This window comes from Phyllobates terribilis, unplaced genomic scaffold (assembly GCF_046119375.1).
Source record: "Phyllobates terribilis strain yellow unplaced genomic scaffold, ASM4611937v1 Scaffold_10__3_contigs__length_209671492, whole genome shotgun sequence".
Classification (NCBI taxonomy): Eukaryota; Metazoa; Chordata; class Amphibia; order Anura; family Dendrobatidae; genus Phyllobates; species Phyllobates terribilis.
The window spans coordinates 44521951-44594039 of NW_027362770.1; positions in this window are offsets into that span (position 1 = coordinate 44521951).

The window sequence follows — 72089 nt, forward strand, 5'->3', positions numbered from 1 at the left end:
AGCAGGATAATACAGAGATTTGACTGGTGGAACTGCAAAACCACAGTTATAGTTATGTGGCGTACACCAAAATCTTTTAAACAGATATATTGGTGTCTGACCAGTCAGGGAGACACTATTACAGTTTTTTTTTACGGCAAAAAATGCCAAAAGCAGGATAATACAGAGATTTGACCGGTAGAACTGCAAAACCACAGTTATAGTTATGTGGCGTACACCAGAATCTTTTAAACAGATATATTGGTGTCTGACCAGTCAGGGAGAAACTATTACAGTTTTTTTTTATGGCAAAATATGCAGAAAGCAGGATAATACAGAGATTTGACCCATGGAACTGCAAAACCACAGTTATAGTTATGTGGCGTACACCAGAATATTTTAAACAGATATATTGGTGTCTGACCAGTCAGGGAGACACTATTACAGTTTTTTTTACGGCAAAAAATGCCAAAAGCAGGATAATACAGAGATTTGACCGGTGGAACTGCAAAACCACAGTTATAGTTATGTGGCGTACACCAGAATCTTTTAAACAGATATATTGGTGTCTGACCAATCAGGGAGACACTATTACAGTTTTTTTTACGGCAAAAAATTCCAAAAGCAGGATAATACAGAGATTTGACCCGTGGAACTGCAAAACCACAGTTCTATTTTTCTGGCCTACACTAGACTCTTTTAAACAGATATATTGGTGTCTGAACAGTCATAGACACACTCAATTTTTTTTTGGGGGGGGGGGGATACCAAAAGCTTAATAAGATGCGTATTTGTACTGTCTGACTGAGGGGAAAAAAAAACGATTTAGATGAAAAAAAAAAGGATTTTTTCTGGCCCCTGAGACCGGGGAATAAGTCTAGCAATTTTACCAACAGGAGCACACAGCACTGTAATGCAGCGTTTGCTGGTATAACCACTGCGTCTCCTATACAGCCTGCCTGCCTGCCTGCCTGCCTGATATCTGGGATGGATATTAGTCCTGAGAAGGACTGTTTGTTTGATTTGGCAGGCTTTAGAGACCCTACACTAACTATTTTGGAGTATAAATCTCTCCCTAGCTCAGCAGCACTGACCCTACACTGGCTGATCTGGAGCAACTGTGTCCAAGATGGCGGCACCCGGTTTTAAATACTCGAGGTGACGCTGTGAGGCCAGTCAATCACTGTAATGCCCACAAACAACATGGCTGCGGCATTACAGTGACTGGCTGGCAATCCCTACATGTTTATTGGCTCTGTAAAGAGCGCCAAATGTGCAGGGCGGAGACCCGAGCTCCCGCCAAAGTAACCCGGAAATGCTCGGTGCTCGCCGAACATCCCGAGTAGTGAGATGCTCGGGCGAGTAACGAGCAGTGTCGAGCATGCTCGCTCAACACTAATAACCACCCTTTGTTTCCTATCACTGAGCCAGTTCTTAACCCACATACATATATTTTCCCCTATCTCCATTGTTCTCATTTTATGTATCAACCTTTTGTGTGGGACCATATCAAAAGCTTTTGAAAAGACCATATACACAACATCCACTGCATTTCCTTGGTCCAGTCCGGAACTTACCTCTTCATAAAAGCTGATCAGATTAGTTTGACAGGAGCGGTCCCTAGTAACCCCATGTTGATATTGGGTCATGAGGTTATTTTTCTTCAGATACTGTAGTATAGCATCTCTTAGGAAACCCTCCAGGATTTTACCCACAGTAGAGGTTAAGCTTACTGGCCTATAATTTCCAACATCGGTTTTTGGCAACATTTGCCCACTCTTCCTTGCTATAGCGCTCCAAATCTGTCAAATTGTTCCTGTGTACAGATTTTTTCAGGTTAACCCACAGATTTTCCATTGGATTGAGGTTTAATCTTTTGACAAAGTTATTTTTGGTTGATTTGGAGGTATGCTTAGGATCAAGGTTGTGCTGAAAGGTGAACTTCTGCTTTTTAGCAGAGGCCTGAAGATTTTAATGCAAAATTGACTGATAAAGTGGAGGTAATTATGAACAGTTCCAATTAAGTGAGAGGAGGGAGTTCTAGCTGCCAAAAAATTGCCCAATGAATAATGCCACCTCCACCATGCTTCATTGAGGGTATGGTGTATTTTTTGCGCTTTGTGATGTTGGTTTTGTGCCAAACATACCTTTTGGATTTCTGGCCAAAAAGTTTGATGCTGATTTTATTAAATCACAACACATTTTTCCACATGCTTTTGGCAGACTTGATGTTTTGGCAAAGCATAAGCCTTCTTGGATGGGTTTTTTTTGCAAGAAAAGTCTTCCATCATGCCACCCTATTACACAAGCCACATATATGGAAAAACAGGAAATTGTTGTCACATACAATACACAACTGGCACTAGTTAGTAATTCCTGCAGATCCTTTAATGTTGCTGTAGGCCTCTTGGCAGACTAATTATCTTCTTGTCCTTTTATCAATCTTTGAGGGATGTCCAGTTCTAGGTAATGTCACTGTTGAGGCAAATTTAAGTCACTTCTTGATGACCATCTTCACAGTGTTCTATGACTTCTAATGCCTTGGAAATTTTTATGTAACCTTTTCTTGACTGATAACTTTCAACAATGAGATCCTGTTACTGTGTTGTAAGCTGTTTATGGACCAAGTTACGCTAGGTATGGGGAGAACCCAGTGTATAACGATGGGAAAAAGGAAGGGAGCCCTGAAACTAGGGAAAGGGAGAGTGGATACCCCTAAACAGTTCTAACGACAAACCCTGACTCCTCTATAGATCCTAAATAACTTCTGCACCTATCGATGAGCAGGAAACCTGGCCCTAGCTGACCCTAAGGCTAGGCCCTAGATAGGGAGCTGCTGGGGAGAGCACTAAGTCAGTCCCGCTTCAAACTAAAGTACACACAGGGGAAACAAACAGGTGAGTACACTTAGCTCCAAGATGACACCGGAGAAAGCACAGCAACAATCCACAAAGGAACTCCAAGGTAATTCTATCTGACTATTAGAATCCCAGGCCTGAATAGGTATACCATGCTGTCATCAGTAACTCTCTGAGGACCTGAGTGTATTTAAGGACACAACAGAAAGGTAAGGAAACCTCAGGGTTCTAAAGGGAAAGGTATAATCAACAAGCAAGGTGAGGATCACCGCTGGGTCCTAAAGAGAGATGAAATATAAAAGGATCAGGGAGATGTTTTTAAAGCCAAACTCAGTGACCTTCTACAGCTGGACACCATATGACTGTCAGTCAACCCTGACACACCTGTAACAGTACCCCCCTTCTACGAGTGGTCTCTGGACACTCAGGACAAGGTTTATCCATTCTCTCGTCTCCCCGCATGTCTCCCCTGCACCTGAGATAAACCGCTGCATTTGATTGTCCAGAACACTATGAAATAAAGGACTTTTAAGCCAAAGGACTTGGTGAGTGCTGCTATTCAATTTTCTACTTGTTGCATAGATGCCACACTTTAGCCTTTGCACCACCATTATTGTCCGTTACTACTGCTGGTGTTCAACAATATAAATATCACACAGTGGTACCTGAAGATTTTTTCCATTCTCCTGTTGGATTGATTATCTGGATGAGAGGCATGGAATGAACGAACCAACCTAGGGTCATTCACCTCCGATGCTGAAACCCACATCCTTTCCTCTGGACCATAACTCCTCTAGTGTACCAAGTACTGAAGGGAATGACGCTGAAGACCATAATCTACAATCTTCGATATTTTTAGAACTCTGAATTGCCATCAACCATGATTGGGGGTGGCAGCAAGGGGGAGGACTCAAGAGGTACCACATTCTTCTTGAGCAGAGACCTGTGAAACACATTGTGGATCCTAAGAGCCTAAGGTAACTCCAGACGAAATTTTGGAACGGCGGTTATTTTATAGGGACCAATAAATCAAGGTCCCAGCTTCCAGGAAGGAACCTTCAACTTGATGATATTCCTGGTAGACAACCACACAAAGTCAAGAAAACAAAAAACCTGACCAGCACCTCCATATAGTGTGAACAGGTGCAAGCTGCAATGACTGCATAACATACAAAAAGAGAACACAGCAGCACTCTGTAAGGGCTAAGATATATGCCAACACTGAAAGCATAAGATCTAAACTACATTGTTGCTAAATAAAGTGTACTTACAAAAAAAATATTCTTACAAAAAATGAAGGTTCTTAGCGCATAAATTGGCCAATTCATGTATGCCCATAAACCACGGCAAGGTGACCTCTCACTGATGGGTAACTATCCTTCTAAACATTTTTCTCTTGGGCTATAACTTTACAATTTAAATGGGCAAACATGCCTCTCTTGGGCTATAAGCCTATAATTTTAAATGGGCAGGTAGAAACCAGCACTAATTAAAAGCTCCCTTGGGCTGATGGGTGGAGTGCAGAGTCAGAAAAGCAGGCAGTCACAACCTCCAGTGGCAAACTGCAAGAAAACAAAAAACCTGACCAGCACCTCCATATAGTGTGAACAGGTGCAAACTGCAATGACTGCATAACATAAAAAGAGAACGCAGCTGCATTCGGTAATGACCAAGATATATGCAAACACTGAAAGCATAAGATCTAAACTACATTGTTGCTAAATAAAGTGTACTTACAAAAAAATTGTACTTACAAAAAATGAAGGTTCTTAGTGCATAAATTGGCCAATTCATGTATGCCATTTTTTTGTAAGTACACTACAAAAACCATTACAAAACCATTTACAGTTTCCTATGTTACAAAATTGCAATATATCCATGAAAATTGGATGCTAGACTGTGGCTCTGTATGGCCTCCGATTTATTTTACGCACCCATAGCCTTGACTAAGTGAGTCTCATCCAATTTACGGAAGAAACTAGTGTGATTTTTTTTCAGAACAGATTTGGTCAGTGGAAAAAATTGCTGATCTGCACTGCCCCATTGAATACCATTGATCCAAGTGCTGTCCATTTTTTTCATGAACAGCACTCAAACCTAAACTACAGTTGTGTGAATAAGCCCTTAGAGTTCAACAAATTCCACCTGCTCCAAGTACATGTGACGCGCCCCTGGGCCTGTGTCGCGCTGCGTTGCGCACGCGGGAGCCTACCCGGAGCCGGATCAGTGGAGGGTTGTAGTCTCGTGGCGGTGACCCGGTCCGTGCCCAGGGAGTCAAACTAGACGGCAGTCTATTAGTAGGAAATAGTTGATGACTACGCCACCCGTTGAGTGCAGCCAGGGAGCTGCTGCTGCAGGGCAGACCGCTGAGGCCGGTGGTAGGATTGTGCAGCGTAATAGTATAACCCCCAACGGGAGGGGTATGGCCTCAGGGCAGCCGACGTGGATGATGGGGGTAGCAGGAACCACTCAGAGATGGTACGGTGTAGTTCAGGGTCTTTACTGGTAACAACGATAGACCCTCCCGGAGTACTTGCTAGCAAACGGGGCCTGGTCAGTCTTTGAGCAGATGGGATCTCCCCTGGCCAGGCGTAGTTGTAGGCCTCCCAAACTGACTGTACTCTTCTGGCTACCTTGCTAGAAGCTGATGTAAGTAGCCCACGTCCCTGAGTGTACCGTGTGGTGCTCACCCGTATGGCCGGTGACTCGGGGCCTTCTAATGGCTTCCGCTCCACGATGGCGGTGCTGGTCCCACGCGTGTGACCGTGCCTTCGGGCTTCTGGGCCAGAGGACCTGAAATCCCCTGCCTGACGGATTCTGCTGCTGGGTAGAAGTTAGTCCCCACAGCCTCGGACTCCGGGTCCGGTAAAGAATCTTCTTAGTCAGGGCGAGCTCTGTAGCTGCCAGCCCCTGACTCCTTGTAACTCTGCTGTTTCCTATGCTGCTTCTTGTCTCCACTCTCCTTGTCTGACTCTCCCTGCCTCAGCCCCGGGTTTATCCAGGGGAAGTTCTTCCCCTCCCAAGACTGGGCAGGAGGTGTGGCATGCACAGGATCCCTGACCAAAGGACCTCCCACCTGCTCTCAGACATAACATTACATTACTGTGGAAAACCAGACCCCTGGGGTGCCACATTCCCCCCTAGTGAAATTTAGTACTCCGGGACTAAACACATTTAGAAAAACATAACAAGGCAAAAACATTAATAATACAATAAGAAAACATATAAAGATGGTTACGGCGTGTCCGCAACCGGGTGCAGTCTCTGAAGAAAGCAAGGTGTCCATTTCACCAACACAGGGAGACGTAACCAGGTAGGGGTCTGTCCTACCCCGAGTCCTTAACAGTCTCTAGTCCATCCTGGGTTACGCTCCAACTATGTACAAGGATTCCCGGTAAATCCACCAAGGATCCCTAAAATTAACTAGAAACACAAAATTATACACAAGCAACAAGACACAGAAAAACATAAATAAAACAATTTATACACTTCAAATTCTCCAGCGTGCGGGTAACTGGCCTCTAGTGGCCCGAGTGGACCTACGGAGCTGACTGTCTGGCCCTGAACTACAGGGTGTAGGAGCTGTCAAGGGTAAACTGGGCAGCTGTCTACCGGCTCTTTGTCTCACTAGGGGTACGGCAGGCTCACTATAAGCAGAGGGTTGATTCTCCTGTTCTGCTTGTGTGGAGTCTTCTGCCTCCTGGACCGGCTGTTCTTCCAGCTCTACCCGTTGCTCCGTAGGTTCTTGGGATGATGGTTGGAGGAAGGTGAGTACGGGTACCACAACTGCACCATTGACTTGAGTCCAAGACTGAGGGAAGTCCCCGAGCACGGTACTAACCATATCTTCCCTTTCTTCCACAGGTCGATGGTCTTCTTGTTCCTCTTCAGGGTTCCTCAGTTGTTCGGGACACTTCTTCAGGTGGTCCCGGGATACAATGGCTGTGGTTTCCCCTCCGTCTTTACTGATGGTACAGACCTTCGGGTTCTCGTGGCTTGAGGGCAGTACGGTGTACGGGTCCTTCTCCCACTGGTCGTCCAACTTGTGGAGCCGTCTCTTCCTCTTCAAGACCTGCTCTCCGGGTACCAGGGGAACAGCGGGAGCATACTGGTTGTAAGTTTTCTCTTGTCTTTCCCTAGCCTGACAGAGACTTCGCTCCACGCTCTCCTGTACTCTCCGGTACTGCTGCTGCCTCTCTGTGTCCCAGTCTGTTTCTGGTGAAGTGTCCTCAGGTGTCAGGACTCCCATTTCCAGGTCAACAGGTAACTTACCAGGTCTCGCCCTCATTAGGTAAGCCGGGGTACAGTTGGTGGAACCTACCGGGATGTGGTTGTATAGGTCCACCAGATCGGGCAACTTCTCAGGCCACAGACTGCGTTCTTCCAGGGGCAATGTTTTTAGAAGATCCATTACCACCTGGTTCATTTTTTCACAAAGTCCATTAGTTTGCGGATGGTAGGGTGTCGTCCTTATCTTCCGGCAGCCATACAGATTGCAGAATTGTTGGAAGACCTCCGCTTCAAAGGCAGGTCCCTGGTCCGTCAGCACTTGGTCCGGGTACCCGTGTGGACGGCAGAAGTGCTGCTGGAAGGCTCTAGCTGCTGCTTGAGCCGTTAAGTCCTTGACGGGGACGAAAACCAAGAACCGGGAGTAATGATCCACGATAGTTAACGCGTAGACGTAGCCACTTCTGCTTGGGGTCAGTTTTACATGATCCAAGGCTACCAGTTCCAACGGTTGCCGGGTGACGATGGACTGCAGGGGAGTCTTCTGGCTGGCCCGGTCCTTCCTTCTCAGATTGCACGGGCCACAGTCTCTGCACCACTTCTCGATGGTTCCCCTCATACCTACCCAGTGGAACCGCTCGCGCAGCAGGAACTCCAGCTTTTTCCACCCGAAGTGTCCAGCTCCGTCGTGGTATGCCTCCATCACCATGGCTGCGTCTCTTCGTGGCACCACTACTTGCCAGAGTAGTTCATGCGTCCGGGAGTTGACCATTCTGCGGCACAACTTCCCCTTGTAAAGGAATAGTCGACTCTTCTCCGCCCATAGTTGTTTGGCTTCCTCCGGAGCGTCTGGTTCAAGGCGAGCCTCCGGCCGAGTCAGCATCTCCTTCACCAGTCGGACGGCAGGGTCGCTGTCTTGCGTTTCCGCCCAGTTGTAGTGGGGTAAGGGGTTCAACGTAGCAGCCTGCTTACCCCTTACCCGGTGGGAATACTGGATAGTCCCATGACGGTGGAACGCAGGGAGTTCAACTTCTTCCAGTCCCTCCGGATCTTCTCCTTCGTCCGGCAGGTTGGGCATCCTGGACAGGGCGTCCGCGTTAGTATTGGAGCGTCCTGCCCGGTATTTGATTGTGAACTCGTAGTTGGACAGACGGGCCATCCACCTCTGCTCCAGGGCACCGAGTCTTGCCGTGTCCAGGTGTGTCAACGGGTTGTTATCCGTGTATACGGTGAACCGGGAAGAAGCGAGGTAATGCCTAAAGCGCTCGGTGACTGCCCATACCACGGCCAGGAACTCTAGCTTAAATGAGCTGTAATTCTCGGGGTTCCTTTCGGTGGGTCGCAGTTTTCGGCTGGCATAGGAGATTACTCGTTCTCTCCCCTGCTGAATCTGGGACAGTACGGCTCCTAGCCCGATGTTACTGGCGTCGGTGTAGAGGATGAAGGGCTGGCTATAGTTCGGGTACGCCAAGATTTCATCCCCCGTGAGGGCCATCTTCAGCTGGCGGAAGGACTCTTCTTCTAGCTCTTCCCATTTGAAGGGCGGCTTCTGGTTCTTGGCCTTCCGGGACTGGCCTATCAGGAGGTCCTGCATAGGCGCTGCCTTTTTGGTGAAACCGGGAATAAACCTTCGGTAGTAGCCTACCAACCCTAGGAACTGCCGCACTTCTTTTACGCTGGAGGGGCTTGGCCATCCCTTAATTGCGGTGATCTTATCGGGGTCGGGAGCCACTCCGTCAGCGCTCACCACGTGTCCCAGGTACTGCACCTTTGGTTTCAGGAGGTGACACTTGGAGGGTTTCACCTTTAGGCCGTAACTCGCCAGAGCTTCGAACACCTCCGCCAGGTGTTTCAGGTGGTCCTCATAAGTTTTGGAGTATACGATGACATCGTCCAGGTACAACAGGACCGTCTCGAAGTTTCTGTGGCCCAGACAGCACTCCATTAATCGTTGGAAGGTTCCTGGGGCGTTGCAGAGTCCGAACGGCATGCAGGTGAACTCGCTAAGTCCCATCGGGGTGGTGAATGCGGTCTTCTCCCGGTCCGCCTCTGCTACAGGAACCTGCCAGTACCCGCTAGTGAGATCCAAGGTAGAGAAGAAGTTAGCAGATCTTAAAGCAGCCAATGACTCCTCTATCCTTGGTAAGGGGTACGCATCCTTGTGTGTGATACGGTTGATTTTCCGGTAATCTACACACATCCTCATGGTGTTGTCTTTCTTTTTGACTAAAACTAATGGGGCTGCCCAGGGGCTACAACTATCCCGGATTACCCCAGCCTCCTTCATGTCTCTAAGCATCCCCTTGGCGTGTTGGTAATGTGCAGGGGGTACGGGTCGATACCTCTCTTTTATGGGAGGATGATCTCCCGTGGGGATGCGATGTTCTACCCCCTTGACTCGCCCGAAGTCTAACGGGTGTTTACTAAACACTCTCTCATACTCTTGAACCACCCGATAGACTCCTTGTTTCTGATGTGAGGGAGTGGAGTCAGTACCCAGATGTAGTTGCTGACACCAGTCCTCCATGTCTTTCTTAGAGCCGTTACCTTCCTCCGGGTGAGATGGAGGCAAGGGTTCCACAGATTGTATAGAATTTTGATTAGTGATATATAATTTGGCTAGCGTGGCATACCGGGGCAGGTACACTTCCCTCTCCCCGATATTTATTATGCGAACGGGCACCCTCCCATGGCGTACATTGACCACTCCCCGTGCTGTCAAAATGGTGGGCCTACTGTCTGAGTAAACTGGTTCTACCATTGCCTGGTAATCTCTACCTCTCAGACCAATAGCTGCCCGGCACCAAATCATCATTTCACTTTTTGGGGGCATGGCAATAGGAAAAGGGTCACACATTCTTACGCTACCAATCTCACCGCCGGAGAGTTCCACTTGTTGCCGTTGCATCAGTGCCCGGATCTCTTTCTGGAGCACCCGCTGCTCGCCGGAGCTGGCATTCTTGGCAACCTGCTGTAAAAGGATAATCACCTCTGCAAGACAATTTTCAATTACATTAGTTCCTAGAGTTATTTTTGGGTGACTCTCATGTTTATCAATATCTACAATGATCAGTCCCTGTGCGGCCAGTTCGACTCTACCAATTTTGATGGTCACCTCTTTAAATCCGATCTGTGGCACGGGCTGACCATTGCTGGCGATGATACTCAAGTCGTCGTCGGGGTAGCGGGTAATATCCGAGTCATTCCAGTACTGCTTGAAGAGCACGTACGGGATGGTGGTGACCTGTGACCCGGTGTCCAGTAGGGCACTCATGGGAATGCCATCCAGTACCACAGGCAAGACTGGACGTCCTCCCACATATCTGTCGCGCCAGTTCGATGGGCCTGGTGATCTTTTTCCTGGGGGTTGGCCCTCTACCCCAGGTTGTGCCCGTTTAAAGAACAGTACCTTGCCATATGTCCGGGTTGATTGCAGCGGCGGCAGATGGGTCGTCCGTCCTCACTGTATCGGTCACTGGGTCTTCCTCTGGCCGGTGGGGTCCTCCTTGGTCGACGCCACGGGATGTCCTCCGGTCCGGATGCCAGCTGGATCTTCCCTGGGGTGGAAACCTGTAAAGACTGCACAGTTCGGATTAGCGCAGCAACGCTCTTAGCTAGCTCTTGGACCTGATGGCGTAGGTCTGGAGCCGGGTCATTGTCCAAAGCCTGCGCATCAGCTCCCACAGGCCCTGCCGACAAGGGCGCCGCCTCTTGGTGGTAAGTGATAGCTGGGCGCCTGTGGGTCACAACGCCACCCGGTGCCGGTTCTCGGAGCACCCGGATGGCTCTGTCCTTGAACTGTGCAAAGTCCAGATGGGGATCCTGTAAGGCCATTGCCCGCAACTGGGTTCGGTGGGCATTGCAATATAAACCCTCTATAAATTGTTCAGTCAACAGCCTGTCCTCGTTTCCCACCCCATCAGGATCGGTCTGCTTTATGGCCCTCAGGGCCTCTTGTAGGTTTCGTGCATAGTCCCTTATACTCTCATGCGCTCGCTGCTTGCACCCGTAGAATCTAAGCTTAATCTCGGCTGAGGTGCGGGTATCAAAGGTGTCCTTCAGCCGGGTTAGTATCCCTGCGACAGTCTTCCTCCCAGGTGGCCAGGATTTTACTTCCCTTTTGGCTGCCCCGGTTAGTTGGGCCACCAGGATGCTCACTTTTTGCTCTTCTGTGAGGGGGTACACCTGGAAGAGGCTATCCAGCTTTTCTCTAAAGTCATGCAGGGTATGTGACTCCCCTGAGTACTGGGGTAGCCAAGCTGCTCCCGGGATATAGGGCATGGTGAAGGGCATAACTGCAGCAGCGGTAGCGCTGGCGGGGGTTAAGGCAGTGAAGCTCTCCTCCGTATCCGACATCTTCCTCCCCCCTAGTGGACCGTGGCCTACCTTGCGATGATCCTCTTCCGTAGGCCGCGGCTCCGCAGTGGATCGTCAGGGTTGAGGACCTTCCGTCGCGCTCCTGTGACGTCGGCGTCTGCTGGGCTCCTTCCAGGACCTTACGCCACGTCCGGACGTGAGGCGGGGCTTCAGTTCTCGCGCGCTTTCGGAGTCCATGCCCCTCTTCTTCCCGCGCGGCGTCCTCAAGATGGCGTCCAATGGCGGGAAAACTCCACGGATGGCGGGAAGAAGGTCGAAGATGGCGCCGGATGGCGGGAAAACTTCGCGGATGGCGGGAAGAAGGTAGAAGATGGCGCCGGATGGCGGGAAAACCTCCACGGATAGCGGGAATCTTCACCACTGGTAAGTTTGAACAGTCTTTGCTTTTCAGGCACGCAGTACCCGGTGGTTGCGGGCACGAGATCCTGCCGACTACGCCAAAGTTGACGCGCCCCTGGGCCTGTGTCGCGCTGCGTTGCGCACGCGGGAGCCTACCCGGAGCCGGATCAGTGGAGGGTTGTAGTCTCGTGGCGGTGACCCGGTCCGTGCCCAGGGAGTCAAACTAGACGGCAGTCTATTAGTAGGAAATAGTTGATGACTACGCCACCCGTTGAGTGCAGCCAGGGAGCTGCTGCTGCAGGGCAGACCGCTGAGGCCGGTGGTAGGATTGTGCAGCGTGATAGTATAACCCCCAACGGGAGGGGTATGGCCTCAGGGCAGCCGACGTGGATGATGGGGGTAGCAGGAACCACTCAGAGACGGTACGGTGTAGTTCAGGGTCTTTACTGGTAACAACGATAGACCCTCCCGGAGTACTTGCTAGCAAACGGGGCCTGGTCAGTCTTTGAGCAGATGGGATCTCCCCTGGCCAGGCATAGTTGTAGGCCTCCCAAACTGACTGTACTCTTCTGGCTACCTTGCTAGAAGCTGATGTAAGTAGCCCACGTCCCTGAGTGTACCGTGTGGTGCTCACCCGTATGGCCGGTGACTCGGGGCCTTCTAATGGCTTCCGCTCCACGATGGCGGTGCTGGTCCCACGCGTGTGACCGTGCCTTCGGGCTTCTGGGCCAGAGGACCTGAAATCCCCTGCCTGACGGATTCTGCTGCTGGGTAGAAGTTAGTCCCCACAGCCTCGGACTCCGGGTCCGGTAAAGAATCTTCTTAGTCAGGGCGAGCTCTGTAGCTGCCAGCCCCTGACTCCTTGTAACTCTGCTGTTTCCTATGCTGCTTCTTGTCTCCACTCTCCTTGTCTGACTCTCCCTGCCTCAGCCCCGGGTTTATCCAGGGGAAGTTCTTCCCCTCCCAAGACTGGGCAGGAGGTGTGGCATGCACAGGATCCCTGACCAAAGGACCTCCCACCTGCTCTCAGACATAACATTACATTACTGTGGAAAACCAGACCCCTGGGGTGCCACACATGCATAACAGTATACAAGGCACTTGCTGTAAATGTGATCCTACATTTTATTCTAAAAATCTCAAAGATAAATCCCGTCAATGTTTTGTGTCGACATGTAGGTCACTAGCTAAAGAAACAGACTAGAACCGTGGTTTGAGACTTTGCTCAGATTTTTGTTTTTCAGCGTCACGGCAGCTCTTTGTCTTTTTTATTATTATAATTTGAATACAAATACTGGACATTCATTCTTGATGCCAGCGCTCATTGTGAAATGGATCCTCTTTCCTTTGATTGCATAATTTTCCTTTTCTAAAGCATATGAAAAACTATCTGACTAATATGTTTAATGTCTGCTTGAGCGCACAAATGAAAATAACATACTTCTTGTTCTTCTTGCAAGCCCATTCAGCAGAGGGTTATCATATGCCAGGCAGATCAGCTGCCTATTGTTTTGCTGTGGATTCGCATTGGTAGTGGTTTCTTTTTTCTGCTCGAGTCCTTTGTTCCATTTTGTCATCATATGTATTAAGTTATCTTACCTCTCTACATTCTTCTGGAGAGCTTTCATAGTGGAAATGTTCAAAAGGTCTTGTTAAAAAAGATTAAAAGCTTATTGTAGTTGGGTAGCCTCTGCCAGGCTTCCACAGCTGTACCACCGAACTTGATAATGGGCATATTCAGCACTCCCATTTGTAGCAACCCTTCATTTTGTATTACATTAATTTAACAATTTAGCTATCAAGTTCAGTGTTGATAATATCGCATGGCTTACACTAGCAGCTGTGTAAATTATAATTACCATGAACGTAATTACAGCGCTGTTTCTCTTCTCTAAAATTCACAAAATCCAAAGAAAATAGAGTGATTTCAAGTGCATTCAACTGGAAAGCACAGTTATAAAGATAAAATATCTATAGAATATAGAAACAATATAGAAACAAATAATTATTCTTTGCTTCCAATTTTATATTTATCCATAAATTACATTAGTTACGTAGCTTTTAAAATCTTCAATATTCACTGATGAATCATAGGCAACCAAATCTTTAGCTCAAACATTGTTTTATTTATCTTTCTAAATCACATGTAAATCACATGTAAAAAACAAATTTTGTATTATACATTATCAGAAAAATCTGCTTCTTTCTCCTTATGGAATTTTAAATTACCTATATTTACCTCTTACAGAACCTGCAGAGTACCAAATAATAGTTTGATGGCAACATGCAAATTTATTGCCACAAATGAAGCCAGTACATTTGACTCCCCATCATCATGACCGGGCCTTTCAGGCGCTGTAGAGCCACTTCCACCAACAGCACCTGCTGCATCACCTGCTTTAGAGCTGACAGCAGAAAAAGCTGATTTTACCCCAGAGGATCTTTCTCACACTCAACACATGCATTGTATATCGCAATGGAAGCAATCTTCTCCTTTGATGACCTCACTTTCTCATCAACCCTCTCTGGTTCCCAGGTTTTGTCCACCATAGAATCATCATCTTCATAATCTTTATCATCATACCTGATTCAGCTGACATATGCCTCAATGTGTGAAATGGCTGATACATCTTGAATAGTCTTGAGCGAGCATGCTCGCTACTGCTCGGTGCTCGCCTGAGCATCTCACTGCTCGAGATGCTCGGCGCTCGCTGAGTATTTCCGGGTTGCTCGGGCGGGAACTCGGGTCCCCTTCCTGCATGATTGGCGCTCTTTAGAGAGCAAATGAACAAGCAGGGATTGCCTGACATGCACTGTAATGCCATAGCCATGTTGGTTGTGGCATTACAGTGATTGGCTGGCCGCACAGCGTCATCAGGTCTATATCAGACCTGGTGCCGCCATGCTCGTCACAGTCACTCCGGATCAGACAGTTTAGAGAGAGCTGCTGCTGTGTCAGGGAGAGATTTGATCGTGTATTAGGTAGTGTAGGGAGAAAAAGTGTACATTACACATATCCATCTTTACAAACAGTCCTTCTGAGGACTAATCCGTCTGCAGAGATATCAAGCAGGCAGGGTGTATAGGCAGGCGGTGTATATAGCAGACTGCAGTGCATATAGCACAAGAGGCTCCATTCCAATTCTGCCTTCTGCTGCTGTTAGATATTTCTATACAAAGGCCCAGGTCTCAGGGGCCAGGAATAATTTTCTTTGGATCTTAATCCTCATTATTTGCTTAAAAAGCAATCCAGAGAACACCATTTTTTTCTGCGCCAGGTCCTTTACATATTAGAAAGCTAGAAATCCAGCTATTTAAAATTGTGTTTTCTCCGTCAAACAGATAACATATACGTTGTTAGAAAATACTGCCATTTCTGGCCTCCATTAAAAATTTTCTTTAGTGTGTCATTGAAGCAATTCACTGCAGTTTGCTGTCCAAACTACTTACCTACAGGCCATCTATTTAAAACTCTGTTTTCTCCGTCAAACAGATCACATATACAGTACGGACCGAAAGTTTAGACACACCTTCTCATTTAAAGATTTTTCTGTATTTTCATGACTTTGAAAATTGTACATTCACACTGAAGGCATCAAAACTATGAATTAACACATGTGAAATTATATACTTAACAAAAAAGTGTGAAACATCTGAAAATATGTCTTATATTCTTGGTTCTTTAAAGTAGCCACCTTTTGCTTTGATGACTGCTTTGCACACTCTTGGCATTCTCTTGATGAGCTTTAAGAGGTAGTCACCGGAAATGGTTTTCACTTCACAGGTGTGCCCTGTCAGGTTTCATAAGTGGGATTTCTTGCCTTATAAATGGGGTTGGGACCATCAGTAGTGTTGTGCAGAAGTCTGGTGGCTACACAGCTGATAGTCATACTGAATAGACTGTTAGAATTTGTATTATGGCAAGAGAAAAGCAGCTAAGTAAAGAAAAAAGAGTGGCCATCATTACTTTTAGAAATGAAGGTCAGTCAGTCCGAAAAATTGGGCAAACTTTGAAAGTGTCCCCAAGTGCAGTTGCAAAAACCATCAAGCGCTACAAAGAAACTTGCTCACATGAGGACTGCCCCAAGAAAGGAAGACCAAGAGTCACCTCTGCTTCTGAGGATAAGTTTATCCGAGTCACCAGCATCAGAAATCGGAGGTTAACAGCAGCTCATATTAGAGACCAGGTCAATGCCACACAGAGTTCTAGCAGCAGACACATCTCTTCAACAACTGTTAAGAGGAGACTTTGTGCAGCAGGCCATCATGGTAAAATAGCTGCTAGGAAACCACTGTTAAGGACAGGCAACAAGCAAAAGAGACTTGTTTGGGCTAAAGAACACAAGGAATAGACATTAGACCATTGGAAATCTGTGCTTTGATTTGATGAGTCCAAATTTGAGATCTTTGGTTCCAACCACCATGTCTTTGTGTGACGCAGAAAGGGTGAACGAATGGACTCTACATGCCTGGTTCCCACCGTGAAGCATGGAGGAGGAGGTGTGATGGTGTGGGGGTGCTTTGCTTGTCACACTGTTGGGGATTTATTCAAAATTGAAGGCATACTGAACCAGCATGGCTACCACAGCATCTTGCAGCGGCATGCTATTCCATCCGGTTTGCGTTTAGTTGGACCATCATTTATTTTTCAACAGGACAATGACCCCAAACACACCTTCAGACTGTGTAAGGGCTATTTGACCAAGAAGGAGAGTGATGGGGTGCTATGCCAGATGACCTGGCCTCCACCAGACCTGAACCCAATCGAGATGGTTTGTGGTGAGCTGGACCGCAGAGTGAAGGCAAAAGGGCCAACAAGTGCAAAGCATCTCTGGGAACTCCTTCAAGATTGTTGGTAGGCCATTTCCGGTGACTACCTCTTGAAGCTCATCAAGAGAATGCCAAGAGTGTGCAAAGCAGTCATCAAAGCAAAAGGTGGCTACTTTGAAGAACCTAGAATATAAGACATATTTTCAATTGTTTCACACTTTTTTGTTAAGTATATAATTCCACATGTGATAATTCATAGTTTAGATGCCTTCAGTGTGAATGTACAATTTTAAAAGTCATGAAAATACAGAAAAATCTTTAAATGAGAAGGTGTGACCAAACTTTTGGTCTGTACTGTAAGTTGTCAGAAAATAATGCCATTTCTGGCCTCCATTAAAAATTTCCTTTAGTGTGTCATTGAAGCAATTCACCGCAGTTTGCTGTTCAAACTACTTACCTACAGGCCAGGTATTTAAAACTGTGTTTTCTCTGTCAAACGGATCACATATATGTTTTCAGAAAATACTGCCATTTCTGGCCTCCATTAAAAATTTCCATTAGTGTGTCATTGAAGCAATTCACCGCAGTTTGCTGTTCAAACTACTTACCTTCAGGCCAGGTATTTAAAACTCTGTTTTCTCCGTTACACGGATCACATATAAGTTCGCTCCAAACTCAGTCATTTGTAGTGAGCGTGGAAGATACTGTCCTCCATTTAAAATGGTCAAGGCACGTGGCAAGGGACAGGGAACTGGACGTGATGGTAATGGTGCATGCAGAGGCAGAGGACAAGGCCATGGGCAAGCTGAAATTGTGCCACAACAAATACCCACATCTTCTCGCCTGACCTTTCTGTCCCAATTTCTAGGGAACTGCAGTACACCACTATTTAACCCAGAGCAGTGTCAAATGGTTGTTGGTTGGATAGCGGATAACGCTTCCAGTCACTTAGCCACCACCACCACGCTGTCTTCCACACGGTCAAGTCTCAGTAGCCGTGAGTCTGGACCGCATATTCCTCACCCTGATCCTTCTTCCTCCCACCATGCCGAGTACCCAGAGACAACTGATCCCACAGTTGGACACTCTGAAGAGCTGTTCACTTTTACATTTATAGATTCGGGCCTCTAGCACGGATCACTTGAAGCGGGGCAAGAGGAGATCGCGTGTAGCGATGCCCAAATATTTGAGCAGCCATGGTCACACGAAGGCGACGGTGGGAAAGTGTCACAAGAGGTGGACGATGATAATACACAATTGCCAGAAAGTCAGGAGGAGGACCAGGGTGCGGAAGTGGAAGACGAGGTGGTGGATGATATAGTAACTGACCCAACCTGGCAGGGGGACATGCAGAGCGAGGATAGCAGCACACAGGTAGAGGGAGGCAGAGTACCCCAACAGGCAGGAAGAAGAAGTGTGGTGGCCGCAGACAAAAGTCAGGCAACTATTCCCCGTAACACCAACACTAAGGAAGCTGCCAGTACAACTGTTAGGTCTTCCCGAGTCTGGTTGTTTTTTAAAGACTCTGCCGATAACCCCAAAAAGGCGATTTGCACCGCCTGCCAGGCCAGCATCAGCAGGGGTGGCAAAACGACCAGCTTGACCACCACCAGCATGATCAGGCACATGGCAGCAAAGCACCCGATTTTGTGGGCCGAACCCCAGGGTCCAGGAACAATGTCTGCGGGTGGCACCATTGCTTCTTCCACTGTCGTGCATGCAAGCCAATCCCCTGTCCATGGTGCATGCGAAGACGCCTCCTGCCCTGCACCTGTCATTGTACACTCTCAAGTAGCAGCATCAGAAAGCACGTCCGTGTCCTTGTACCAGCGCAGCATTCAGTTGTCCATACCCCAGTCCTTGGAACGCAAGCGCAAATATGAAGCCAACGCCCCACAGGCCACACTACTAAATTCTCACATTTCACGACTGCTTGCACTCGAAATGTTGCCTTTTAGGCTCGTGGAGACGGAAGCATTATGCAACCTGATGGCGGCAGCCGTCCCTCTTTACTCCGTCCCCAGCCGCCACTATTTCTCATGGTGTGCAGTCCCCACATTACACAAGCACGTGTCCCAAAACACTAGCCATGCTCTTAACAACGCAGTTACCGGTAAAGTCCACCTAACCACGGACACGTGGACAAGTGCTTGTGGGCAGGGATGGTACATCTCGCTGACGGCACACTGGGTTAACATAGTTGAAGCCGGAACCCAGTCGGACCTTGGGACGGAACACGTCCTCCCGACGCCAAGGATTGCGGGCCCTAGGTCAATCAGGGTTGCCCCCATGGTATACAGCTCCTGCACCTCATCCTCCTCAGCCTCCTCCTCCTCTACTGCCTCCATCTCCGAAATGACCACATCAGTCACAAGCTGGAAGCACAGTAGCACTGCCTCAGCCTAGCGGCAACAGGCTGTGCTGAAGCTAATATGCTTAGATGACAAACCGCACAATGCTGAAGAGTTGTGGACAGCTCTGAAAGAGCAGGCAGATCTGTGGCTCACACCTCTGAACCTACAGCCAGGCATGGTCGTGTGTGTCAATGGCCGGAACCTGGTGGCGGCTCTGTGGCAAGCTCACACATGTAACATGCCTGGCCCATGTGCTTTACCTCGTGGTTCAGCGGTTTCTCAAATCCTACCCAGAGCTGCCGGATCTGCTTGTTAAAGTACGCCGCCTGTGTGCCCATTTTAGAAAGTCAGCTACAGCTTCCGCCGCCCTTGCAGTGTTTCAGCAGCATTTGCAGCTTCCGGCTCCCAGACTGGTGTGTGATGTCCCCACGCGTTGGAACTCTACACTGCAGATGTTGGGAAGGATTGGTGAGCAGAAGAGGGCAGTTGTTGAGTACAAGCATCAACAAGGCCGTCAGTATTCAGTTCAGACTCCACACATAAGACCTGAGGAGTGGAAATGGATGTCAGACATATGTACCATCCTCCAAAACTTTGAGGACTACACCAAGAGGGTGAGCTGAGATAATGCCATAACTAGCGTCACCATCCCGCTTCTCTGTCTTCTGAAATACTCTCTGCTAACAATCAAAGAGGATGCACTGCAGGCAGAGCACAATGAGATGGAGCAAGGAACCATACAGGTTGATTACACACAGCCAAGACTCATCTCATCCCAACGTGGATTGGGTGACAATGAGGAAGAGGAGGAGGAGGAAGGACATGAACTAGTTTCATGCACTATAGACGGTCCTACCTGCACAGCTGTCATACCGTCTGTTCAGCGTGGATGGCCAGAGGACAGAGAGAAGGAGGAGGAGGAGAGCATAGTCAGTCATCCTCTTGGTGAGGACACGGAAGTCTTCCCTGTTAGTAGTCTGGCACTCATGGCTGAGTTTATGTTAAGCTGCCTTTCCCATGACTAGAGATGAGCGGTGTTCGACTCAAACTGTTCGCCAATCTCAAATTCGAGCTGTTTTGGGCGGTGTTCGAGCCGTTCGGCGAACACGAACGATTTGAAAAAAATTCGGCTGTTCGAGGTTATGTTCGATAACTGTTCGTGCACCAAAATCATAACTGGATTTTTTCTCAGTAATGCTGAAAATTAATGTTAATACGCAGTTTGAGTGTACAGCGGGGCGGGGGGAGGGGCAGGGGATGGATCTCTGCAGAAATAATGAAGATCTCCATTTTTTTTTCTCTTTCCCGCATTTACAGTGGGGAGGTGCAGTCTGTCAGCCTATCAGCAGCACACACACGGAGCGAACTGCTTTTTTTCACACAAGCTAGGGCATGTGTCATTGGCAGTGTATGTCACATTTCCTTGCGCTATAAGACCCAGCCATTTTCCCCGTCGCCACCATTTTCTCACTGCTGCAGCTACGTGTTAGACGGCACCGCTGTTGCTGTGTGCGCTATACTTTGTTAATTTCAAGCCAATTTTCGCACAAATCTACAGATAGCTTGGGAGTAGGGAAGAGTTGTGATTGCAGTCCTTTTAAGGACTAGGTTACATCATTTCATACGAGTTTTATCAGGCCGGTCTGTGCTCTTAAATAGATAGGTTGGGAGTAAAGACTAATAGTAATTGCAGTCCTTTTCAGGGCTAGGTTAGATCAGTTCCTATCGCTTTTTGCCAGGCAGGTCTGTGCCAGTGCTGTGCAAGTTTTTTCACAGCATTTGGCTAAATCTAGCAAAGCAAATCCTTTTTGGCCTATTGCAGAGTGTTAATCAGTGGAGTAGCCTATCTGTGTTGCAAGCTACACCTCCTGTGTATAGAATACAATTTTTTTTACTGCACCTAGTGAAGTAAAATCTTTTGGGCATAGCATCATTCTATTAGTCCATCTATACTAACCTCCACCAGGTTGCAAATTAAAAATAATTTTTATCCTCATCTAGCTCTGAAAAAAAATTTAGGCTTCTAGCAGTGTGTGGGACTTGTTCTATTACTCCATCTATACTGACCTCCATCAGGTTGCAAATTCAATATAATTTTTTTCTGCATGTAGCTCTGAAAAAATATTCCAGCTTCTAGCAGTGTGTGGGACTTGTTCTATTATTCCATCTATACTGACCTCCATCAGGTTGCAAATTCAATATAATTTTTTCTGCATCTAGCTCTGAAAAAATATTTAGGCTTCTAGCAGTGTGTGGGACTTAGTCTATTAGTCCATCTATACTAACCTCCACCAGGTTGCAAATTAAAAATAATTTTTATCTGCATCTAGCTTTGAAAAATATTTAGGCTTCTAGCAGTGTGTGGGACTTGTTCTATTAGTCCATCTATACTGACCTCCATCAGGTTGCAAATTCAATATAATTTTTTTCTGCATCTAGCTCTGAAAAAATATTTAGGCTTCTACCAGTGTGGGCGACTTGTTCTATTAGTCCATCTATACTGACCTCCATCAGGTTGCAAATTAAAAATAATTTTTATCTGCATCTAGCTCTGAAAAAATATTTAGGCTTCTAGCAGTGTGTGGGACTTGTTCTATTAGTCCATCTATACTAACCTCCATCAGGTTGCAAATTCAATATAATTTTTTTCTGCATCTAGCTCTGAAAAAATATTTAGGCTTCTAGCAGTGTGTGGGACTAGTTTTATTAGTCCATCTATACTGACCTCCATCAGGTTGCAAATTCAATATAATTTTTTTCTGCATCTAGCTGTGAAAAAATATTTAGGCATCCAGCAGTGTGTGGGACTTGGTCTATTAGTCCATCTATACTAACCTCCACCAGGTTGCAATTTAAAAATTATTTTTATCTGCATCTAGATCTGAAAAAATATTTAGGCTTCTAGCAGTGTGTGGGACATGTTCTATTAGTCCATCTAAACTGACCTCCATCAGGTTGCAAATTCAATATAATTTCTTTCTGCATCTAGCTCTGAAAAAATATTTCAGCTACTAGCAGTGTGTGGGACTTCTTCTATTAGTCCATCTATACTGACCTCCATCAGGTTGCAAATTCAATATAATTTTTTTCTGCATCTAGCTCTGAAAAAATATTTCAGTTTCTAGCAGTGTGTGGGACTTGATCTATTTGTCCATCTATACTGATCTCCATCAGGTTGCAAATTCAATATAATTTTTTTCTGCATCTAGCTCTGAAAAAATATTTCAGCTTCTAACAGTGTGTGGGACTTGTTCTATTAGTCCATCTATGCTGACCTCCATCAGTTTGCAAATTTAATATAATTTTTTTCTGTATCTTGCTCTGAAAAAATATTTCAGCTTCTAGCAGTGTGTGGGACTTCTTCTATTAGTCCATCTATACTGACCTCCATCAGGTTGCAAATTCAATATAATTTTTTTCTGCATCTTGCTCTGAAAAAATATTTTGGCTTGTAGCAGTGTGTGGGACTTGGTCTATTAGTCCATCTATACTAACTTCCACCAGGTTGTAAATTAAAAATAATTTTTATCTGCATCTAGTTCTGAAAAAATATTTAGGCTTCTAGCAGTGTGTGGGACTTGTTCTATTTGTACATATATACTGACCTCCATCAGGTTGCAAATTCAATATAATTTTTTTCTGCATCTAGCTCTGAAAAAATATTTAGGCTTCTAGCAGTGTGTGGGACTTGTTCTATTAGTCCATCTATACTGACCTCCATCAGGTGGCAAATTCAATATAATTTTTTTCTGCATCTAGCTCTGAAAAAATATTTAGGCTTCTAGTAGTGTGTGGGACTTGGTCTATTAGTCCATCTATACTAACCTCCACCAGGTTGCAAATTAAAAATAATTTTTATCTGCATCTAGCTCTGCAAAAATATTTCAGCTTCTAGCAGTGTGTGGGACTTGTTCTATTAGTCCATCTATAATGACCTCCATCAGGTTGCAAATTCAATATAATTTTTTTCTGCATCTTGCTCTGAAAAAATATTTCAGCTTCTAGCAGAGTGTGGGACTTGTTCTATTAGTCCAGCTATACTGACCTCCATCAGGTTGCAAATTCAATATAATTTTTTTCTGCATCTAGGTCTGAAAAAATATTTGGGCTTCTAGCAGTGTGTGGGACTTGGTCTATTAGTTCATCTATACTGACCTCCATCAGGTTGCAAATTCAATATAATTTTTTTCTGCATTTAGCGCTGAAAAAATATTTAGGCTTCTAGCAGTGTGTGGGACTTGGTCTATTAGTCCATCTATACTAACCTCCACCAGGTTGTATATTAAAAATAATTTTTATCTGCATCTAGCTCTGAAAAAATATTTAGGCTTCTAGCAGTGTGTGGGACTTGTTCTATTAGTCCATCTATACTGACCTCCATCAGGTTGCAAATTCAATATAATTTTTTTCTGCATCTAGCTCTGAAAAAATATTTTAGCTTCTAGCAGTGTGTGGGACTTGTTCTATTCGTCCATCTATGCTGACCTCCATCAGGTTGCAAATTCATTATAATTTTTTTCTGCATCTAGCTCTGAAAAAATATTTCAGCTTCTAGCAGTGTGTGGGACTTTTTCTATTAGTCCATCTATACTGACCTCCATCAGTTTGCAAATTCAATATAATTTTTTTCTGCATCTTGCTCTGAAAAAATATTTCAGCTTCTAGCAGTGTGTGGGACTTGGTCTATTAGTCCATCTTTACTGACCTCCACCAGGTTGCAAATTAAAAATGATTTTTATCTGCATCTAGCTCTGAAAAAATATTTAGGCTTCTAGCAGTGTGTGGGACTGGTCGATTAGTCCATCTATACTGACCTCCATCAGGTTGCAAATTCAATATAATTTTTTTCTGCATCTAGCTCTGAAAAAATATTTAGGCTTCAAGCATTGTGTGGGACTTGGACTATTAGTCCATCTATACTAACCTCCACCAGGTTGCAAATTAAAAATAATTTTTATCTGCATCTAGCTCTGAAAAAATATTTAGGCTTCTAGCAGTGTGTGGGACTTGTTCTATTAGTCCATCTATACTGACCTCCATCAGGTTGCAAATTCAATATAATTTTTTTCTGCATCTAGCTCTGAAAAAATATTTCAGCTTCTAGCAGTGTGTGGGACTTGTTCTATTAGTCCACCTATGCTGACCTCCATCAGGTTGCAAATTCATTGTAATTTTTTTCTGCATCTAGCTCTGAAAAAATATTTCAGCTTCTAGCAGTCTGTGGAACTTGTTCTATTAGTCCATCTATACTGACCTCCATCAGGTTGCAAATTCAATATAATTTTTTTCTGCATCTTGCTCTGAAAAAATATTTCAGCTTCTAGCAGTCTGTGGGACTTGGTCTATTAGTCCATCTATACTAACCTCCACCAGGTTGCAAATTAAAAATAATTTTTATCTGCATCAAGCTCTGAAAAAATATTTAGGCTTCTAGCAGTGTGTGGGACTGGTCTATTAGTCCATCTATATTGATCTCCATTAGGTTGCAAATTCAATATAATTTTTTTCTGTATTTAGCTCTGAAAAAATATTTAGGCTTCTAGCAGTGTGTGGGACTTGTTCTATTAGTCCATCTATACTAACCTCCACCAGGTTGCATTTTAAAAATAATTTTTATCTGCATCTAGTTCTGAAAAAATATTTCAGCTTCTAGCAGTGTGTGGGACTTGTTCTATTAGTCCATCTATACTGACCTCCATCAGGTTGCAAAGTCAATATAATTTTTTTCTGCATCTAGGTCTGAAAAAATATTTAGACTTCTAGCAGTGTGTGGGACTTGGTCTATTAGTCCATCTATACTAACCTCCACCAGGTTGCAAATTAAAAATAATTTTTATCTGCATCAAGCTCTGAAAAAATATTTAGGCTTCTAGCAGTGTGTGGGACTGGTCTATTAGTCCATCTATACTAACCTCCACCAGGTTGCATATTAAAAATAATTTTTATCTGCATCTAGCTCTGAAAAAATATTTAGGCTTCTAGCAGTGTGTGGGACTTGTTCTATTAGTCCATCTATACTGACCTCCATCAGGTTGCAAATTCAATATAATTTTTTTCTGTATCTAGCTCTGCAAAAATATTTCAGCTCTAGCAGTGTGTGGGACTTGTTCTATTAGTCCATCTATGCTGACCTCCATCAGGTTGCAAATTCATTATAATTTTTTTCTGCATCTACCTCTGAAAAAATATTTCAGCTTCTAGCAGTGTGTGGGACTTGTTCTATTAGTCCATCTATACTGACCTCCATCAGGTTGCAAATTCAATATCATTTTTTTCTGCATCTTGCTCTGAAAAAATATTTCAGCTTCTAGCAGTGTGTGGGACTTGGTCTATTAGTCCATCTTTACTGACCTCCATCAGGTTGCAAATTCAATATAATTTTTTTCTGCATCTAGCTCTGAAAAAATATTTAGGCTTCTAGCAGTGTGTGGGACTGGTCTATTAGTCCATCTATACTGACCTACATCAGGTTGCAAATTCAATATAATTTTTTTCTGCATCTAGCTCTGAAAAAATATTTAGGCTTCTAGCAGTGTGTGGGACTTAGTCTATTAGTCCATCTATACTAACCTCCACCAGGTTGCAAATTAAAAATATTTTTTATCTGCATCGAGCTATGAAAAAATATTTAGGCATCTAGCAGTGTGTGGGACTTGTTCTATTAGTCCATCTATACTGACCTCCATCAGGTTGCAAATTCAATATAATTAATTTCTGCATCTTGCTCTGAAAAAATATTTCAGCTTCTACCAGTGTGTGGGACTTGTTCAATTAGTCCATCTATACTGACCTCCATCAGGTTGCAAATTCAAGATAATTTTTTTCTGCATCTAGCTCTGAAAAAATATTTCAGCTTCTAGCAGTGTGTGGGACTTGTTCTATTAGTCCATCTATACTGACCTCCATCAGGTTGCAAATTCAATATAATTTTTTTCTGCATCTTGCTCTGAAAAAATATTTAGGCTTCTAGCAGTGTCTGGGACTTGGTCTATTAGTCCATCTATACTAACCTCCACCAGGTTGCAAATTAAAAATAATTTTTATCTGCATCTAGCTTTGAAAAATATTTAGGCTTCTAGCAGTGTGTGGGACTTGTTCTATTAGTCCATCTATACTGACCTCCATCAGGTTGCAAATTCAATATAATTTTTTTCTGCATCTAGCTCTGAAAAAATATTTAGGCTTCTACCAGTGTGGGCGACTTGTTCTATTAGTCCATCTATACTGACCTCCATCAGGTTGCAAATTAAAAATAATTTTTATCTGCATCTAGCTCTGAAAAAATATTTAGGCTTCTAGCAGTGTGTGGGACTTGTTCTATTAGTCCATCTATACTAACCTCCATCAGGTTGCAAATTCAATATAATTTTTTTCTGCATCTAGCTCTGAAAAAATATTTAGGCTTCTAGCAGTGTGTGGGACTAGTTTTATTAGTCCATCTATACTGACCTCCATCAGGTTGCAAATTCAATATAATTTTTTTCTGCATCTAGCTGTGAAAAAATATTTAGGCATCCAGCAGTGTGTGGGACTTGGTCTATTAGTCCATCTATACTAACCTCCACCAGGTTGCAATTTAAAAATTATTTTTATCTGCATCTAGATCTGAAAAAATATTTAGGCTTCTAGCAGTGTGTGGGACATGTTCTATTAGTCCATCTAAACTGACCTCCATCAGGTTGCAAATTCAATATAATTTCTTTCTGCATCTAGCTCTGAAAAAATATTTCAGCTACTAGCAGTGTGTGGGACTTGTTCTATTAGTCCATCTATACTGACCTCCATCAGGTTGCAAATTCAATATAATTTTTTTCTGCATCTAGCTCTGAAAAAATATTTCAGCTTCTAGCAGTGTGTGGGACTTGATCTATTTGTCCATCTATACTGATCTCCATCAGGTTGCAAATTCAATATAATTTTTTTCTGCATCTAGCTCTGAAAAAATATTTCAGCTTCTAACAGTGTGTGGGACTTGTTCTATTAGTCCATCTATGCTGACCTCCATCAGTTTGCAAATTTAATATAATTTTTTTCTGCATCTAGCTCTGAAAAAATATTTAGGCTTCTAGCAGTGTGTGGGACTTGTTCTATTAGTCCATCTATACTGACCTCCATCAGGTGGCAAATTCAATATAATTTTTTTCTGCATCTAGCTCTGAAAAAATATTTAGGCTTCTAGCAGTGTGTGGGACTTGTTCTATTAGTCCATCTATAATGACCTCCATCAGGTTGCAAATTCAATATAATTTTTTTCTGCATCTTGCTCTGAAAAAATATTTCAGCTTCTAGCAGAGTGTGGGACTTGTTCTATTAGTCCAGCTATACTGACCTCCATCAGGTTGCAAATTCAATATAATTTTTTTCTGCATCTAGGTCTGAAAAAATATTTGGGCTTCTAGCAGTGTGTGGGACTTGGTCTATTAGTTCATCTATACTGACCTCCATCAGGTTGCAAATTCAATATAATTTTTTTCTGCATTTAGCGCTGAAAAAATATTTAGGCTTCTAGCAGTGTGTGGGACTTGGTCTATTAGTCCATCTATACTAACCTCCACCAGGTTGTATATTAAAAATTATTTTTATCTGCATCTAGCTCTGAAAAAATATTTAGGCTTCTAGCAGTGTGTGGGACTTGTTCTATTAGTCCATCTATACTGACCTCCATCAGGTTGCAAATTCAATATAATTTTTTTCTGCATCTAGCTCTGAAAAAATATTTTAGCTTCTAGCAGTGTGTGGGACTTGTTCTATTCGTCCATCTATGCTGACCTCCATCAGGTTGCAAATTCATTATAATTTTTTTCTGCATCTAGCTCTGAAAAAATATTTCAGCTTCTAGCAGTGTGTGGGACTTGTTCTATCAGTCCATCTATACTGACCTCCATCAGGTTGCAAATTCAATATAATTTTTTTCTGCATCTTGCTCTGAAAAAATATTTCAGCTTCTAGCAGTGTGTGGGACTTGGTCTATTAGTCCATCTTTACTGACCTCCACCAGGTTGCAAATTAAAAATGATTTTTATCTGCATCTAGCTCTGAAAAAATATTTAGGCTTCTAGCAGTGTGTGGGACTGGTCGATTAGTCCATCTATACTGACCTCCATCAGGTTGCAAATTCAATATAATTTTTTTCTGCATCTAGCTCTGAAAAAATATTTAGTCTTCAAGCATTGTGTGGGACTTGGACTATTAGTCCATCTATACTAACCTCCACCAGCTTGCAAATTAAAAATAATTTTTATCTGCATCTAGCTCTGAAAAAATATTTAGGCTTCTAGCAGTGTGTGGGACTTGTTCTATTAGTCCATCTATACTGACCTCCATCAGGTTGCAAATTCAATATAATTTTTTTCTGCATCTAGCTCTGAAAAAATATTTCAGCTTCTAGCAGTGTGTGGGACTTGTTCTATTAGTCCACCTATGCTGACCTCCATCAGGTTGCAAATTCATTGTAATTTTTTTCTGCATCTAGCTCTGAAAAAATATTTCAGCTTCTAGCAGTCTGTGGGACTTGTTCTATTAGTCCATCTATACTGACCTCCATCAGGTTGCAAATTCAATATAATTTTTTTCTGCATCTTGCTCTGAAAAAATATTTCAGCTTCTAGCAGTGTGTGGGACTTGGTCTATTAGTCCATCTTTACTGACTTCCATCAGGTTGCAAATTCAATATAAGTTTTTTTCTGCATCTAGCTCTGAAAAAATATTTAGGCTTCTAGCAGTGTGTGGGACTTGGTCTATTAGTCCATCTATACTAACCTCCACCAGGTTGCAAATTAAAAATAATTTTTATCTGCATCTAGCTCTGAAAAAATATTTAGGCTTCTAGCAGTGTGTGGGACTGGTCTATTAGTCCATCTATACTGACCTACATCAGGTTGCAAATTCAATATAATTTTTTTCTGCATCTAGCTCTGAAAAAATATTTAGTCTTCAAGCATTGTGTGGGACTTGGACTATTAGTCCATCTATACTAACCTCCACCAGCTTGCAAATTAAAAATAATTTTTATCTGCATCTAGCTCTGAAAAAATATTTAGGCTTCTAGCAGTGTGTGGGACTTGTTCTATTAGTCCATCTATACTGACCTCCATCAGGTTGCAAATTCAATATAATTTTTTTCTGCATCTAGCTCTGAAAAAATATTTCAGCTTCTAGCAGTGTGTGGGACTTGTTCTATTAGTCCACCTATGCTGACCTCCATCAGGTTGCAAATTCATTGTAATTTTTTTCTGCATCTAGCTCTGAAAAAATATTTCAGCTTCTAGCAGTCTGTGGGACTTGTTCTATTAGTCCATCTATACTGACCTCCATCAGGTTGCAAATTCAATATAATTTTTTTCTGCATCTTGCTCTGAAAAAATATTTCAGCTTCTAGCAGTGTGTGGGACTTGGTCTATTAGTCCATCTTTACTGACTTCCATCAGGTTGCAAATTCAATATAAGTTTTTTTCTGCATCTAGCTCTGAAAAAATATTTAGGCTTCTAGCAGTGTGTGGGACTTGGTCTATTAGTCCATCTATACTAACCTCCACCAGGTTGCAAATTAAAAATAATTTTTATCTGCATCTAGCTCTGAAAAAATATTTAGGCTTCTAGCAGTGTGTGGGACTGGTCTATTAGTCCATCTATACTGACCTACATCAGGTTGCAAATTCAATATAATTTTTTTCTGCATCTAGCTCTGAAAAAATATTTAGGCTTCTAGCAGTGTGTGGGACTTGGTCTATTAGTCCATCTATACTAACCTCCACCAGGTTGCAAATTAAAAATAATTTTTATCTGCATCTAGCTCTGAAAAAATATTTCAGCTTCTAGCAGTGTGTGGGACTTGTTCTATTAGTCCATCTATACTGACCTCCATCAGGTTGCAAATTCAAAATAATTTTTTTCTGCATCTAGGTCTGAAAAAATATTTAGGCTTCTAGCAGTGTGTCGGACTTGGTCTATTAGTCCATCTATACTAACCTCCACCAGGTTGCAAATTAAAAATAATTTTTATCTGCATCAAGCTCTGAAAAAATATTTAGGCTTCTAGCAGTGTGTGGGACTGGTCTATTAGTCCATCTATACTGACCTCCATCAGGTTGCAAATTCAATATAATTTTTTTCTGCATTTAGCTCTGAAAAAATATTTAGGCTTCTAACAGTGTGTGGGACTTGGTCTATTAGTCCATCTATACTAACCTCCACCAGGTTGCATATTAAAAATAATTTTTATCTGCATCTAGCTCTGAAAAAATATTTAGGCTTCTAGCAGTGTGTGGGACTTGTTCTATTAGTCCATCTATACTGACCTCCATCAGGTTGCAAATTCAATATAATTTTTTTCTGCATCTAGCTCTGAAAAAATATTTCAGCTTCTAGCAGTTTGTGGGACTTGTTCTATTAGTCCATCTATGCTGACCTCCATCAGGTTACAAATTCATTATAATTTTTTTCTGCATCTAGCTCTGAAAAAATATTTCAGCTTCTAGCAGTGTGTGGGACTTGGTCTATTAGTCCATCTATACTGACCTCCATCAGGTTGCAAATTAAAAATAATTTTTATCTGCATCTAGCTCTGAAAAAATATTTAGGCTTCTAGCAGTGTGTGGGACTGGTCGATTAGTCCATCTATACTGACCTCCATCAGGTTGCAAATTCAATGTAATTTTTTTCTGCATCTAGCTCTGAAAAAATATTTAGGCTTCTAGCAGTGTGTGGGACTTGGTCTATTAGTCCATCTATACTAACCTCCACCAGGTTGCAAATTAAAAATAATTTTTATCTGCATCTAGCTCTGAAAAAATATTTCAGTTTCTAGCAGTGTGTGGGAATTGTTCTATTAGTCCATCTATGCTGACCTCCATCAGGTTGCAAATTCATTATATTTTTTTTCTGCATCTAGCTCTGAAAAAATATTTCAGCTTCTAGCAGTGTGTGGGACTTGTTCTATTAGTCCATCTATACTGACCTCCATCAGGTTGCAAATTCAATATAATTTTTTTCTGCATCTTGCTCTGAAAAAATATTTCAGCTTCTAGCAGTGTGTGGGACTTGGTCTAATAGTCCATCTTTACTGACCTCCATCAGGTTGCAAATTCAATATAATTTTTTTCTGCATCTAGCCCTGAAAAAATATTTAGGCTTCTAGCAGTGTGTGGGACTTGGTCTATTAGTCCATCTATACTAACCTCCACCAGGTTGCAAATTAAAGATAATTTTTATCTGCATCTAGCTCTGAAAAAATATTTAGGCTTCTAGCAGTGTGTGGGACTGGTCTGTTAGTCCATCTATACTGACCTCCATCAGGTTGCAAATTCAATATAATTTTTTTCTGCATCTAGCTCTGAAAAAATATTTAGGCTTCTAGCAGTGTGTGGGACTTGGTCTATTAGTCCATCTATACTAACCTCCACCAGGTTGCAAATTAAAAATAATTTTTATCTGCATCTAGCTCTGAAAAAATATTTTGGCTTCTAGCAGTGTGTGGGACTTGTTCTATTAGTCCATCTATACTGACCTCCATCAGGTTGCAAATTCAATATAATTTTTTTCTGCATCTAGCTCTGAAAAAATATTTAGGCTTCTAGCAGTGTGTGGGACTTGGTCTATTAGTCCATCTATACTAACCTCCACCAGGTCGCAAATTAAAAATAATTTTTATCTCCATCTAGCTCTGAAAAAATATTTGGGCTTGTAGCAGTGTGTGGTACTCATTGTAATAGGCCATCTATACCAAGCTCCACCAGCTTTGAAATTAATAATAATTTTTAGCTGCATCTAGCCCTGAAAATAATTTTTCTTCCCAATAGTGGTAGCAATAGAAATATAGGGCGCGCGCCTGGCTAACAAAAATATACGCTTCATAACAAAAAACAACAGTCTAGCGCATTGCATTAATAAGATGGCATCATCGTCTCTCCAGTGCTAGGCCTACTACGCCGGCTAGCATTCCTGTGCCTAAAACACAATGTATGGGTCCGCGCTAGACACTATGCTGAGGGGTCTAAAGCTGCTGCTAACGCTTTATAACAATTCATTTGGCAGATTTTCACAGAGCTCTTCCCCAATGCCCACCCATCGGGCAACAGTTGCCCACCCTCCCTATGGGATCTAGTGGCGAATAGTTGATGACATTAATCAGAGCGTCAGTTGCCCCGTCGACGTGGCAAGCATACGGTAGGGCATGGGAAGAATGGACATGACTAGTAGCAGGCAGACGGGTTGACCAATGTGAACAAGCCAGATCACAAGTCACCATAGAATATCTCCACCAGCTAATGATGAGGGGCATATCAGGGGCGTCAGTGCAGCGGTGTCTGACCGGAGTAGCATTTCACTTCCAACTACTGAATTGGGGAGATGTGACAAAGATTCATCATCAGACAATCCATAAAACGGTGGAAAAGGGGTCAGCAAAATCAGGAGTGTAGACGTCCCGTCCCGTGTCACTAAAACTGATTTCTCACATCATATCCCTATCACCATTAACATGACACTCACAATTTGAAGCAACACTACTGTCTACTGCATTTGTGATTGCCTTCTTCGGGGTGCTATGCATAAGCAAATTAGTCCCTCAATCCAAAATTACCACCAGTTGAGGCTTATTACACCAGGACGTAGTTATAGCCAATAATGCCATATGTCTACACATACGCCAATCGAAAACGGTTCCAGCGGGCAGGGGCACTTGGGTACTTCTACAACCCACAAACGGTAAACTGAGTCGGGTAACAATAGTAAAAACATATCTAACCATCAGATCACAAAGTAATTTCTTCCTATCACACATTGATGGAACGCCATTATCAAGATACCAGTTCCAAGCTATATTTAATAAATGCATAACATCGGCAGGGAACCACCCCAAAGATTACGGGACACACTCATTCCGCATAGGCGCGGCCACAGAAGCAGCAAGAGCAGAACTGTCAGAAACGGAAGTTCAGAGGATAGGGAGATGGCGATCCACGTGTTTGGCGAGATACATAAGACCGGACTTGTTATCCTAACGTGGTTTGTTTCTTTTACAGGTGACGCTAAGCCAACAGTGTGGGTGATAGGCCACTCGTATATTTATTGGGCAGAAAAAAGGGCAAAAGTTCATCCAGGCGGGAGGAAATTAGAGTTTCATAACACATATTTCAACTGGAGAGGTATTAGAGGCCTGCTATGGCCACAGGTACTAATGGAGGTAATCAAGGTAGGGAGAGAGGCAAGAGGTCTGGTCATCTTATTTATACCGGCCGGCGGAAACAACCTAGGTCATCACAAGAGTGCATAACTAATGGCAATAATGAAACTAGACACTGAGCGCTTCAGAGAATTTTTCACAAAACTAGCTATAGTATTGTCAGAGATTGTGCCGATAGTGGTATGGCAAGGTGCGCAAGACATCACTGCCATCGAACGGACAAGGCGGGTAATAAATATTCGGATGGCAAAGTTTAGAAGAGACAGAGGCGGCGTAGTGATACGACACCGACAACTGGAAGGAGATAAAGCAGGCCTCATACGGCCCGACGGTGTTCACTTAATGGATATTGGAGGGGACATATTCCTGTCAGGACTCCAGGACGGAGTGGAACAAGCGTTAAGAGTGATGGGTGCGGGTCAGAGTCCTGCATACGAGTACGCAGGATCCACCGTGGCCTGGAAATAGAAAGGACATGTTGGAGAGTTACACTTGTTGGCCAACTTGCCGGAGTGGAGACCCAGGGCATGCTGCAGCAAGCTGAATTATTTTAGAAATAAAATGCCTTTCTAATGGAATGAATATAAAGAGTTAATAAAGCTGTGACTGATCCTCACCCATCCAGTTGTAAGAGTTACATTATTGTATTGTCAAGGAAAGGGGGGCGGTAGGGGGGGCTGAGCGTCTGGGTTTGGTTGGGGGTCCCCACAGTCTGCCTAGGCTAGATACAGTTAAAAATTCTACGCTGACTAGCAGGCACTGAAGATTTGGAGCAGACCTCTGAGTAAACAGCTCTTCAGACTCAACCATCTGTGTTACCCCAAGCCATAGTGTATGTAGTTTCTTACAGTTAAAAGGGGGGGGGAGCGACCCAACCAACCTGGAATTGACGATGCCAACGTCACGTAAGACACAGCAAGGGGACTCCAAATAGAGTCTCCATTTTTTCCCAAAATTGTGGCACAGACATCACTTAACCCTAGAACGCATACCTGTGGCCTCGCAGGCCCGCCCTGTTAATTGTTTTCTATTTTCTGCAAGATTATTTTAGTTAGAATTTTGAAACTCTACGTATTCTTCATGTATATAATTGTTTGTCATTTGAGTTTGAGTTATTCCATGTTATTTGCACACGGGCCTAAAAGGCCCCAGGTATGTGAAAGTGTAGATTTTTATGGCCATGCGTTCTAGGGTTAAGTGGCATCAATTGCCCCACAGTTGCTTAAAATGGTTGGTGAGGTGATTTTATCAAATCCTCAAGCTTTTAGTATCCCCAGGATGACACAGGGGTAGAAAAGTCCTTGCGAATCCATGATTTGTTCATCTTTATGAACGTGAGTCTGTCTACATTCTCAGTGGACAGATGCGTGCGCTTATCTGTCAGCACAAAACCAGCAGCGCTGAACACACGTTCAGAGAGAACACTGGCTGCAGGGCATGACAAGATCTCCAAGGTGTGAGTGGAGAGCTCCGGCCATTTTTCCAGATTGGAATCCCAAAATGAGCAAGGGTCCAGTGACACAGTCATGGCTTCGATGTTCACTTGGAGATACTCCTGTACCATTCTCTCTAGGCGTTGACTATGTGTCAGACTTCTTGTCTCCTGTGGCCTTGCAAAGGATGGTCTAAAAAATTGGTGAAACGATTCTACAAAATTGCTGTTACCAGCAGATACTGTGTTACTGTTACGGTTTGAGTGATGAAGACTCGACAGTCCCACGGTTGGCAAGTTAGAACTGTGAGATTCACTACGTGCACCACTGGTGTTTTTGTGGAAAAGCACATGTAAGATTCTGCAACAGTGTCTGCAGATACTCCTGCATGCGTAAATCCCTTTTTATGGCAGGAATTATTTCGGCAAATTTACTTTTGTACCGGGGATCTTAGAGTATGGCAACCAAAGTTGTCGGGATTATTTCTAATTCTGACAATCCGAGGGTCATGTTGCAGGTAGTTCAGCAAGAAGGCACTCATGTGTCTTGCGCATCCAGGAGGACCAAGTCCTTGTATTGGTAATGAGGTAAGAATCATGCTTCCTTCCTCTGCCCTCTCCCCCCAACCTCGCACAACAGAAATGTGATCAAGGTCTCCCTCATAGAATCATAGAATAGAATCATAGAATGGAAGAGTTGGAAGGGACCTCCTGGGTCATCTGGTCCAACCCCCTGCTCAAAGCAGGATTCACTAAATCATCTCAGACAGATGTCTGTCCAGCCTCTGTTTGAAGACGTCCATTGAAGGGGAACTCACCACGTCTCGTGGCAGCCTGTTCCACTCATTAATCACCCTAACTGTCAAAAAGTTTTTTCTAATATCTAATCTGTGTCTCCTCCCATTTAGTTTCATCCCATTGCTTCTAGTCTTTCCCTGTGCAAATGAGAATAAAGATGATCCTTCTACAATGTGACAGCCCTTGACATATTTGTAGACAGCTATTAAGTCTCCTCTCAGTCTTCTTTTTTGCAAGCTAAACATTCCCAAATCCTGCAACCGTTCCTCATAGGACATGGTTTGCAGACCAGTCACCATTCTGGTCGCTCTTCTCTGAACTTGTTCCAGTTTGTCTATGTCTTTTTTAAAATGTGGTGCCCAAAACTGTACACAGTATTCCAGATGAGGTCTGACCAAAGAGGAGTAAAGACCGATAATGACTTCACGTGATCTAGACTGTATGCTTCTGTTAATACATCCCAGAATTGTATTTGCCTTTTTTGCTGCTGCATCACACTGTTGACTCATGTTCAGTCTATGATCTATTAGTATACCTAAGTCTTTTTCACATGTACTGTTGCTTAGCTCTATTCCTCCCATTCTGTATATGCTTTTTTCATTTTTATTGCCCAGATGTAGTACTTTGCATTTTTCCCTGTTAAAAACCATTCTGTTGGTTGCTGCCCACTGCTCCAGTTTATTTAGGTCTTTTTGAATCCTCTCTCTCTCTTCTCTAGTATTAGCTATCCCTCCTAGCTTTGTGTCATCAGCAAATTTAATCAGTTTACCCTCAATTCCTTCATCTAAATCATTGATGAAGATGTTGAACAATACAGGTCCCAGGACAGAGCCCTGTGGTATCCCACTTGAGACATTCATCCAGCTGGATGTGAAGCCATTTACAACCACCCTTTGAGTCCGATCACTAAGCCAGTTATGAATCCACCTAACAGTTGCCTGGTCCATTACATACTTGGTCATTTTTTCAATAAGGATGGTGTGAGATACTTTGTCAAATGCTTTGCTGAAGTCAAGATATACTATATCTACAGCATTTCCCTGATCCACCCAGTCAGTGATTCTGTCATAGAAGGAAATTAAGTTAGTCTGACATGACTTGTTAGTTACAAACCCATGCTGACTCTGGTTAATCACTTCATTCTTATCCAGGTACTTACATACATGATGTTTAATAATTTGTTCAAAGATCTTTCCTGGTATAGAAGTCAGACTCACCGGCCTATAGTTCCCTGGGTCCACCTTCTTCCCCTTTTTGAAGATAGGAACAACATTTGCTCTTCTCCAGTCTTCTGGGACTTCTCCTGTTCTCCAAGAATTTTCTTGGAGAACATGGGCATGGAAGACATCTGATGAGTCTTCCATGCCCATCGCCAGTTCGTCCTCCACTTCTTCCTCGGCTCCTGCACCTTCCTCAACAGTTTGGCTGCTACCATGCACCCTGGTTAATCCCTCTCCCCCACCCTCCCATGCCTGCCGCCTTGGTGCTGCCGATCGTCTGGACCTTGGAGATGTTATCCCTTCCGCATACGACTCCTCCTCTACTTCCTCCACCTCCTCTTGTTCCACCACCTGACTCTGAATTCTGTTTAATGTGTGCTCCAACATGTAAATCACCGGAATAGTCACGCTGATAATGGCATCGCCGTCAGCACTAAACATCTTCGTCGCCATTTCAAAACTGTGCAGAAGGGTGTGTGGCGCCCCTGATGGTTCAGTCACCACAGAGTTACTGCATCTCACCCAGAGGTGTGGTATCTCACCCTCACGTAAGGAAGGCGTATGGCTCGGGACCCTAACACCTGCATCCAACACATACCCGCAGTGGGGGTAGGGCGAGATTGCTTCTAAGGGAGAGCACAGTCCCAGGTCCCTAGCTGGCGGGAGGGTCCTATGTAGTGGGTGCTTAGGGGAGCAGCTTAGGGGAGCACATGACAGGGAGAGTATAAATAGGAAGCCATGTTAGATAGAGCAAGCCAGTCAGAGGAGGAAAAGTGGCAGGAGCAGAGGCTCTGCATGAACTCTGCTCCGGAGGCGGGCCTAGCCTGGGAGGCCCAGGACTGAAGGAGAGAAGAGAGGAGTGGGAGCAGGAAGGCTCCAGGAACCGAAGGGACCCTAGGGCTACGGGTCGTGCAGAAAGCCACCCGTACTCCCACTGCTACCAGTAGGTAGAGGGGTCAGGCCAGATAAGGGGAACCTGTCCCTCAACTAGCGGAGAAAGAGCAAGGCTCAACTAGAAACCGGAGGCTGCAGCATTTCATGTACTGCAGGCCAAAGTCCACACCAGTCTCACTAAGAAGGTAGCCACATAGGACCCATGGACGGAACACATGTCGCCCGCCAAGGACCGAGGATACCGGATAGAAGTGTCACTGGGTGTGAGGTGCAGGGGGAAGGCCAGAGAAAGGACACACACAAGGGGGTCCTGCTAAGTTCTCCGGAGCTATCTGGGGGTGGACTGAGCCCCTCACTGAGTACGCACAGCACGACGGGGGAGATTGCTCTGGTACCTGTAATCTGGACTGCAACAACTGTGAGTAAAGATCTTGGGACTGCATCACACGGACTCTGTGTTCATTACTGACTCCCTGCACTACAACCACCATCATCCACCCACACTGCCCTGAAGCTACACTCTTCCTGTGGGGAGTAATAATACCATTGCTGCAAAACCACCAGCTTCAGAGGACTTTTCCGCAGCGGCCCTTTTGGCCGCACTCCACAGGTGGCGTAGTCGGACATTATAAAACCCATATATACAAATTACCCCTGGGTCACGGACTGGGTCACCGCCACAGTGACTACAAACCCCAGCGTCTACCGGCAAGGCTCCGGGTACCCCACGGCCCAGGAGGCGCGTCAACTTCATAGGTCCCTGATCTGAGACCACTCCTGCAGCTTGATTTGCCCCACCTCTGGATCTCGTTGGCCCAGGCTATACGTCAGAACGTATTGCACCAGGGCTTGTCGGTGCTGCCACAGTCGCTGCAACATGTGCAGAGTTGAATTCCACGCACATCGCATTTCAGCCGGTGAACAGGCAGGCCCAACGACTTCTGTAGAGATGTAAGTCGTTGAGCTGCGGGATGCGAACGGCGGAAGTGAGCACACAGCGACCGTGCCCTCTGCAGAAGGCCATCTAGTCCGGGATAGTTGGCTAAAAATTGATGGACAACCAGGTTCAACACGTGAGCCATACAAGGCAAGTGTGTGACATTGCCCCGGCGAAGGGCCGCACCCAGGCTTGCAGCATTGTCGCACACAGCCTTCCCTGGTTGCAGGTCCAGTGGACACAACCATTCATGAAACTGGGTCTCCAGAGCTGACCACAACTCCTCAGCTGTGTGACTCACAGTTCCCAGACATTTCAAAGTAAACACTGATGCCGTTGAGGCCTGCTGCCAGCATAGTAAGGAGGTGTGCAGGATTCCTTCTGCGCAGTTTGAAAGCAGGTGGCATTACCAGACAGGCTTTGGGTGCAGGTGGAGGACCGAGAGGAGGTTGAGGAGGCAGAAGCAGTGGAGGAACTTCGAGATAAAGAGGATTGACGCACAACTCGTGGGGACGGTAAGACTTGGACAGAAGCCACTTGTCCTGCTGTCACCATAGTTACCCAGTGCCCAGTTAGTGACATGTAACACCCCTGTCCATGCCTACTTGTCCAAGTGTCTGTGGTGAAATGCACCCTGTCACACACAGAGTTTCTCAAAGAAGCGGTGATGTTGTGTGCGACATGCTAGTGGAGCTCAGGCACACCTTTCTTTGAGAAGTAGTGCCGACTGGGCATCTGGTACTGGGGCACTGCGACGGACTTAAGGTCTCGAAAATCCTCTGTGTCCTCCAGGCAGAAAGGCAGCATTTCTGTAGCCAACAGCTTGCAGATGGTGAAATTCAACCTCTTAGCTTTGTCATGGCTAGGAGGAAATGGTCTTTTACTTTTCCACATCTGAGGGACCGAGGGCTGGCTGTTGTGCTTAGACGGGGTTGAGTAGGGTGTCCGCGGCAAACTGCCAGTCTGTGAGGAAGATGCAGGCGGACATGTTAGGTTGCCTTGTTCCAAAGGTGGTGCTATCGATGTCGGAGAGCGCTCTACACGAGCAGATGTTTCCACTTCCCAATGAACTGACGAACTGCCAATCACACTGGCTGTTGCGGGTAAAGAGGTGGCAGGTATGCGTCCAAAAACATGTGTGACTGCTGTGCCCCCAGTCACAGAGGATGAAGAGGCTGCGGATGCACAAGATGGGGCAGACGGTGGTTGGCCCGGCCCGCTAGGCCGCATTGTAGCACAGTGAGCTTCCCACTGCAACTTATGCTTCATATCCATGTAACGGTACATGCATGAAGTACTCAAACTATGGATTTTTTGGCCTTTACTTAGCTTTTGGTGACAAATATTACAGATTCCACGAGTTGGGTCATCCTTATCGATCTGAAAAAATGCCCAGGATATGCAAGGCTTAGAGCCCATGCGACCTGAAGAGCCACTACGACTTGTGGTCAGAGGCAGAGTTGTGGTTGAGGATGCAGTTGTTGACATGCTTCCAGTACTCCGTCTCTGTCCAGGAAGGCGCAACCTAACCTCATCATCAATAGCATCTGTGACGCCCCGCTGCGCTTGGTATCACAGATCCTAGAAGAGTGCATTGATGGAATCCTCCACAAGAGGCCCCCATAAACATTCACACATCTCCACCTTCCACCTCAGACCAGCAGAGGGAGCCCATTAGGGATATAAATAGGGAAGGTGGAGCTAGGCAGTTCAGTTCCTCTGAAGAGTTCCTGCAGTAGAGAAGCCTAAGAGAGGTCAGTCTGCAGTGGAGGTCAGTCTAGTCTAGAGAACTCAGTTAATAGTTCAGCAGTGGAGCACGAGGCTCCTGCTAGCTAGATTCAGGGAGCTCAGATAGAGCTTAAGGTGTGCCGGCGCCATAAGATCTGTGAAGCGCGGCAAGCTGCCGTTAGTGTGTATAGCCTAGTGAGGGCCCAAGTAGGCCGAAGGCGAGTGGCGAGTTAGTACATAAGGGGCAGAGGAGCTTAACCAGCTCACCCTGAAGCATTTACTGGACACCGGATCCGAGCTTACCGGGATCTCTATGACCCAGTAAGGCATAACCAGAATCCATGGAGAACTACAAGTCCCAGGATTGCTAAGGTGCTGATACATAACAGAGCCATGAGACGCTTAGGCCCCGCATACTGGGAGCATGAACTCCAAGAGAAGGCCCTACCACAAGGTCAGCCAGCACAGGACAGAGACAAAGTTAGGCCTAGCTCCAGGCAGGTCAGAAACTTACTACGCAGAGGCAAGAAACAGGAAGCCCTACACCCGCTCATTGGGGAGGATCCTGATATGCACCCTTCACCCTACAGTGCTCCGGGATGTGCCTGAATTTCCACCAGTAAAAGGTACTGAAGTGACTACCGTGTCCATTCCCGTTCTTGCTCTGACCCAGCTGGGTCTCGCCTGTCCTGCATTCCCCCTGCATACGCTGCCCTGAGACCTAGCTCCACCTGTGGGGAGCTATACCATCGAGCTGCCTTATCACCGGCCTCAGTGGACTGCTGCAGCGCTGGTGCTTCTCACCAGATACCACAGGTGGCGTCACGAACTCTTATAAAATGAACAATTATCCACCCTTTTAAAGAGTGACCCCAGGGTACGGGCCAGGGAGTCGACCACCGCGACATCCCCAAGGCCAGGCAAAAGCCCGGGTACCGAGTCATCCCCATCCCCTGGGCTTGTCACATCCTCCTCCACCTCCTCTGCTGACCTCATCGACTGGCTGACTGTGGGTTGACAGTAAGTGGGATCTCCAACCTCGTCATCATCACCCTGTGTGTTCTCACACCCGTCGTCCTCAGAGCCAACCTCTTCCTGCCCTGACCGAAAAGTCAAGCTGTCGCTCCAATCAGGTATTTGAGTCTCATCATTGTCTTCATCATTGTCTCCACCAACAGGAGTTACAGTTTGGGAACGAGGGTCTACATTATGCTCAGAACCTTCTTCATCTGGTCCTGGATCCAACTTATAAAGATTCTGGGCATCAGTGCAGATCATTTCCTCGTCTGGATTAACAGAAGCTCTGGAGCAGACCTCCGTTTTCCACGCTATAGTATGAGTAAACAGCTGTGCAGACTCAACCATCTGTGTTACTCCATACTCAGACGGGCAGCTGGAAACTTGGGAGCTGTGAGGAAGCAAGTGCGATTGGGGTGACACCTCTGAGAACTGGAGTATTTGTGATGTTGAAGTTGAGGTGGAGGAGAGCCCACTTGAAGGAGCCCTTGATATCCGTTGAAGCACCTGCTGTTTTTGTGCCTCATCTGGAATTTGTAGTGATGGGCGTGTCCGTAAGAAAGGGATCGCATCACATTGTCCACGAAAAGAAGAAGACATCTTAGCTTGGCTGGAAGATGGTCTTTCTTCTGCAGATGTTACTCCCTCCCCCAGCGCGGGGGGGCTCGACCCACCAGCGGACAGGCACCAGTATTGGGAGAGGGGGGCCGGCCGTCAGGGTCCACCGCGGCTCTGGCACAAACCCGGCGACACGGAGGTCGCACGGGCAGGAACGGACTGGCCGTGTCGGCTTCGCACTTTTTTGCTTTTAGAAGGGCATGACATGCCTATATCTGTGTCTCCACCTCTTTTCTTTTCACATAACTATATGTAATTGTCACTTTTCCATATGTTAGCTGTGTCTTCTAAGCAGTTTGTCAGCATTTGGACACCTTTTGAAGTGTTTTCTATGTGTTTTCTATGTGTTTCTATGTGTTTTTGTTTGACTGCCTTTGGTTTTAACGGTGTTCGAAGGTGTTCGACGAACAGTTCGACGAACAGTTCGGCGAACATACGTGTGTTCGACGAACCAAACAGAACTCGAACACTACGGGGGTGGCTCAACACTACCCATGACCCTTGCGCTCTCAAAATTTTGGGTGACAGTCATTACTGTTTGGTCACACTTCTAGACGCACGCTACAAGGAGAACTTTATATCTCTTATTCCTGAGGCGGACAGGTCTACAAAAATGGGGCAGTACCAGAAGGCCCTTGTTGCAGGAACTATTAAAAAAATTCCCATCTGAAAATGCTGGCGGCAAAGGGCACACTTCGTTGGACAACCAAGGAGTACAGGCGAGAGAGACACAACTTCAATCCAGCAGAGGCAGGGGAACACTGTCAAAGTTTTGGAAGAGTTTTCTCAGACCCTCCCGTCGCACAGGCCCTGAGGTGCGGTGTACTCTCACAAAGATTGCAAAGTTTGGGAAGATGCTGAGGTAGTACCTTGCCGACCGTACCAACGTCCTCTGTGATTCCTCTGTGCCTTATAATTATTGGGTATCCAAGCTGGATACATGGAATGAACTGGCTCTCTATGCCTTGCAGTTCCTGGCCTGCCCTGCCGCTAGCGCTTTATCAGAGCGGGTTTTTAGTGCCACTGGTGGAATTATAATTGATAAGCGCATCCGCCTGTCAACTGAAAATGCTGACAGGCTGACTCTTATAAAAATGAACAAGGGCTGCATTGGGTCAGACTTCTCAACACCACCGAATGATAGCAGTGTAACATAAACTCAAATCCAGTGTCTTTTCTTGGGAGGTGTATTCCCATGCACCTTTTTACACCCACATATGGGTATACGCTTTCAGATTTTGTCTATTTGCTCTTGTCCTGCTCCTTCTCCTCATCCTCCACCACCATATCACCAGGGTGACCGTGGTCCGTGATGTAACACCCACATAATTTTTTTAAAGGGTGTTTATGATGCCCATGAAAATTTTTTTTTATACAATTTGTTCATGTATATCCCCAGGGGTAAATGTTTGTCAGCCCATACACTTAGTGTATGGGCATTACAAGTATAGGAGGCCCGCTCCTTTCTAATGGGAACATTATTTTATGAGGCCCTCCTCCACGTCTCTTCCAAGGGGCATTGAAGTGCCTCCAAATTTTTGGCAGTCCTTGCATTCACTGCATAGGCCAACACTATGGGAGACTATCTCCTTTCTAATGGGAATTTGTCGTTACTGTGGCCCTCCTTTATGTGTCTTTAAATTCTTAATGGGGTTTTCCTAAAATTGGTCAGATGTTGGACTCACTGCATACCCTATAACTGTATAGTAGACACTCTCCTTTCTAATGGGAACATGTCGTACTTGTTACTGTGGCACTGCTCTGTGTGTCTCTAAATTCTTAGTGTGGTTTTTCCTAAACTTGGTCAGCCGTTGGACTCACTGCATACCATATAACTGTATAGCAGACCGTCTCCTTTCTAATGGGAACATGTCGTACCTTGTTACTGTGGCCCTGCTCCGTGTGTCTTTAAATTCTTAGTGGGGTTTTTCCTAAAATTGGTCAGCCGTTTGACTCACTGCATACCCTATAACTGTATAGCAGACCCTCTCCTTTCTAATGGGAAAATGTCGTACCTTGTTACTGTGGCACTGCTCCATGTGTCTTTAAATTCTTAGTGGGATTTTTCCTAAAACTAGTCAGCCGTTGGACTCACTGCATACCCTTTAACTGTATAGCAGACCCTCTCCTTTCTAATGGGAACATGTCGTACCTTGTTACTGTGGCCCTGCTCCATGTGTCTTTAAATACTTAGTGGGATTTTTCCTAAAACTGGTCAGCCATTGGACTCACTGCATACCTTATAATTGTATAGCAGTCTCTCTCCTTTCTAATGGGAACATGTCGTACCTTGCTACTGTGACCGTGCTCCGTGTGTCTTTAAATTCTTAGTGGTGTTTTTCCTAAAATTTGTCAGCGGTTGGACTCACTGCATACCCTATAACTGTATAGCAGACCCTCTCCTTTCTAATGGGAACATGACATACTTGTTACTGTGGCCCTGCTCTGTGTGTCTTTAAATTCTTAGTGTGGTTTTTCCTAAAATTGGTCAGCCGTTGGACTCACTGCATACCCTATAACTGTATAGCAGACCCTCTCCTTTCTAATGGGAACATGTCGTACCTCGTTACTGGGCCCTGCTCCGTGTTTCTTCAAATTCTTAGTGGGGTTTTTCCTAAAATTGGTCAGCCTTTGGACGCACTGCATACCCTATAACTGTATAGCAGACTCTCTCCTTTCTAATGGGAACATGACATACTTGTTACTGTGGCCCTGCTCTATGTGTCTTTAAATTCTTAGTGTGGTTTTTCCTAAAATTGTTCAGCCATTGGACTCACTGCATACCCTATAACTGTATAGCAGACCCTCTCCTTTCTAATGGGAACATGTCGTACCTTGTTACTGTGGCCCTGCTCTGTGTGTCTTTAAATTCTTAGTGGGGTTTTTCCTAAAATTGGTCAGCCGTTGGACTCACTGCATACCCTATAACTGTATAGCAGACCCTCTCCTTTCTAATGGGAACATGTCGTACCTTGTTACTGTGGCCCTGCTCCATGTGTGTTTAAATTCTTAGTGGGATTTTTCCTAAAACTGGTCAGCCGTTGGACTCACTGCATACCCTTTAACTGTATAGCAGACCCTCTCCTTTCTAATGGGAACATGTCGTACCTTGTTACTGTGGCCCTGCTCTGTGTGTCTTTAAATTCTTAGTGGGATTTTTCCTAAAACTGGTCAGCCATTGGACTCACTGCATACCTTATAATTGTATAGCAGACTCTCTCCTTTCTAATGGGAACATGTCGTACCTTGTTACTGTGGCCCTGCTCCATGTGTATTTAAATTCTTAGTGGGGTTTTTCCTAAAATTTGTCAGCGGTTGGACTCACTGCATACCCCAAACTGTATAGCAGACCATCTCCTTTCTAATGGGAACATGTCGTACCTTGCTACTCTAACCCTGCTCCATGTGTCTTTAAATTCTTAGTGGGGTTTTTCCTAAAATTGATCAGCCGTTGGACTCACTGCATTCCCTATAACTGTATAGCAGACTCTCTCCTTTCTAATGGGAACATGTCGTACCTTGTTACTGGGCCCTGCTCCGTGTGTTTTTAAATTCTTAGTGGGATTTTTCCTAAAATTGGTCAGCCTTTGGACTCACTGTATACCCTATAACTGTATAGCAGACTCTCTCCTTTCTAATGGGAACATGTCATACTTGTTACTGTGGCCCTGCTCTGTGTGTCTTTAAATTCTTAATGTGGTTTTTCCTAAAATTGGTCAGCTGTTGGACTCACTGCATTCCCTATAACTGTATAGCAGACTCTCTCCTTTCTAATGGGAACATGTCGTACCTTGTTACTGGGCCCTGCTCCGTGTGTCTTTAAATTCTTAGAGGGGTTTTTCCTAAAATTGGTCAGCCTTTGGACTCACTGTATACCCTATAACTGTATAGCAGACTCTCTCCTTTCTAATGGGAACATGTCATACTTGTTACTGTGGCCCTGCTCTGTGTGTCTTTAAATTCTTAGTGTGGTTTTTCCTAAAATTGGTCAGCCGTTGGACTCACTGCATACCCTACAACTGTATAGTAGACTCTCTCCTTTCTAATGGGAACATGTCGTACCTTGTTACTGTGGCCCTGCTCCGTGTGTCTTTAAATTCTTAGTGGGGTTTTTCCTAAAATTGGTCAGCCGTTGGACTCACTGCATACCCTATATCTGTATAGCAGACCCTCTCCTTTCTAATGGGAACATGTCATACTTTTTTACTGTGGCCCTGCTCTATGTGTCTTTAATTTCTTAGTGGGGTTTTTCCCAAATTTTGGCAGCCCTTGCCGTCACAGCATGGGCATTACCACTATAGGAGACCCGCTCCTTTATAATGGGAACATTTTTTATACTGGGACCCTCCTCTTTGTGTCTCCAAAAGGGTATTGGGTTGCATCCAAATTTTTGGCAGCCCTTGCAGTCACTGGATACACAATAATAGTTTAGGACACCCACTTGTTAATAATGGGAACAACAAACCATAGCCGGCTGATGGCTCTCTAATGATAGCTAGGGCCGACTGCTGTCCTTTTAAGAATAGTATGGGCCGTCTGATGACAACAAACAATAGGATCTTTCTTTAATATAAAAAACAGCGTCACCAATTTAACCTCAATGTAATCACATTGTTCAGCTCATGCACCTCCTCCTCCATCTCCGAAATGATCACATCATTCACAAGCTGACAGCACTGCAGCACTGCCTTGGCCAAGCAGCAACAGGCTGTGCTGAAGATAGCATGCTTAATGCTTAATTGACAAACCGCCCAGTCCTGCAGAGTTGTTGAAAGCTGCAACACAGCAGCCTGATCTGTGTCTCTCACCGCTGAACATACAGCCAGGCACGGTCGGTTGTGTGTTACAATGGGCGGAACCTGGTGACGGAGAAATGACAGCCGGGGTAGATACGGTTTCCCTCTATGCCAGTCCTTTCACCGAGCTAAAGAATATGGCTGTGGTGAAATACAACGCCCACTGAGAATCTGTTTCAGATTGAAAAACATTGTGCCCACCAGATGATTTGATTCAGAGGGCTAACCTTTCTCCCCGCTCAAGAGCCCCATAGCAGCTGCAAAGTTAGCGCTATCATGAACTCTCCTGAGTTAGAAGCCAAGGCACACCAGAGGATTCTCTGGTGGGACCGTCCAACCCTGCAAAGAAGCAGTCCTGGCTAAGAAAAATGTGTGGAAAGGTTCCCGGACACTCCATGGCTGCTTTTTTACTGAGGAGAAAACACACGCAAACATGGGGAGAACATACAAAGTCCTTGCAGATGTTGTCCTTGCTGGGATTTGAACCCAGGATCCCAGAGCTGCAAGTCTTCAGTACTAACCACTGATCCAATGTGCTGCCGTTCACCCTCTAATATCTAACAGGCTGGAGAAACTTGCACCTACTGCCACTCTATCTTCAGCTCCTTTGTGAGAAAATGTATTTGGGCAGCCACTCAGTCTACCAAATAAAATTCCTGAGAAGGAATTTGGGGATGGCTTCACTACTGGTACAGGGGGCAGTGCTAATACCATGGTGTCGTACCATAGTTTGCTGGAAATATTCCAGGCTGGTAGGAGGCAAGCAAATTCCCACAAAAAAGTACCAGCAGTAATGTTCAGGCCACATTTCAAGTGCATGCAGCTTTAGAGGACTTCCTGGGAGAAATGACACACAGGGTACATACGGTTTCCCTCTATGCCAGTCCTTTCACCGAGCTAAATACAACTCTCAGCAAAAAAAGTTGTGGACTGGCTCCGTACCGTCCTTGGCCACATTCACCTGTCCATGCGTTTGTGGTTAGGCGGTCCTTCCCAGTAAGTGCACTGGGGAGGGCACGGGTAATGTTGTGGGACCCGAGCTTGTGGAAGGCGGAGACGATACCGGGAGAAACAGTGGTGGCTGGGGACTGAGTATGGACACCCAGCCGCCGCCGGCATGAATTTATGAAAAGCTTCCGCCTCCACGAGCCTTAAAGGCTGCATTTCAAGTGCAAGCAGCTGTCAAAAAGTTGGCAGTATAGTATTGCAGCCTGTGGGTGGGTGGGTGCCTGACTGCATTTTTGCGCTTGCATTCCAAGGAATGGGGTAGGGACAACTGAATGCTGCACTGGGACAAGGACGTGGACGATGATTGTTGCAAGTCTGCAATGACAGGTGCATTGCGGGAGGCATCTTCGCATGCGCCAAGGATCACTTATGATGGGCACACTTTTAAGCAATGATCTGGGAGTCAGAAATGCTTCCAGAGGTCTTCCCCATGCTGCTCCCATGTCTTTTCAGCACTGTATGCATGTGTCTGATGATGTGTCACACACCACATGGCCAGATAAGGTTGTAAAATGTTAAAATGACATTTCCTGGTTAATGCATTTGTCTTGGTTGAAAGCAATTCAAAAGTGCAAAAACACATCAAAAACGCTACGTGTGAACATAGCCCAAGTTGTGGAGGAGTATTTTTGTTTTTGGTTATTTATTTTGCCTTATATACAAGTCATTACCCTGGAAAGGATGTTCCTTTACTTATTTGCCAGGAAAATCCATTTTGGTTTCGTTTTTGTTTGTTTTATTGTGAGTCCGTAAAAGTGGCGTAATACTCTGACCACTTTGCTGACAGCAGTGATCTGGGAGTCAGAGTTGCTTCCAGGGGTCTTCCCCATGCTGTTCCCATGTCATTTGAGCACTGTTCCCTTCGATTTGGGAAATTTTTAGGCCTTCTGAAGACCGCCGGGGGGAGCCGCCTGAAAAATGCTCGAGTTTCCCTTAGACTTACATTGGACTCGTTGCTCGTGTCGAGCACCTGAGTATTCCAATTTGCTTGACCCGAGCAACGAGTACCTGAGCATTTTAGTGCTCGCTCATCACTAATCTTGACTCCTGCCTGATTTCCACCCTGATATTTGCCCTGGCTCCAAATGCTAGTACCACAGGCAGTGTCTCTACCACTACATCTTGCAGATTCTGCAACAAAGCGTAGCATTAGAATCTTGTTCTCCTTCACCTGCAGCACCATGTCTTCTAAGAACAAAGGCTGACTGTTCATCTCTTTCAAAAAATCAACTGGAAGACGTTTTTATAGTGTAATATGTTTCTTAGGCCTCCTAGCACTGTGGGTTCTGGGACTATGGGAAAGAACAGAAACACGTGTCATTGACAGATTGGAAATTCTGCTATTTACAATATTATGTGTTAAGCCAGTGGAGGAGGTGGACTGAGAAAAGCACTGATGGTGTTGCTGTCAGAGGCTACATCATCCCACAGTGATTGAGATGAGTAATGGGACATGCAATATTTTTTGGACTATAAGACGCACTTTTTTCCTTCAAAATTTTGAAGGAAAGTGGGGGGGTGCATCTTATAGTCCGATATACATAAATACTGTGACTGTGGGTGGTGGGGGATGTGGGGGAAGCGACAGTGGCGGAGTAGTGGGGCACAGGAGGCAGCAGCCGCCTGCTGCAGCCTACACTGTACCTGCTACTAAAGAAAATTAATATTTACTGCCATACATACCAGGATGAGAAGGGCCATACATACAGGGATGAAGAGTGCCATACATACCAGGAAGAGGGATGAGGGGGCCATGCATACCAGATGGGGGATTGAGGTGCCATGCATAACAGGATGGTGGATTGGGGTGTCATGCATATCAGGATGGGGATGAGGGCCACGTATAACAAGAAGGAGGGGGCCATATATACCAGGCTGATGGATATTAACACTGTTATAGGGGTAATGTCCCCCAATTCTGTCAGCAGCAGACCTCCTCCCCTTAACAGGTCATCATGACCACATTTTTTGCTTAAATTTTTTTTTCTATTTTCCTCCTCTAAAATCTAGGCACATGTTATGGTCTGGTGCATGTTATAGTCCGAAAAATACAGTATACTCTATTTGGCTCTCTCCATCCTTACACATTCAAATATTTTTCAGAGGCAAAGGAAACCAAATGTGACCACCATTTTGTACTGCTACGGGGACATATGCTGCCATCATTGCTGGTGGTACTGCTGCTAGCAACTAACACATTCTTACGTGTTTTTTCTGCCAACCTAATCATGTCCATTGCCTGTGCAATATTTAGATTTAGCATACATTTTGGACACGAGGATAACAGGTGTGGCAAAACAGACCTGCACAGTTGAATGTATTGATTTGCTGTAAGACATTTTTTTACATATTTTTAGGATAAAGTACATGAACTTCCCCTGGCCAAAATTAACCATATAAAAACTAATGCCAGTAGGTAAGAACATTGCCTTAAAATGCTGCAACAGACCACACTATACTAATTTGGTGTACTGCTGCCAAAATGGAATATTAAAATAGGTAGGCAAAAAGTAAAATGCGTGTAACTATGTTTTTATTAGTTCACATTCCAATTAATTTTGGGTGAAGGGGGAGATATTTTTGACTTAAAATTCTCCCACCTTGGGAAAAAATGCTTAACGCTAAATAAAGAGGTCTCCGTGTAGGTACACTCATGGAAAGCAATTTTGGGCAGCAGCCAGCAGTATTGTTGTGGCTCCTATGATTGCTAAATGTGATTATTCAAACAGTTGCAAAATCTTAAACTTTTAGTGTTTTTTTTTTCATTTATTTTACTGTTTTAAAAAAATATTAATGATTCACCCCTTTCACCAAAATTAAATGTACTTTAAGGAAACCTAAAATGCTAGGTTGCGAAGTTGCTACATGTAGATTCACGACTGGAAATTAATTTGCGATAACAGCAGGCAGTATGGGCATGGGGTGTACAGCATCTAAAGTAGGTAATTAAAATAAAATTTAAATTTCAGGAAATTGGACTCAAATTCAATCCTGTGCTATCACTATTCACCATGTGAGAAACATGTCAAACATTGTTTCATAGTACCAGTTGATAGGCTTATAGTGAAACTCAATTTATTTTGCTTTTCTGCGCAAGATATTTAAAAAAAAAAATAAAATAAAACATTTTTTCACCTTATTCTGAGAGCTATAACTTTCTATTTTTTCTTAAGTAACTGTGTAGAGCTTGTTTTTGCATAATGAGCCATAGTTTTTTCTGTACCATTTTGGGAATGTATGACTTTGATCATTTTTTATTTCAGTTTGTTATGCTGGATTTGCAAAAATGGAATTTCTGGCTCAGTTTTTTTTTATTTCGATGTTCACTATGTATGATAAATAACTGTTTATTTTTATTGCATTGTTCATTACGGATGAACTGATAGCAAATGGTGATTTTTTTGCAGTGGGGGGGCATTTGTTTTTATTTGATTAAAGATCTTTTCATTTGGAAAATATATATATATATTTTTTTTTTACATTTTTTAAACACTTTTTACAATAATTATTAGTCCCACAAGGAGGCTTGAACATGCAATTGTTTGATCATATAGATAATACTTATCCAATGCATTCTACTATTTGTCTGTGTTATACATAAAGACAGCATAACACTGGAAGCCAATGCTAAGCCTCTGGATGCCATAATAACTATCTGCTCCTTGCCATCGCACTGTGGGTAGCTAATGGAGTGGCAGAAGGAGAGAAATCAAAGGAGTGTCTGGGGAATGTAAATGGTTAATTGGCCCACTGAAGAGCGCTCACTCCCCACTGTGGTGTCTGTGCTATCAGTGGGGAGTGAGAGCAGTTAGACAGAGGGAGCTCTGAGATCATAATCCCATAGTGAAGATGCACTGCCTTTTCATGAGTTATTGGAATTGTCTTAAGATGTGAAAAGACATTAGAGTATTGGGAAAAATGTAAAATATCAGTTGTAAGTTGCACAAAATTGTGCATTATTTACATTAATAGAAAATTGTATGAAATTATTTTGAATTTAATTTGTATATAATGATATTTGGCATGAGCTATCTTCATTCTTTCTTATTTCAGTTCTATCGATTATTGCGGCAGTAATATCGGATAACATCTGCTGACCACAGATTTAGGCAATGTTACAGATATAAATAATCAGGATTAAGATAAAAAAAGCCCTGATATCTAGGACTATGGATATAGGAGCAGACAGAACGTGCAATGGGCCCTATTCTGCTCTATACACTCTCCACATACTTTGCCTGCCTAATTCTTGCTTTCACCAGGATTAATAATATGTAGCTGGATTAGTCCTCAGGAGGACATTTAGTTCAGATGGATATTGCTATGGAATACCTAATACCTCACTAATACCTAATACCTCTCTCCCTCACTTAGCAGCACCTCTCACTACTCTGCCTGTCTTAAGGGTAGACTGTGACGAGCATAGGGTCACCAGGTCTGGTATAGACCCAATGACGCTATGTGGCCAGTCAATCACTGTAATGCCACAACCAACATGGCTGCAGAATTACAGTGAGTGGCAGGCAATCCTCGTATGTTTAAAACAGCTCCAAATATGCGGGGCGGGGATTCAAGCTCTCACTCGAGCATCCCGGAAGTACTCGCCAGCATCTCGAGCAGTGAGATGCTTGCATGAGTACACAGCAGGAGCGAGCATGCTCACTCATCACTAGTAGGGGTCCCAGTGGTCAGAAACCCACCAGGAATTGGGAAGTTATCCCCTATCACATGGATAGAAGAAAACTTCCAAACTTGAGACAACTCCTTAAGAACTTAATCTCAGATATTCTTCGAAAGGCAGGCATCATGCAACAATCTGGTTGCTCCCATACATGTTAGATTGTCAGCCACCTTGCAGACATTATATGTTTTCGCTGTGATCCTTCACCATACGTCTCTATCTATGTATAAGTAATGTTATCAGGAATAGACCAGAATCTAAAAGACTTGATTTTTTAATGTGTGACTTCTGCATCTAGCTGCATTTTTCTTTACGCAGACATAAATGCAACAATCAGTAAAATTATAATTGCATATTACATCTGAAACCTTTTATAATGTAATGTGTTCATTGAAGTAATATTGAGATTGAAAAAAATGAAATAAATAACTTTTCAAACACTAATTTGCACCATATGGTTTCTACTCATTACAGATGCTAATTTTCCAGGTTATTATTTTTCAATCACATTCAAAATATGCCCAAGACCCATGAATTAAGGAGATCCTAAAATAGTACGCCTGGAGATAGAAGCAGTCAACTAGCGTGACAGGTTTCTAAATCTTGCTAGATAAGAAATTAAGAATGTGAACAGCAAATTATTATTTCAGTTTATTTAATATATAGTTGACCCAACACAGAATATTATGGGAAAAAATCATGAGTATCCATAAAACAAATTACACAACAAACTAGAAGCCGGTGTTACATTTTTTTTTACAAAGAAAAGATTTAAGAGACCTCTGGTGGCCTTAGAAAATAAGCCTGAACTGTAGAATAAACTGATACAACACACATTTTCTAATCCTGTTACAATCTGGCATAAATGTAATATGTTGCCTATTATTGCTAATTACATATGACATTCCTTTTGAAAGTTGAAAAAGTTTAACACCTCTAAATCAGATTTATCTGACAGTAGCTTTTCAGTAGACAGAGAAGCAGGATGGTGACACTAATTATGGGTTTCATCTCTGCTCACCATCTTGGTGGAGTCCTCAAAGTTTTTGGAGGACGGCACAGATGTCAGACATCCATGCCGACTCAACGGCTCTTATGTGCAGAGGATGACCTGCATTGCATTGGGCATATTGTAGCTGGTACTCAACAACTGCCCTCTGCTGCTCACTAATCCTTCCCATCATCTGCACTGTTGATTTCTATCGTGTGAGGACATCGCACAACAGTCATTGAGCTGGAAGCTGCGAATGCTGCTGAAGCACTGCCATGGTGGGGGAAGCTGTAGCTGACTTTCTAAAATGGGCACACATGCCTTGTACTTTCATAAGCAGCCCTGGCAGATCTGGGTAAGTTTTGAGAAACCACTGAACCACTAAGTTGAGCACATTTAGTGCTCTCTCATTACTAATGTGTACCCCTGTATGGAGAACAATATCAGCAGCAAAGAATTAAAAGATGAAATATAGCCTACTTTATATATGATGGTTGTGACACGAGTCACTACAGAAATAACAGTCCCAGAAGAAGAAAGAAGAGACTAATATTACCAAAAGAAATATTATGTAAGTACTACTTACTGGATAAACAGAGGGAGGTCAAAAGATCAAAAGTCAAGTCCAGGAAAATGGCACAGTACAACAAGGAGAAGTCAGAGACGTAATCCACAACACAAGCCAAGGTCAGGAAAACCAGAAAGACAAGGCAGTACACAGGGAGCAGACAAAAGAATAGTCCAGGCAAGGGAAAATAGTCAGGCTGGGTCAGGCACAGAGCACAGAGAGATCAGTCCTACACAGGCAACAGCAAGTGTACATTGACACTGGGTGAAGGAGCTAGCATGCTTAAGTAGAAGACTAATCAAGGGACATGAACACAGATGATTGCAGAACCGACCCAGAAAAAGCAAAACAGACTGACAGCCTCCACACAATAGTAACCAAACAGACAAGGAAAGTGTGGAGACCGTGACAGTACCCCCTCTTCAAGGGGTGGCCACCGGACCCCCAGGTCTCCTAGGAAACCTCCGATGAAAGGACTGGACCAACCAATCAGCCCTCACAGAATGAGCCGGAACCCAGGACTGTTCTTCGGGTCCATACCCCATCCAATGTACAAGATATTGAAGGGAATTCCAGACCATACGGAAATCAATGATTTTTTGTACCTCATATTTTAATCTTCCCTCAATAGACACCGGAGGAGGCTGGGATGAGGGAGACAGAACAGGGGGGATAAACTCCTTCAACAAAGACTTGTGCAACACATTAGGAATACGGAACGACTGAGGGAGTCGTAATCGGAAGGAAACCGGATTGACCACCTCCAGAATCTCATATGGACCAATTAATCTAGGACCCAACTTCACCAAGGGCATCTTCAATCTAATATTCTTAGAGGATAGCCATGCAATATCTCCCACCTAGAAGGCGGCACCTGACGAGCGTCTCCTATCGGCCTTCTGTTTCTGCCGATGCTGAGCCACCCCAATATTCTTTTTAACCTCCCTCCAAGCATCCTCCAGCTCTTGAATGGTTATATCTACCCCAGGATAGCCAGAACTTATCCTGGAGAACTCACCAAAATGAGGATGAAACCCATAATTACAGAAAAACGGCGAGGTCCCCGTGAACTGCTTAACCCGACTGTTAAAGGCAAACTCAGCCAGAGGAAGAAAAGATGACCAATTCTACTGCTGATTGGCGACAAAACATCTTAAAATTTGTTCCAAAGACTTATTTGTCCTTTCGATCTGACCGTTAGTTTCAGGATGATAAGCAGAGGAAAAGGACAAATCAATCCCCAACCTTCTACCGAAAGCCCTACAAAATCTAAAGACAAATTGTACTCCCCTATCAGATACAATGGTATGCAATGGTAAAACATGAGTAATAAACAGTTTGGAGAGAGTCTCAGATTTGGGTAACCCAGATAATGGAACGAAGTGAGCCTGTTTGCTGAATCGATCGACTACCACCCAAATAGCTGTCATCCCCCCAGACAGAGGTAATTCAGAAATGAAATCCATGGACAAATGAGTCCATGGTCTTTCTGGAATGGCCAAACGATCCAAAGTCAGGTCCAGGAAAATTATGCAGTACAACAAGGAGAAGACGTAATCCACAACACAAGCCAGGGTCAGGAGAAACAGAAAGACAAGTCAGTACACAGGGAGCAGACAAAAGAATAGTCAGATATCAGGCAAATGGCCAAAAACCAGGTAAGGGAAAATAGTCAGGCTGGGTCAGTCACAGAGCACAGAGAGATCAGTCCTACACAGGCAACAGCAAGTGTACAATTGACACTGGATGACGGAGCTAGCATGCTTAAGTAGAAAACTAATCAAGAGAAGTGAACACAGTTGATTGCAGAATCGACCCAGAAAAAGCAAAACAGACTGACAGCCTCAACACAATAGTAACATAGCAGACAAGGAAAGTGTGAAGAACGATACTAAGAAAACCAATTTTGATTATATCTTGTTTACCACGGTGACAACAATATCTGCACCAAAGAATTAATTTCACTAGAGTAGAACTAGTATAATGAGGACCAACAACTCTTCCACTACAGGCAACCCAGCAGATGGAGACCCAATCAGGATTCTTCACATTTCCAAAAATTAGAGGCAGACACCACCGAAGTGGCATCAATTTCTCTAGAGTAGAAGTAGTATAATGGAGACCAATACTCTTCCACTACAGCCATCCAATAGATGGAGACCTAATCAGAATTCTCCACATTTCTAAAAATTAGTGGCAGACACCAGCTAAGTAGCATCAATTTCACTACAGTATAAATAGTGTAATTAGGACCAACACCTCTTCCAGTACAGTCAACCCAGGAGATGGAGACCTAACCAGGAGTGTTCACATTTCAAAAAATTAGGGCTTGACACCACTATTTCCGTGGCCAACTAATTGGATATGGTGGAGTTCAATCTCTTAGCTTTGACATGTGTAGGACGAAACAATCTTTTACATGACAACAACTATGGGATGGAGGGCTGGCTGCATTGCTGAGAGAGGGAGGAGTATGGTGAATCGGACAATCTGCTGGACCGTGAGTGAGGTGCAGGTGGAGAAGTTACGGTGGATTGAGAAACATGTGGTGTCCTCGATGAAACAAACACAGCAGGCATGTCCGCTTCCATTACAGCTCACAGGCTCTCACTCAGTCTGACTGGAGTGAGTAAAGAACCGGAGGTTCAGCGATCGGAGACCGGCGTCACAATACTTGCCACGGTAACAGAGAAGGAGGAAGAAGCAGCAGATGCGGTTGATGGGGCGGCTGATGGTTGTTGAGGGCTGCATTTTATCGCAGTGCGATTGCCAGAGTAACACATGTTGATTGAGCATGTGAAGGTTCATGCATGTATTAGGCAAATTATTCCACTTTGTCTGCAAGCTGCAGAGCCGTGACCACTGCTGGCCACAGCCACAGTTGTGGCTAAGGATGCAGTGCTCATCACGGTTGCATCACTCCATGTGTGCACCATAGGATGCAACGTAAACTCCTCGTCTTCCTCCTCCTCCACCTTCTCAGATGAACTATTCAGCTGCATGCCCCTGAGTTCACAACAAGTGGGAACCACAACCTCTAAAACATCCAATGTGTTCTCCCATTCCTCGCCCTGAGAGTCACCCTCATCCTCTTCTTGCCTTGACAGCACAGTACAGTCCACGTGATTCTCAGGTATTTGAGTCTCTTCAGGATCACCTCCACCCACCCAGGGGTTAATGTCTGGGGACAATGGTAAGGAAGCTGCTCAGACCCAACTTTTTTTTTTCCCTGTATGGAGAACAATATTTGCCCCAAAGAATTTTAAGCTCAGATGTAGTCTGCTTTCTATACCAATTTTGAGTTAACCATGTATGTGTACTCCTGTGTGGAGAACAATATCTGCACCAAAGAATTAAAAGATGAAATATATCCTGTCTCATATTCCACGGTAGAAAGAAAACCAATTTCTATTTTATCATGTGTACCCTTGTGAGAACAATATCTACACCAAATAATTAATTTCAAAAGAGTATAGCTATTATAATGGGGACCAACACCTATTCCACTACAGCCAACTCAGTAGATGGAGGCCCAATCAGGATTCTCCACATTTCCAAAAATTAGTGGGAGACACCAGCAAAGTGGCATCAATTTCAGTAGAGTAAAAATTGTAGAATTAGGAGCGACACCTGTTCCACTACAGCAAACCCAATAGATGGAGACCCAATGAGGATTATCCACATTTCAAAAAATTAGAGCCAAAAACCACCAAAAAGTGGCATCAATTTCAGTAGAGTCTAAGTACTATAATGGGGACCGACACCTCTTCCGCTACAGCCAACCCAGCAGATGGAGGCACAATCAGGACTGTTCACATTTAAAAAAATTAAAGCCTGGAGCAGGTATACAACTGGAGGTTTCGCAGTCGGAGACCTGCATGACAAAACTTGGCATGGTAACAGAGGAGGAAGAAGCAGCAGATGCGTTTAATGGGGCGGCTTATGGTTGTTTATTGAAAATCAATTTTGAGTTTACCATGTTTGTGTACCCCTGCGTGGAGAACAATGTCTGCACCAAAAAATTTATTTCACTACAGTATAACTATTATAATGGAGAACAAAACCTTGTTCACTACAGCCTACCCAGAAAATGGAGACCCAACCAGCAGTGTTCATAGTAAAAAAATTAAGGCCTGACACCACCGAAGTGACATCAATTTATGTAGATTAGAAATAGTATAATGGTAAAGACACCTATTCCACTACAGCCAACCCAGTAGATTGAGACCCAATCAGGATTCTCCATATTTCCAAACATTAGTGGCAGACACCAGCGAAGTGGCATCACTTTCACTACAGTAGAAATTGTTGAATTAGGAACGACACCTCTTCCACTACAGCCAACCCAATAGATGGAGAGACCCAATCGGTATACTCCACATTTCAAAAAATTTGTGGCTGACACCAGGAAAGTGGGATCAATTTCAGTACAGTAGAAATAGTAGAATTAGGAATGACACCTCTTCCACTACAGCCAATCCAATGGATTGAGAGATCAATCAAGATTCTACATATTTCAAAAAATTAGGGCCTAAAACCACCAAAGTGGTATCTATTTCAGTACAGTAAAAATTGTTGAATTAGGAATGACACCTCTTCCACTACAGCCAACCCAACAGATGGAAACCCAATCAGGATTCTCCACATTTCAAAAATATTTGTGGCAGACACCAGCAAAGTGGGATCAATTTCAGTACAGTAGAAATTGTAGAATAAGGAACAACACCTCTTCCACTACAGCCAACCCAATAGATGAAGACCCAATCAGGATTCCCCACATTTCAAAAAATTAGGGCCTTAAACTACCAAAGTGGCATCAATTTCAGTAGAGTATAAATAGTATTTTGAGGACCGACACTTCTTTCACTACAGCCAACCCAGCAGATGGAGACACAATCAGGACTGTTCACATTTAAAAAAATTAGGGCCTAAGACCACCATTTCCGTGGCCAACAGATTGGAGATGGTAGAGTTCAACCTTTTAGCTTTGTCATGTGTAGAAGGAAACAATATTTTAAGTGACCACAACTGCAGGACTGAGGGCTGGCTGCAGTGCTGAGAGAGGGCAGAGTACGGTGAACCGGACAAACTGCTGGACCGTGAGTGAGGTGCAGGCGAAGATGTTATGGTGGATTGAGAAACGAGGTGTGATCGATGAAACAAACACAGCAGGCATTTCCGCTTCCGTTAGAGCTGACAGACTCTTACTCAGCCTGACTGGAGAAGGTATACAACCGGAGATTCTGTGGTCGGAGACCTGCGTGATAAAACTTTGCATGGTAACAGAGGAGGAGGAAGAAGCAGCAGATGCGTTTGATGGGCGGCTGATGGTTGTTTATTAAAAACCAATTTTAAGTTTATCATGTTTGTGTACCCCTGTGTGGAGAACAATTTCTCCACCCAAAAATTTATTTCACTACAGTATAACTATTATAATGGAGACCAAAACCTCTGGCACTACAGCCAACCCAGCAAATGGAGAACCAACCAGGAGTGTTCACATTAAAACAAGTAGGGCCTGACACCACCAAAGTGGCATCAATTTCTGTAGATTAGAAGTAGTATAATGGGTATAGACACCTCTTCCACTACAGCCAATCCAGTAGATAGAGAACCAATCAGGATAGTCCACGTTTCCAAAAATTAGTGGCAGAAACCAGTGAAGTGGGATCAATTTCACTACAGTAGAAATAGTAGAATTATGAATGACACCTCTTCCACTACAGCCAACCAAGCAGATGGAGACTCAATCAGGAGTGCACCACCCTGTCCAGCTTTTCACCACTTGTCAGACTTGTACTCTGTTGTGCTGGTGCACAAGGTGGTCTAAAAAATATGTGAAAGGACTCACAGAAATTGCTTTTAAACTACTGCTGCTGCTAATATTTTGGAGTTGACGAATTGACGTGACAGAGGTTGGAATTGTAGAGCTGCGATGCACTCTGTGTGCCTCACTGCTGTCTAAAAGCATATTTCGATACTCCAGCATTCGCGGGTCCCTTTCCAGGGTGGGAAGCATCTGGCAAAATTTACTCTTATAACGTGGATGTAACAGAGTTGCAACCCAGTAGTCATCACTTTTTCGAATCATAACTCTACAGGGATCATGTTGCAGATAGTGCAGCAAGAAGGCACTCATATGTCGGGCTCTTCCATTAGGTTCAAGCCCATGCTGTGTTGGTAGCTGGGTAGTTCTGATGCTTGTTTCTGATGCTTGTTTCCTCCGTCCCCTCCCGCCATCCACGAACAGACAGGGAATGATTATCCTCTTCATGTTCTGACTGTTGCTCGTACATCACCTCTTCCATTTCTTCCTCGCCTCTTGCACTTTCACTAACAGTTTTTCTGGTATCACTAACTCCCCTCGATCGCAGTGAACAACCCTCACTTGGCACCCTGAGATGTCCCCTACTGTATGACGTTAGTAACAGAAGAAACTAATTTTTAGTGTGGACGAGGCCTGTATAACATACAAAATATTCTCCAAACTATGTCAAACTGAGTTGTCCCCTGCTGTATAACGCTAGGAATCAAATAAAGTATTTTTTTTTACCGTGAATGAGGCCTGTATAGCATGGAATATATGCTTCAAGATATTTCAAACTCAGATCTAGCCTGCTTTATCACGTTATTCACAGCAAAAAATAGATTTTTTTACTCTGCATAAACTCTGCATACAGCTGAATTTGACCGCCACTAAAGGACTAGGTGGCTTATATCAGAGTGTAACACGTTTGCGACAGAAAAAAATCTTTTGTGGACTCTGCCTAGCAAGTCAAAATTTTTTTTTTTCCTCTGAAAACAGCTGAAGTTCAACGCCACTAAAGTTGTAGGCGGCTTTTAGCAGAGTGTATCACGTTTGCGACAGATAAAAATACTTTTTGTAGTCTGGCTAGCAATAGAAAAAAAATATTTTTTACTCTGAACTAAAACGCCACTAAAATATTAGGTGGCTTATAGCAGAGTGTATCACGTTTTTGACACAAAAAAAACTTTTGTGGACTCTGCCTAGCAAGACAAAAAAATTGATTTTATTTTTACTCTGAAAATAGTTGAAGTTCAATGCTACTAAAATAGTAGGTGTCTTTTAGCAGAGTGTATCACGTTTGTGACAGATAAAAATACTTTTTGTAGTCTGGCTAGCAACAGAAAAAATATATTTTTGTTCTCTGAAAACAGCTAAATTTAACCGCCACTAAAATAGTAGGTGGCTTTTAGCAAAGTGTATCACGTTTGTGAAAGATAAAAATACATTTTGGACTCTGCCTAGCAACAGAAAAAAAATATATTTTTTTACTGTGCATACAGCTGAATTTCACCCACCAAAAAATGACAAAGTGGGCTACTATAGCTTGCACTATCACATTAGCAAATGAAAAAAAAAGATTTTGTGCTCTGCACTGAGAAGCTCTGCAGATTCTGCATGCAGCTGAATTTCAACCCCACAAAATCAAAAGGTGGACGACAAGGGCTTGCTTGCTTAATCACATTAGCAAGTGCAAAAATAGATTGACGGGATACTCATGCATGGAGCACAATACAACCGGTGCACAACACTGTTCTATGCCAAGGGGCCCTGCTGCTTCCGTTTGAATCTCAGTAATTGCACAACAAAACAAAAATTGTGCTGCACAGTCGATTTCACAGGTACACAGCAGAGGACTTATCTACACTATCTGACTTCCAAACAAGCTCCTATCTATCTAGCTAATATCTCTCATTAAACAGGAGCAGGGTGCAGGAGCAGCGACTATCATGAGTGGCATGCATAAAATGGCGCTGAGAGAACATGGCCACTATTTATATAGAGAGGACATGTGATTTCAGCAGCCAATGGCAGAAGCCCTTGTGTCTGCACAGTGTGGATGCTTCCTACGCTCTGATTGGCTAGCCGCACTTTCCTGACTTAAAGTTACAGGAAATAAAAAAAAAAAAAAAAAAAAAAAGATTACAAGCGCACTGCTGCTCTGACCTGTTCTGAGCTCTCACCAGGCCCTCCACTCATCTAACACGTCCACCCGCTCATCATACCCAAGCACTATGCTAGCCAAACTGTTAAAAACGCTGTAGTTGTCCTGCAGTGACGTTCCCGCACTTATTCGCCGAACGGTGCCAATTTTTCCCGAATTTAAGTAAAAATGCTCGACTTTCCGATCATGAATCCGAATGTGCCACATTCGTGCCGAATTTAACTTTTGAGATTGGATTTTGAACATATTCGCCCATCACTACTTATGATATGCCATAAAAGGCCCAAGTAGGAATAGCCATATAAGTTGTTAATGTATTATTTAATAAAGTTACCGGAGAAGAGATGTCTAGCGATGTAGGTGCCGAGTCTGCTGGAATTCACCTGACATTGTTATGCCACATGACAGCAGTTATTGGAGCCTAATGGTCTGTAATGCCCAAAATTCCCTTTCCTGAAACTTGGACGTCTGCGAAAAATGTGAGTACTGCAGGTTGTCAGCAGTCACTGAAGGTCTGTAGCACTCACATGGCATAACAACATAACACAAGCATCAGAAGACCGGTCACCAACATCGCTGGAACTGTGCTGGTGCGGGTGGTCAAGCCTAAAGTTTTTTTTATTTTACACAGGGAACTACTTTATTTAAGAAGAGGTTGTCCAAGTAGTGGACAACTCCATTAATCTGGCCCTATTCTTAAAACAGTTAAATATATCCTTATGATTAGGTAATTTAAGCTATATCAATTTTTAATATACTATGCATTTCAATTCTTCACTGTTTCAAATGCATTTGTTTTATATAAGACCAGTCAGTCAAAAAATGCAGAAGTTACAAACTTTATTGAGAACCTGTCATCAGGTTAAAAGTGACAAGTTATTGCTCTTATTCTATTTCTCATTTATTTTACTTATTATTTTTTTGCCATACGGTCGCAGAGATGTTGGCCTTTTTATTTAGTGTTGATTTTTAGGCTATGTGCCCACGATGCAGAAATGCTCCTGATTTTTCCTGAGCGTTTCTGCATCTCCCTGGCAGAAAAAATGCATGCGGATTTTACATGCGTTTTTCCTGCCAGGAACAAGCGGAAGTGAAGCGTTTTTCACATGCATTTCCGCATGCGGGTTGTCAAGCTCTTTCCAAGCGATTTTAACATCACTTGGAAAGTGCTTGACAACTTGGTCCACTATATAAATTCATGCAAATGTCATGGATTTATATAGTGTTACCGTAAAAGAATGGTAAAAAATAAAAAATAAATATTATCCTTACCTTCTGATGGCCCCCGGTGTCCTTATCCGATCTGTCCTGGCTTGCCGGCAGCTCGCGATGGTCTAAAAGGACCTGCCATGATGTAATTTAGTCAAGTTACGGATCACGCGACCGCCGACTTCAGGACACCGGGCGCCATCAGAAGGTGAGCATAATGTATATTTTTTATTTTATTCTTTTTTTAACAGGTACTATGGTACCCGGGTCTAGAGGAGAGTCTCCTCTTCTCCAAACCTGGGTACCATCCGCACATTGAACAGCATGATATCCGCATGATATCCGCTTGTGCACATGTAGTGATGCGGATGTCAAGCTGTCCAATGCAAGTCAATGGCGGCGAAAACCCAGCGATACTGCAAAATAATTGGTAGTGCTGCAGATTTTTCCGCAATGATAATCCACAGCGAAAATTTCCGCAGCATGTGCACAGCACATGCGGATTATCATTGGGGAACATGGCAGACCTTCTACCAAGTGTTTTGAGGCCCTCTATCCATGTGACGCTTGTACTTTTTATGTGTTGCAGAAAAAACCTCTGTTGGTTGTTTATTCTGTGACTTATTATAGGTCACTTGATCTATGTTATTTAACTTTTTCTGCACACATTGTCTGTGATTAAGGGATTATATGGGTTGGGCTATGTGACCTATTACAGGTCCAATATGAATTTGATACCAGATGTGTCTCTATCTACCCCCTGCTGCCTCACATGCCCATGTTATGTCTTTTCATACATGTTATTTATACCTATGTGTTATTTCTTAAAAAATACATAAATAAAGCATTTATCTCTTTTAGTCAACATATGGTGTTTTAATTATGTTATCTTGGGGTTTTGAAAATACCTATGGTCTCTCTGGTTTATTTTAAGTTGTGTGTTAACACTCTTTTTAGTTCTCAGGTCCCAGTACAAGTATCTCCATTTACTTGCCTGTCTATCAGCTGTGCTCACCTGCCGTGCCAGCCTGACTCTCTACCAGCCGTGCCCGCCTGTCTGTCGACCAGCCGTGCCCACCTGCCGGTCTACCAGCCTTGCCCGTCTGCCTGTCTATCAGCCATGCCCACCTGCCTGTCTACGAGCCATACCCGCCTGCCTGTCCATCAGTCGCGCCAGCCTGCTTGCCCATCAGCCGTGCCAGTCTGCGCCTGCCTCCTGTACTTTGTGGGTTAGCTGCCATTCACCCGAGGTCATTCCCGGAGTAGCACCTGGTCCACCTTCCTCGTCCCTCCTCGGATCATGGAGTCACCTAGCCAACGTACATCCAAAGTCAGATTTGGTGAGGCCCCTAATTACGCCCCTCCGGGCTCTCCTTGCACCATGGCACTGTGGTTCCACCACCCATCCCATTACAAATACAGCATCAGAACCACTATCAGTCCAGGAATACATCACAAGAACCACCAATAGTACTGAAATACTGTATCACAACTAACATAAATACAGAAATACATCACTAGAAACACTATCAGTACAAAAATGCATCACCAAAACCACCAGTAGTACAGAAATACAGCACCAGAACCATCAATAGTGTAGAGCTACATCACCATAACCACATGAGTATTTGAATAGAGCACCAGAACCACCATCAGTACATGAATACAGCACCAGAACCACAAACAGAGCATAAATAAATTACAAGAACTACTATCAGTACAGAAATTAAACATCACAAGCACCATCAGTACAGAAATATATTACCCAACCTACCCAAAGTTCAGAAAAACAGAAACAAAAACACTAACAGTACAGAAATATAGTATCACAACCACCATAAGTACATGAATAAAGCACCAGAATTACCAAAAGTACAGGAATGCATCACCAGAATCACTAACAGTACAGAAATACACCATCACAATCACCATAAGTGCAAGAATTCATCAACGGAACCACAATGCCATCAGTACATGTATACAGCACCAAAACCACCATGAATACAGCACCACAACCACAAAGAGAAAAACAAAATAAATCCTAAGAACCACCATCAGTACAAAAATAAAGCATAACAACCACCATCAGCACATAAAACATTACCGAAACCTCCAATAGTACAGACATACTGTATCACAAAGTACAGGAATGCATCACCAGAAGCACCATCAGTGCAGACATACATCACCAAAACCATCAAAATTACAGAAACACATTGTTCTGCTAATCACCTGTGTAACGGGTCTGGGAGGCGGAACCTCTGAGCAACTGTACAAGGGGGCGGTCCTTGTAAGGAAGCGGGTGGCTCCCACGGAAGACGGGCAGGTAGTCACGGCAAGTGACAGGGACAGTCTCTGGGTAGAAGGGCAGGTAGTCACAGGGACAGTCTCTGGGTAGACTAGCAGACAGGTAGCAGGTGGACGCTCCCAGGTGAGTGGGCAAGAGTCTCTGGACGGGCAGGTGGTCACAGCAAGTGACGGCAGAGCCTCCAGGTAGGCTAGCAGGCAGGTAGCAGGTGAGTGCTCCCAGGTGAGCGGGCAAGAGTCTCTGGACTGGCAGGTGGTCACGGCAAGTGACGGCAGAGCCTCCAGGTAGGCTAGCAGGCAGGTAGCAGGTGAGCGCTCCCAGGTGAGCGGGCAGGCTGGTCCATAGACAGACTGACAGGTGTCGAAAGGCAGACCGTCGGACCGCAGGCTTGCAAGCAGGTAAGCGGATATCAGGCAGGTATCAAGCAGGAATCTGGCAGGTGACTGGCAGGTAACTGGTAATGGAACCTGAGGGCTGAAGCAGAGTGATGGCTTTGCAACAACATTGCTCGGGCACCTCCATTTCGGAGGAGGTGCCTTATATATGGTGAGGTCCTCCGGCCATTGGCCGGGGACTCCTTTGGACGGCGCGCGCGGCCCCTTTAAGAGAAGGGGAGCGCGCGCGCGCCCTAAGCACAGTGGCCAGGAAGCAGCGCGCGCTGCCAGCAGAGCGGGAGGAAGACGCCGGGCACGGAGCGGAGAGGTGAGGGGAACAACGTCCCTGCCTAGCAGGAGGCAGGGACGCCGACGCTACAGTACCACCCCCCCTTTAGGCCCCCCCTTTTTTAGGCCAGACAGAAAGTTATCAAGGATGAGAGGGGCATGGATGTTCTCCCGGGGCTCCCACGTTCTCTCCTCAGGACCAAACCCCTTCCAATCTACCAGAAAAAAGGTTTTTCCTCTTACCCTTTTGGTGGCCAAAATGTTCTCTACCTCAAACTCGTTCTCAGCGGAAACCGGAGCAGGAGGCGTACCTGTAGACTTGGAAAAAGAGTTAAGTACCACGGGTTTGAGGAGAGATACATGGAAGGAGTTAGGGATCCGCAAGTTGGCCGGGAGTTTCAATTTAAAGGCCACTGGGTTGATTTGTTTGATAACTTCTAGTGGGCCGATGAACCAAGGCCCTAACTTGTAGGAAGGAATCTTGAGCCGGACATACTTGGACGAGAGCCAGACTTTATCTCCAGGACGGAATTGTGGAGGATCCAGGCGTTTTTTGTCAGCGTGTTTTTTCATCCGCTCGGACGACTGAAGGAGTGCGGAAAGGGTACTCTCCCAAATGGAGGAAAATTTGCTAAGGAGAGATTCCGCAGCCGGATTGTCCACCGAGGTGGAGACGGGAAAAGGGATCCGAGGATGCTGACCGAAGACTACAAAAAATGGGGATTTGGAGGAAGATTCGCTCTCGTGATTATTGTAAGAGAATTCGGCCCATGGCAGGAGATCCACCCAGTCTGAATGGTGGGCATTAACGAAGTGCCGGAGGTAACTGGTCAGGATCTGATTGATCCGCTCCACTTGACCATTGGACTGTGGGTGGTATGCGGAGGAGAAGTCCAGGGTGACGTCTAGCAGCTTACATGTGGCTCTCCAGAAGCGTGAGGTGAACTGAACCCCACGATCCGACACGATGTGGAGGGGCAGGCCATGTAGACGGAAGATGTGGCGGATAAAGTCTTTAGCCAGCTCGGGTGCAGACGGGAGGCCTGGCAGGGGAATGAAATGAGCCATTTTGGAAAAGCGGTCAGCGACCACCCAAATGACCGTACAACCGGCAGAGACAGGGAGATCTGTTATGAAGTCCATAGCTATATGCTGCCATGGGGCAGCAGGTACTGGAAGAGGAAGGAGGCGACCGGCTGGCAGGTGTCTCGGAACCTTGTTGCGGGCGCAGGACACACAGGCAGAAACAAAGTCTATTACGTCCTTGTGCAGGGTAGGCCACCAGTAGTGCTGGGTGATAAGCTGGAGGGTCTTTTTCTGACCGGCATGGCCAGCAAGCTTAGATGAGTGACCCCAGTGTAGGATCCTTTCCCGATCAGGTACCGTTACGAACGTCTTTCCGGGAGGGAGACAATTTAGACTCACCGGGGCCACCTGCATTACTCTGACGGGATCAATGATGTGTTTGGGTTCCTCCTCAAGATCAGACACCAGGAAGGATCGGGACAAGGCGTCAGCTTTGATGTTTTTGTCAGCCGGGCGAAAATGAAGAACAAAATTAAAGTGAGCAAAAAACAAGGACCACCGGGCTTGGCGCGGGTTAAGTCTCTGGGCACTCTGGAGGTAAGCCAAGTTCTTGTGGTCCATGTAAATTAATACCGGGTGAAGAGCCCCCTCGAGCAGGTAACGCCACTCCTCCAATGCCAGCTTGATGGCCAATAACTCTCGGTCTCCTATAGAGTAGTTGCGCTCGGAAGAGGAGAAGAGTTTGGAGAAGAAGCCGCAAGTTACCAATCTCCCGGAAGACGATTTTTGGGTAAGTACCGCTCCGGCTCCAGAGGAGGAGGCGTCAACTTCCAGGAAAATTGTTTGTTGCCGTCCGGGCGATGCAGCACCGGGGCGGAAGAGAAAGCCTGTTTTAAGGAAAGAATGGCTTCCTCAGCTTCGGGCGGCCATTCTCTGGGATTAGTGCCCTTACGGGTGAGCGCAGAGATTGGGGCAGTCCGGGAAGAGAAGTGCGGTATGAAGAGGCGGTAGTAGTTGGCGAAGCCCAGGAACCGCTGAATAGCCTTCAACCCCTCTGGTCGAGGCCACTTCTCGATGGCAGACAGTCTCTCAGGATCCATTCGTAGGCCGGTCTGAGAAATTATGTAGCCCAAAAACGGAAGTGAGGTCTGCTCAAAGAGGCACTTCTCATATTTAGCGTAGAGGTGGTTCTGCCTGAGCTTGAGCAGAACCTGACGAACATCCCTCCGGTGTGTGGGGAGATCCGGAGAGAAGATCAAGATGTCGTCCAGGAACACCACTACGCAGGAGTAGAGAAGGTCCCGGAAGATGTCATTGACCAACTCTTGAAAGACGGCGGGAGCGTTGCAGAGACCGAAGGGCATTTCCAGGTATTCATAGTGGCCGTCCCGGGTGTTGAATGCTGTCTTCCATTCATCCCCCTGACGGATACGGACCAGGTTATACGCCCCACGGAGGTCCAGCTTGGTGAAGATTCTAGCACCCCTCAGACAGTCAAATAATTCCGGAATGAGCGGAAGGGGGTATTTATTCTTCACCGTGATCTGGTTAAGGCCTCTATAGTCTATACAGGGACGGAGTAAGCCGTCCTTCTTTTTGACGAAGAAGAAACCTGCTCCCGCCGGGGAAGTAGATTTCCGGATGAATCCCCGGGTCAGATTCTCCTCAATATATTCTGACATGGATTGGGTCTCTGCAGCGAACAAAGGGTAAATGCGCCCACGGGGAGGAGTAGCGCCGGGCATCAGGTCGATTGGGCAGTCGTATGGTCTATGAGGGGGTAATGTCTCTGCCTCCTTTTTATTAAAGACGTCCGCATACGACCAATAAGGAGCCGGAAGACCAGGTAGATTGGCTGGAGTAGGAGAAGGACGGACAGGATGGATGGGAGCTAAACAAGTCTTATGGCAGTCCTGTCCCCAGCGAAGGACTTCTCCGGTCTGCCAATCAAGCACGGGTGCATGTCTCTGAAGCCAAGGTAGACCTAGTAAGAGGGCGTGAGAGAGTCCAGGCAGAACATGAAAGAAGATGCTCTCAGAGTGCAGCATTCCCACCTGCAGGGTTATGGATTCGGTGATGAGTTGGATGGGATGTGGTAAGAGGCCCCCATCCACGGCAGCGACAGATAAGGGTACAGCTAGAGGTTTGGTGGGAATGCGGTATTTCTCTACCAGAGACTGAGAAATGAGATTTCCGGCAGCTCCAGAGTCAAGTTGGGCTAGTTCAAAATAACGGTTCTCCCCACAGATGATAGAGACCGACAGCAACAGAGATGGAGAGGATTTACTCTTGTCTAGGACGACCTCTCTGAGTGATCCTAGACACAGGCGTTTCCCGACCTCTCCGGGCAGGAACGGATCCGGTGCTCCTTACTGCCACAGTAGAAACAGCTCCCCTCGGCACGGCGTAACTCTTGACGGGTTTTGACCATCTTGGTCTGGTCGACCTGCATAGGCTCGGGTGAGTGCGCCTCTGGAGTAGCGGGAGAAGTGACAGGTTTCTGAAAGGTAGAGGCTAGACGTGGAAACCTCCTCTCACGGGTGACCTCTTTGGCGCGTTCCTGGAACCGGATGTCAATCCGGGTGGCAAGAGTTATTAAGTCATCGAGAGTGGTAGGTATGTCCCGACCGGCGAGTTCATCTTTAATACGGCCGGACAGACCCTCCCAAAAGACAGACACCAGGGCGTCGTTATCCCAGGCCAGCTCCGAAGCAAGGGTACGGAACCGTATGGCATATTGGCCCATGGTGAGATTTCCTTGATGGAGGCGTAGCAGAGATGATGCGGATGAGGTCTTCCATCCGGGTTCGTCGAAGACTTTCCGGAAAGCCGTGAGAAAGGCTGGCAGGTTGGACACCAGGGGGTCTCCTCTCTCCCATAGAGGATTTAGCCAAGCCAGTGCCTCTCCCGTGAGATGGGACATGATGAAGGCTACTTTGGCCCGGTCGGAGATAAACTGGCGGGACAGGAGTTCAAAGTGCAGGGTGCACTGGTTTATGAAGCCCTGAGCTTGAGCTGGGTCGCCTCCGAAGCGTGGAGGTGCAGAAAGCCGGGGTCCGGGGCAGGATGCCATGGTATTGGTGGGCAGCGGCGCTGCCCGGCTGCGAGTGATGACACTAGCGGTGGTTGGTGATGGAGCAGTCAGAGTGTCCAGGCGAGAGTTGACATTCCGCAGATGACTCAGGATGGACTCCTGTTGGGACCTCTGACGGGACAGTTCATGACATAGGTCCGAGAACGAGGGAGCTTGGGTGCCACCGGGTTCCATGGCCCGAGCAAACTGTAATGGGTCTGGGAGGCGGAACCTCTGAGCAACTGTACAAGGGGGCGGTCCTTGTAAGGAAGCGGGTGGCTCCCAGGAAAGATGGGCAGGTAGTCACGGCAAGTGACAGAGACAGTCTCTGGGTAGAAGGGAAGGTAGCCACAGGGACAGTCTCTGGGTAGACTAGCAGACAGGTAGCAGGTGGACGCTCCCATGTGAGCGGGCAAGAGTCTCTGGACGGGCAGGTGGTCACAGCAAGTGACGGCAGAGCCTCCAAGTAGGCTAGCAGGCAGGTAGCAGGTGAGCGCTCCCAGGTGAGCGGGCAAGAGTCTCTGGACTGGCAGGTGGTCACGGCAAGTGGCGGCAGAGCCTCCAGGTAGGCTAGCAGGCAGGTAGCAGGTGAGAGCTCCCAGGTGAGCGGGCAAGAGTCTCTGGACTGGCAGGTGGTCACGGCAAGTGACGGCAGAGCCTCCAGGTAGGCTAGCAGGCAGGTAGCAGGTGAGCGCTCCCAGGTGAGCGGGCAAGAGTCTCTGGACTGGCAGGTGGTCACGGCAAGTGACGGCAGAGCCTCCAGGTAGGCTAGCAGGCAGGTAGCAGGTGAGCGCTCCCAGGTGAGCGGGCAGGCTGGTCCATAGACAGACTGACAGGTGTCGGAAGGCAAACCATCGGACCGCAGGCTTGCAAGCAGGTAAGCGGATATCAGACAGGTATCAAGCAGGAATCTGGCAGGTGACTGGCAGGTAACTGGTAACGGAACCTGAGGGCTGAAGCAGAGTGAAGGCTTTGCAACAACATTGCTCGGGCACCTCCATTTCGGAGGAGGTGCCATGTATATGGTGAGGTCCTCCGGCCTTTGGCCGGGGACTCCTTAGGACGGCGCGCGCGGCCCCTTTAAGAGAGGGGGAGCACGCGCGCCCTAAGCACAGTGACCAGGAAGCAGTGCGCGCTGCCGCAGAGCAGGAGGAAGACGCCGGGCACGGAGCGGAGAGGTGAGTGGAACAGCGTCCCTGCTTAGCAGGAGGCAGGGACGCCGACACTACAACCTGTACATAAAGACATTTCCAGAAACACCATCAGCACAGAAATACATAATCAGAACCACAATTAGTACATGAATACAGCACCAGAACCACCATCAGAACATGAATACAGCACCAGATATACCATCATTATAGAAATGCATCACCAGAACCATAAACAGCACCACAATAAATCACAAAAACCACCATTTGTACAAAATTACAGCACCAAAATGACCAATAGCACAAATATGGCACAACAACCACCATCAGTACATGAATATAGCACAAAAGAACAGAAACTTTTTTTTCCTGTATAATGACTTGTATTTAAGGCAAAATTAAAAAGAAAAAAAAAACTGCCTTCTCCACACCTTAATAGCCAAACCGTCTCTCACGGTATTTCCCCATCGTCTATGACTACTGTAGATGACACAGTAGAAGTGGTAATAAAACTACACCCAGAGGGAGTCACCGGTAAATGGAATTTTAATATTTTACTAGCTTATCTGGGCATGTAGTGTGTGTGACATAGTCAGACACATCCTTTTTAATTTATGAAAGAGGGACTCTGAAACTCACAAAGGCTATGTGGACAACGTAAGATCTGCCAAAATTTAGAAGGAAGAAGTACTCCAATACAGTCTGTATTAGATATAAAAGAGGACCTCATACACATTCTGTTAAAATTCTTAGGTAGTGGGACTCCTAGACTCAAAGTATCTATGCACTAAGTGCAACGGCTGCCAAAAATTTGAAGGAGGAACTTCAATACAACCTAAAAGACACGTAGAGGAGGGCCTCAGAAAACATTTTTTTCCCATTTTTAAGGAGTGGGACTCCTTGACTGGTAAAGTCT